General features: G+C 41.4%; 1 protein-coding gene across 2 annotated transcripts; it reads right to left on the reverse strand.

Moving 5' to 3' along the window:
* Positions 1–1,752: 1,752 nt before the first annotated feature.
* Positions 1,753–35,780, reverse strand: GCNT3 (glucosaminyl (N-acetyl) transferase 3, mucin type). Of its 2 annotated transcripts, XM_032622626.1 has the most exons (3): positions 35,718–35,780; positions 5,097–5,265; positions 1,753–3,579 (listed from the first exon to the last, which is right to left on the reverse strand). In XM_032622626.1, the coding sequence occupies exon 3, from the start codon at positions 3,526–3,528 to the stop codon at positions 2,206–2,208; it is 1,323 nt and encodes a 440-aa protein (XP_032478517.1). In that variant the 5' UTR covers positions 3,529–3,579; positions 5,097–5,265; positions 35,718–35,780; the 3' UTR covers positions 1,753–2,205. The 2 variants fall into 2 exon arrangements, with proteins under 2 accessions (XP_032478517.1, XP_032478518.1); XM_032622627.1 differs by lacking the exon at positions 35,718–35,780 and having other exon boundaries at positions 5,097–5,614.
* Positions 35,781–52,641: the final 16,861 nt, after the last annotated feature.

Genomic DNA, 52,641 nt, shown 5'->3' on the forward strand with positions numbered 1-52,641 from the left:
TTACCAACAGGCCACAAATCAAAAATAAAGAGGAAATTCAAACCTTGAGAATATAAACATAGTTGCTCAATTCTTTAATGAGATTTTTCCTTTCCAGAGAATGGGTATAGAAACAGATACGACTCAGAGGGAAGGAAAAATCAACAGATGTGTCGGTTTAATTGTACGGTTTCTAAAACACACTCACCAAATAAGGGAGAAATTTGACCCTTCTGATAAGAAGACCTTAGGTTTTTTATTAAATAAAGAGCACTTCCTATTCACCTTTGAATGTATTTCTAGAGGAAATTTCAATGCTTGGAGAATTCCAGCAACTTGCTCCCCCAAAATGACAAGTTCACATTTTAATCTTTTTAACGTATTTATATAAAACCTCATTTATTTCACGTGATAATTTAAAGAGGAAGTTGACTATGAAGCCAAAAACCCACGTTGTTTTCTCAGAACACATGCACTCGGAAACTTTTCTTCCCCCTTGCAGCCCTCTCAGAGGACGACCAAGGACAGTCACAAAGGCTAGCAGGTGGAGAGGTTCACAACCACCACTGCTAGGGACAGACCTTACAGGGCTCATCTGTGGAGCATCCAGCTATTCATTAGTCATCCCCATGATGGGGCTGAGAGCAAAGTGAAGAGGACTCAGTGTGACAGTGCAGGTAAGTTGGTGGTGGCAATGCCCATTACCAAAGGAGTACAATCTTACAAAAAGCAATCACTAACTTGGAAAATTCACTGTGTCAGACACAGTGATAGCTATGTCAGAGTACATGGGTTGCAGGGAAAGTTGGTTGTGAGAGAACACTCCATTAACTGAATCAAGATCAGAAAAGAAGAAACACACTAATGACATCACGACATATTAATGGGAACATCATTCAAAGTACACAAATTAACTGGTATATAGATCACTTTTGCAGAGCAGATTGTATGCAGAAGACCAGCTCTACCATATAAAAGATATGCTTATCTGTTTATGAGGTATCCTTTTCCCATCACAGAAGAATATAACTAACAGCTAATTGCCTTCCGATTACCTGACAATTATCTCTGAAGCTTTAGAAAGGAAACTATTTCGCCACGTAACATTTGTTAGGCAGGTGGATGGAAGTGTGGGGCAGAGAACACATGTACACACACACACACACACACACACACACACACAACTGTTTCCCCACATGGAAATGTATAAGCCACAGAACTATGAACAATGACCATTCCATTCACATACTTAAATAAGAGTTTAGACTCAAGACGCATAAAGATAGAATAACCAGACCTAGTTTATTCTTGTTATCTAACATAATTATTAATACTACAGCACCCACCCACCCCCAAGTAAAATGTGTTCCAGTTTTGACAATAAATTATACAGTGACCTTACTTAATGGCAACTACCATCTTTCTCATGGAACGTTAAGCTTTGGTTGTGAAGCTTGCAAAATCAGTGCCGTAATTTCCCCATAAGGATACGGAGGGTCATATTGGTTAAATCACCCTGCCTTTTCCCTTACAGAAAAGTCATGAATCTGGCGATGTTAACAAAATGAGGAGGGCTTTCAATAATGAAAGAATCAGCTGTGTTCCTCTATATTCTTTTGCATCTGCCATTTATACAGCTTGCCATGATCATTCGGAACAATGGGGATTCCCTTGGTAGCCACCAGGGATTTTAAATGTCACCAGTAGTTATGAGAAAACGTCTCAGAGTTTTATCTTATCTCTGGCTTACTAGACAAAGAGTAGAGTCAGGGATGTGAATCAGCAGCTCTTTATTTTTAAGCTAGTAGTACAAAATACAAGGCCTTTTTTCCCTCAAAGTCCCCTCCCTACTACCAAGCCTAGAATTATTAGGAATGGCATCTCCAAAGAGTGAAAAGGCCAATACCAAGAATTGAACTAAAATCCAGGGTCTCCTGCCACACTTCCCTCCCTTATTCATGCAGAGAGCTGGTTCTTATTCCCAACTCGGTGGGAAAGTCAGTGGAGAAGCTATTGGAAGTGAGGTGAGGACACAACAGTGTTCACCCAGAGCAGCGATTTGCAAGGCAACAAATCTACTCATCACACTCCGAGAGCCGCCCCCTGACCCAGGGAGATGCCACGGATTCCAGCGCCCTGGTCTCCCACCCCACACTGTCCCAGCATGTTCTGGGCACGTTTGTACATGTTCCTGCCCCTTGGGTAGCAATCCTCTCACGGTGTGTCTCAGAGTGCAGTCCCATAGATGGCCTTATAACGTAAATACTCTTCTAAGCACTGCAGAACGTTATCATCCACCTTTGGGTCAAACTTGTTCGCCAAGAGGTGATGACTCTGAAGAATCCAGTGCAGGTCCCCAGCCCCATAAATGCAGATAGCCCGCTGGTGGATTCCAGAGCAAGGTGCATAAGGTGCCCCCATACTGATGTCTCCCTCATGGAACTGCCATTTGACCAGCCTGGCAATGGCGGTCATGTCTGAGATGTGAAACTTGGGGTGGTAGGGGACAGAGCCAGGCATCCACGGTGCACGCTGAAGGGTGGCCCAGAGGTGTTCATCGGGGCTATAGGTGTCTTTTACCCATTCGATCAGTCGTTGGGATTTGGGGTTCTCTAAGACATGTTGGACAAAGGCTCGAGAAGCCACAAAATAGGCATTCCCTGTGAACACAGGTAAGTTATCAGGGGGAGGGTCCTTCATCTTGCTGGTTAGGTGCAATGTGTCTGTCACCTCATAGTGGTATTTCCAGCGAGACTTTTTGTACTCAGTAGGTATCTCGGACTCCATACTGTTCTTCCCATTCAACATCTTGAGGGCCAGGACCATCTCAGCATTGGTCTTTATAGGAAAATCTGTCCCACATGTATTCAGTAAGTATTTCCATGGCACCGAGCTCCGGAGCAAGTCTTCCATACAGTTCAGGTCAGCCTGCACCCTGGACCAGGAGGCGTAAACCACCCGGACCAACTTACTGGCCATGAAGACATTTGGGAAGCAGGAAATAATGGCCTTGACTGCCTCTTTGAAAGTTTCTGGGGACTTCTCATCCACATGGACGCAGTATATGTTCTGAGGGGCATACACAGCTCGCAGCAGCCGTTCAAAGTTTTCAATCTTCTCATGGACCACCACAGAGTATGCGATGGGGAAGTCTAACTCTTCTTTGCTCAGTGGGAACTGTATGAACTTCCTTTGGGACTTAAACTGCTCACAATCTCTGGTCATGTTGAGGTAATCGGTGTCTGTGAAAGGCTCCCGCTTCTTCTTGACCTCCAGATTGTCCAGGACAGCCTTGACCACTGCTTCCTGGTCCCCTCGGGTGACCCCAGAACAGTTGATGGATCTCTTTGCTGGCAGCTTCAGGGACTTGTACAAGATGTCCCTACAGCGCTGGCTTTGAAAGTCCCTGGATTCCAGATCCAGGAAATCTATGTCACATTTTAACCTGAGAGAAAGTCTCAGAGCAACAACGGCCAGCAGCATATAGCAGCCCACGGCCCACAGGTGATGCCCCCTGCAGAGTTTCTTCTTCCACCCAATCATCTTCATGGAATGGGAGATCGGTAGAGTTTGGGCACAGGGAAGGAGGAGGATGAAATCCTTGGACAGAACAAAATGCCTTCAGTTACAAACTAACCTGGAACATGCTCAAGGAACATCAAGTTCAACTCCGCAGTGATGGCAAAAATAGGTTTCTTCTCTACACAAATAATCCTAAGTCCTGCCCAGGAACTTCATACACCCAGCTCACTGATGGAGGTCTAGAGCCTGACACTACAAACCAGCTGATCATGCTGGCATTGGAATCAGGATCTGGGTCCACCTCCACCTCAGGAGAGAGAAAGGGAAGCAGAGCTGAGTACCTGTTGCTGTAGAGGTGTAATTAATAAGAGAACTCCCCACCCTTCATTTTTCCTTCTTCCCCCCAAACCTTACCACCCTGTTTCTAACATAGCTCTTAACTGGGGGATAGAGTTTCTGATCGGTCTAGAGAGAAAATCCATGAAATCCAAACTCAGCTTCAGTTCTAGAAATGTCCTTTTAAAAGATAAAGTAGGGCTCCCCTGGTGGCCCAGTGGTTGAGAGTCCGCCTGCCAATGCAGGGGACACGGGTGCGTGCCCCGGTCCGGGAAGATCCCACATGCCGCGGAGCGGCTGGGCCCGTGAGCCATGGCCGCTGAGTCTGCGCGTCCGGAGCCTGTGCTCTGCAGCGAGAGGCCGCAACAGTGAGAGGCCCGCGTACCGCAAAAAAAAAAAAAAAAAAAAGTACAGTTCTTGCTCTTATTTGGCAGTTTACATTTTAGGATGCTTTCACCACATATAATTCATTGGTTAGATGTGGCATCTGGCCACGCTTTAAAGAAAATGTTCTTAAACAAGTACAAAAAATTGGATGTAATTCCAAAAATACATTGTAATCATTCATACAGATAACTCTCAGTCTATCCAAATTTAAAATATATCCACACAGAGACACACAAAGCTATGCATATGCAATATTTAATGAGAACTTTCTTTGAGCCAGAAATTTCTTTACATTTTCCCATTGAATCTTCACAACATGCCTAAAACATAGTGATATTAGGCCTCTTTTATAGAGAGGAAAACGGAAGCAAAATAACATGCCAAATGTCATATACATTATAGGAAGCAAATCTGGGACTCTTCCATGCTCCCTCTTCCCCCAATTTTTTTTTGCGGGGGGCGTGTGTCTGTAAGCCTAATACTTGTTCCTCCAAACCACAGCTACCTTTTAAATATAATACAGGGTACTTAAAACTACTATGTAAAAAACAGATAAACAACAAAGTCCTACTATATAGCACAGGGAACTATATTCAATATCCTGTGATAAACCATAATGGAAAAGAATATGAAAAAGTATGTATATCTGAATCACTAAGGGTACTTAGTACCAACAAAGAAAACCAGATAGTATAGGGGAAAAAAAAAATCCCCAAAAGGAGAAAAAGAGGAACAAAGTGTGACATATCCTTCCAGCAATAATTCTTTTCCCTTATCGCAATCTTGTTCAAAGCATAAGACTGTATCCTCTTTAGTAATAACTTATGGGAATCTAAGAGGATGAAAAAATGAAAAGTAAAGAAAACTCTCACCTTTAATAGCTTCTTTCCTATTTAGGGAAGATCTTTTTCCCAAGGGAAGAGCTGTTGGGTTCCATGGAAGCAAATGTGAACACCATGTCTCTTCTTTTTTCAGCCTCTCCAAAATATATTTTCCAACATTCACAGGATGTCCAAGAAACTGTGTCAGACTCCTTAATCTCTGCAAAGTAAAGAGTAGCAGGTGGCTCTGTCACTCACCTTCTAGCTTCCTGCTCTCAGATAAGAGAGCCAGCTCAGATATATCATTCAGGAGTATATTCTCAAGAACAAGTCATTCAGGGAGGTGAGCAAGTAGGAAAAACATGCTGGCAATGCGTGAGCAGGCAAGCAGCTATTTCATCCAGAATAGCCCAGTTTGTACTCATGTTCTCCTGCCACAAAACCATTCATAAAAACTTTTCAGTACTCATACAAGAACTTGAAAGCTTTTTTTCCCCTTAACAAGGAACCATGGAAACACACAGGTATGCCCCTATCTTCTTTTGGCCTGGAGTTCAAATATCTCTCCTCTTATGTTCCCTGAATACTCCCTGAATTTCACTGAAGAGTGAGGCAATAAAAATGACCTTCAAGGATTATTTCTTTTGTTCTTTTACTTTAAAGGAAAAGTCAGTGAAAAACAGACTTTGCTCTTCCATGGCAACTACTCAAAAAAAAAATTCATTTGCCTGTCTTTCCATTACTGTTAATAATTTGTAAGTTGGAGAAATATCCTCGGGGCTCCAGACTGTAGATCTCCGTCACTAATGTCTGTGAGTCTAGGGTTCCTGGCAGTCTGAACAAGGCTAAAACTAAGGGTGGTTGGACTTCAGTGAGAGCCCCATGGGTGGTTTTGGCAATACAGTGTGAAAACTTACTTCTTCAAAACTGCTGCCATTGTTTGCCACTGTTTGCCTCTCCCCATCACCCCCAAAGCACCCCTCCAAATATGCAGCATTCCTGGCCAAATATTTGAAATAACAAATTTAATAATTTCACATAAAGAACTTAACCAGGTATCAAGTTAAGTAGACAACGGAAAGCAGGGGGAGGGGTAGATGATGCTAAATTATTAAGGAAGTAACAATTGCTGGAAGTAGCTACCACCCCTAGGCTGGAAGAAAGAGGAAAATATTGGGGGATTATTGAGAATTTGGTGAGGGGATGCCAACAAGCGGAAACTCAGACCTCTGGTTGGTGCTGGGGTCTCTGAGCTCAGAGGAGGGTCTCCTAGGCTGAGATCCAGACATCTCCTGAGGAGCCTGGTGTCTCTGTGCTCCGTTACTGTAAACTAGGTTCAGGGCAGCTACATAAAGGAATCACACAACTGCGAAGGAAAAGGGTGTTGACATAGTGACGCTCACAGAAGCAGGAAATATGTTCGACGCCAACAGGAAGTCCCGCCTCCAGTCTGTCTTCCTCCAACGCCCCCTATTGGCAGACCCTAATAAGGGGCAGCTGGCAAAGCACAAACGTGATTTGCAGACTTCCCTCATCCAGCACCACAAAGCTGAGTCCAGGAGGGCAGGCTTCATCTGAAGACAACAGCTTAATAACGAAGATGAGTTAGCGTTGCCTTCCTCCTGCAAGACTTGTTTATGCAGCCCGCAATAAAGCACCGGGAATTTAGGTCTTTTCTTTTTTTGGACCTCCTCCGCCTGTTTCTGACTGTAGATGAACACAGACCAATGGCACGGAGCCATATGGAGTCATGTGCGCCCGCTCTTTTATTGACCCCGCTCCACCGGCTCTGTCTTCTGTCAGCTTTGGTCACTCCGGGGCAAAAACGATTAAAGGATCAACACTTGCTCCAGTATCGGAATCTAGCAAAATCTTTCCAATTTGTTTATATCTTACGTCTCTGATGGCCACCTCAAAGTCCCACCTTCTTTCCCATAAAAAAAATCAAAGAATCTCTCAATAGAGAGAAAATATTTTAAATATTTGATTTTTAAGGTAACCAAAACAGGTATCCACTTTTATTTGCTAAATATATGCTAATGTAACATTAACAAATTGTGGATATATTTTGTTAAGATAATCTACGTATGAGTAACACCAAGTGGCTAGTAGTTATGGGCACACCTGGGCTTTGGCAGGAGAGAGCTAGGTCTGAATCCTGGCCCTGCTACTTTCTAGCTGTGTGACCATGGGAAAATTCTGTAATCCCTCCGTGCTTCAGTGATTTCCTTGGTATAACTGGGGCTAATACTAAATAGCTATTTTATAGGATTCCTGTGAAGATTAAACAAGATAACACATATTGGGGCTTCCCTCGTGGCGCAGTGGTTGAGAGTCCGCCTGCCGATGCAGGGGACACAGGTTCGTGCCCCGGTCCGGGAAGATCCCACGTGCCGCGTAGCGGCTGGGCCCGTGAGCCGTGGCCGCTGAGCCTGCGCGTCCGGAGCCTGTGCTCCGCAACGGGAGAGGCCACAACAGTGAAAGGTCCGCGTACCGCAAAAAAAAAAAAAAAAAAAGGTCGGATCCCTGCTGCCTTCCCAGGGCCTTCCTCTGACGCTCTTGTTGGGACTGCAGGTTCCCCTGTACCTCCATCGAAGTTAACACCAAACTCCACTGGATTCTTTCAGATCCACCCTGATGAGCCTGGCTTAGTCTCCCCATTATTGGAACGCTTAGACCATTTCACAGACATACAGGGATTTACAGTTCAAAATAGCAGAAGGAGGCAAAACTATCTGCCCAGTAATCAGACTAAACTCATGATTAGGAGAAAAGGATTGAGGTGTCTGAGCAGGAAAAGTCTGCTATTTCAGAAATGACACCATAGCAGTAGTCATTGTGGGAACTCTGGGCTGTGTTAGGCTTATACTTATTATCGGGTTTAATGTTGCTTTTATTCTCAGTACTTGAGGGAGCTGAGTGCTCTCATCATTTTCAGTGCTTGGGACTTGTAAGTATCTTCATGTAATCCTGGACCCTTGGACACATTTGCCCCCAGGCTCACCTGGCTCTGTTGGGCCTCAGCAGGGCTAAAAGAAACCCCTATGAAGGGATTCATTCCTTAGGTCTGGGCTCCTAGACCTTGAAACTTGCCTGGTCCCCACCTTCTCTTTATGGTCAGCATGGAGTTAAGGTGTGGAATCTGCTGCTTTGTGATCTCTGCGGGTTACCTGGCTCCTGATCTTCCTGTGCCTCTCTCCAGCTATTCTGTTTCCTCTCTTGCACTTCCCTGGGGTCAGCTGCAGCTCACCTCTCCCCTCTGCACTGCTAACACTGACCACTTAAACTGAGCCTCTTTCCAGAGCACAGAGAAGGGAACAATTCCAGGTCTCTTCCCTGATCTACCCACATCACCAGCATCAATACCTTCCCTTGATCCAGAATTAAAGAACACTATTTGTACCCTCCTTGAGCTATTCTGTGAGCAAAATGGCCTCTGTCGGCTGGTACTGGAGACTACTTAACAGTAACCTTCACCCAGGGCCTGCATATGCCAGGTTTTAAGTCTCCCATATGTGTTATCTTTTTTTTTTTTTTTTGCGGTACGCGGGCCTCTCTCTGTTGTGGCCTCTCCCGTTGCGGAGCACAGGCTCTGGACGCGCAGGCTCAGCGGCCACGGCTCACGGGCCCAGCCGCTACGCAGCACGTGGGATCTTCCCGGACCAGGGCATGAACCCGTGTCCCCTGCATCGGCAGGCGGACTCTCAACCACTGCGCCACCAGGGAAGCCCGGGATCCGACCATTTTAAGCTGAGTTTACAAACTGGCAAATGCACCCTTTTACTTATTTCATCGTGGTGGTGTTTATCTCTAGTATGTGTCTGTTTTGTCCTCTCATTAGACTACAAGCTCCTGGAAATCATATTCATTCTCTCTCAGCACCCAGCACAGTAGGTGTTGGCAGAATTCTAAGGCTGCGCAGAAGAGAAAGGTTGCATGTGGTCACGGAGAGCAAGGGGAGCCCCACTGACTGGCTAAGGAGAAGAGGCCATGACTAGGAGAGGCAGGAAATAGAAAGAGAGAAGCAAGCCAAGTTCATTTGTTACCAGATGGGTGGAGCTGGAGTCTGAAAGAGACAAAAGGTACTGAAGAAGATGGGGTGCGGGTACCTTGAGCCCTAACCTTATTCAATGTTCTGTATCAGTAAGCTCTTGGAGAAGATGGGCTATGATCTCTAGCCACAGAGAAGTGGTTCAAAGACTCAGTATGATCATCTTTGTCTCCAATCAGGGATGTAGGACACAGCTCAGGGTCAGCTGAGATTTGCTGGCTGGCTGGCTGGGGGCACTCTCCAGTCCCACCCAGACCTCCACTCCCTCTATGCACCCAAAGCTCTCCCTCCCCCTGGACACACTCCACCTACAGTGAAGGAAAAAAGAGATTCAAGAAAAAAAAGAAAAGAAAAAAAAAAAAAACAGCCCACAGAACTCAATAAGTACTTATTTGCTGAATGCAGAGGAAACTTTTGAGAGTAGAGAAGAAAACAATCTCCTTGGGTGAAATAATCCAACTTGTTCCTCCCTGCTCCTCATGTTTCCAAGGTGAATCATTTGCTAAATTATAAAGGAGGCCACCTTTCCTTACTCCCCATGCCCCACCTTTGGGTGATGCTCTGATTTCTACCAAGACCAGGGTTCCTGCTTCTCAGCAGGAAGAGGGGCAGCCACGCAGACCGAGGGGCAGCCACCGCTAGGCTTTTTCTATGCCACCCCCGCCCCATGAACTCATCAAAACTGACTCATCCTTGGGCTTCCCTGGTGGCTCAGTGGTTGAGAGTCCGCCTGCCGACGCAGGGGACACGGGTTCGTGCCCCGGTCTGGGAAGATCCCACATGCCGCGGAGCAACTGGGCCCGTGAGCCATGGCCGCTGAGCCTGTGCGTCCGGAGCCTGTGCTCCGCAACGGGAGAGGCCACAGCAGTGAGAGGCCCACGTACCACACACACACACAAAAAAACCTCACTCATCCTCATTGTGGTGTCCTGATCCCAAGGGCAAAGGCCATTTCTAACTCAGCTCTGCCTCCTTAGAGCAGCTAGCATGAGAACTTCCAAGTGACAGATGCACCAGGAATGTTTCCTGAATGAACAGCTTCCCCAGGGTCCCTGAGAGGTCCTCTAAGTACTGGAGTCTTGAAACCCTGGCTTACTAATAGTTACTGGAATTGATGTATGGAGGTACCCTCCAATTGTCCACAAAAATACAATGCCACAGAGTTGAAACCAACTGAAGTCCAAACAGCATTAATGGGATTAATTTTGTTGAGGAAACTTCCTCAGAAGAAACGTCCCAAAAATGAGATTTAACTAAGAGATTAAGGTACCTCCTACTGAGTCATTATAAAGTAACCTTTTAAAGGGAACTAGTAACAAATGGCGTGTAACATGACACTCTTTCATTCGTTCAGTCAGTTTAACATTGATTGAGGAAGCTGCTAAATTTTCAATGTTAGAAATACCAAGTGGATTAAGACAGTCCCTACTCTCAAGGTGCTCACAGTCCTGTGTGGGTGAAATGTTTGAACATGGATTATAATGCCATGTATGAGTGCAAAAAAGGACGTGTGTTGGATACAATGGAGGTCCAGAGGTTAAAACTAAAAAGGGAATGGTTAGCAATACAAGTGTGAACAAATTAGTGTAGGTCTGAATGAAACCTAGAAAAAAAAGATTAAGAATTTGTCTGGGTGCCTCTTGTACTGTCTAGGGAAGGATCTTGGCTAATGGCTACAAGAGGAACAGATATTGTGGGTTAAAGAAAATGTCCCTTTACAGCAGCCATTTGGAAAAAGAATGTTAGATCTCTACCCCACTCTATAAACATAAATAAATTTCAGATTAAAACTAAAGAGAAAAAAACAGTTCTAAAATTCCAGAAAATGTACAGAATACTTTAATGATACTAGCTTGGGAAGATATTTTTACTATTATACCAAAACCTGAAAATTATAAACAAAAAAGAAATAGATTTGACTATGAAGAAATCATAAATAAAATTACAATTAAAAGTATAAAAGGGGACTTCTGGGAAAGCTCCTTAAAAGCGAGAGGCTAAGCCCTTCTTCCCTTCCTTCTTTTACTATCACGAATGCAGATGTAATGGTTGGAGCTCCAGCAGCTATCTAGGACCTGGAGGCAACAATGAGAAAGGAAGTCATGAGCTGAAAGATAGTCATACCATACAGCCACTTCACCAGTTCTAGACTGCCTACTTCTGGGTTTCATTTATATGAGAAAGAAACAAATTTCTGCCTTATACAGCCACTACTTTTTCAGGTCTCTTACATGAGTCACAAATTCTTAACCCATACAGAAGCTGTTTCCTAATTCAGGGACATTTAGAAACATAGGTATGAAAAAGGCATAGGTTTCAGGGAAGTAAAAAGAAGTTAGTCTGACGCCTGCAGAGTACAGAACAGGAGCTCTAATTCCCGTTCTCTCTACCACCACTTCTCTCGTCCCCATACCACCACCAACACCACTGTTTGTGTCTTATTTAAAAACACATTTCAGGAAAAAGTCTGGAAAGGAATGCACTGAAATATTAAGCACGGTATTCTGGGTTGTGTGATTGCTACTGGTTTTCCGTTTCCTTTTTTTTTGTCTTATCAGTTTCTAGAATGCACAGGTATTGTATATTTTTTAATTTAAAAAAAAAACCTATTTTAGAATCATCTTAGGAAGCAAAACAAAATAATGCCTTCCACTATTTACAATAGCCAAGACATGGAAGCAACCTAAATGTCCATTGACAGAAGAATGGATAAAGAAGATGTGGTATATATTTATACAATGGAATACTACTCAGCCATAAAGAAAGGATGAAATAATGCCATTTGCAGCAACATGGATGGACCTAGAGATTATCATACCAAGTGAAGTCAGTCAGAAAGAGAAAGACAAACACTATATGATATCACTTATATGTGGAATCTACAATATGGTACAAGTGAACTTATTTACAAAACAGAAACAGACTCACAGACATAGAAAACAAACTTATGGTTACCAAAGGGCAAACGGGGCAGGGGAGAGATAAATTAGGAGTTTGGGATTAGCAGATACAAACAACTATATATAAAATAGATAACCAACAAGGTCCTACCGTATAGCAAAGGGAACTATATTCTGTATCCTATAATAAACCATAATTTAAAAATGAAAATATATATTTATATGAATCATATATATATGTGATATATCACATATATATATACTGAATCACTGCTGTATACCAGAAACTAACGTAACGTTGTAAATCAACTATTCTTCAATAAAAAAAATATCATGCTGTCTTTGATTGCAGAAGTCAACCATGATTTTACCTCTTTGCAGGTCTATGTGAACAGATCCAGTCTTTATTTTGGGGGGGAATGTAGGATCGTGTGCATGTGTATATGTATGTATATGCATGTATTTATGTCTAACTGGATACTAATAGAAGTACCTTTTTAATGAATGTCAAACTGGAAGTTTTTATAATGAGAGCAACTTAAACAAGATAATTGAAATACTTGCACCACCTCACACTCACAGAATGCCACTTCACTTACTCATATGATCTTTTAAAGGAAAATGACCACCATGCCAACTAATATGAAAATATAAAAATGTATGAAATGACAAAACAACACACAGTACATCTTAGTTCTATTTTCTTGGTCTTAAAAAACAAATTAGAAATAAGGAAACTACCGGCTCTTCATGCCATCCTTTTGGATAGCACGTGAAGAAAGTATTTCTAGGGTAGGGCCCTCTCTAGGCTGTCTTAGCCCGTAAGGTCCCATCATCTGTGTACACTCTGTGGTTATGGTCATGGCCATCTTTCAGGCATAGACCATTGAGACAACATGCTGGGCCCCAGGCAGAGAGAGTCTCCCTTCTTGGGTGGGGAGCAGATGGAAAGGTGAGGGGTGGGGGGAGTGCAGGCCTGTAGGAACCAGTGGCGTCTATGACTTCTCTCCAACCCACACCTACCAGTCAGGAAGGCAGAATGGATTCCTGAGCAACCGAGAGGCCAAGCAGACTGAACTTGGTCCTCGGTACCTCTCAAGCCCTCAAATACTGTAGTTCCAGCTCATCAGAGATGGGCTTTGTCTGTTTTTCTTTTTACCTGTTTTTAAAATTGAAGTCTAGTTGATTTACAATGTTGTGTTAATTTTGGGTGCACAGCACAGTGATTCGGTTTCATACATAGACGCATGTACATGTACATATATGTATATTCCTTTTCAGATTCTCTTCCCTTAGAGGTTATTACAAAATACTACATAACGAGCTTTGTCTTTGCCCTGACCAGCAAAGCTCGGCTGCAGCCCACATCTGGCCTGGGTATGTACCTGCTTCCCGTAGTTGGTAGTGGACGTGAGTCCATGGTGTAACGGTTGTGGAATTTAAGAACTCGAGCAAAAATTCTATCTCCCTTTGTCCTTGGGGAAGCTCCTGGACCCTCTCCTGGCCTCTGTGAGCTCATCCATACTAACAGGTATGCATTGGTAAACAAGTGCCATGCAAATATCACCATGGAGGAGCTCCTAGTTTGGTAGGAAGAGCAATCAACAAGCAGGGACAATAAAGTTTGGAAAGTACCAAGGGTACTCGTACCAAGTAGACATAAAGCTCTGTGGGAAAGTGGGATCCCTGGAAGACATCCTGGAGGAGGTGGCATTTAGGCTAATACTTGATGGGTAAAGAGATCAGTCAGGCAAATAGTAGGGGTAGAGGAAACAGCCAGGCTGAATGTCCACCTTAGTCGCCTTATCCTCAAAATCAGGATACCTGTGCTCAGGGATTTCACCTGCTTTACTTTCAACTCCTGCAAACAACAAGGCTCAATCTCAGCTCTGGACTTTGACCCTGGCTGTTCTGTCCACCCAGAGGGAATGACCACCTCTGCCTCCTCTAGGTCTCAGCTTGGCTGTGGCTTCCCCTGGGCAGCCTCCCCTGACCCTCCAAGCCTGGGTTGGAGGCCCCCCTTCCTCGCTCTCTTAACATCCTGAAACATTACCTCATCATAGTATTTCCCACACTCTATTCTCCACTGTGTCATAAATGCCTTCAGTTACAAGGACTGTGCTTTCTGGTCCACCTTTTAATCCCCAGTACCTTGCAAATGATAATCATAGACTGAGACATATTGTGTGCCGGGCACCGTCTTAAGCACCTTACATTTAATTCTCACAACAAATCCTGTAAGGCACAGAGACGCTGAATAACTTACCCGAGACTACACAACTAGTAGGTGGCAGGGCCAGAATCTGTACCCTGATGTCTGGCCCGGCTCCCACCCCCTTATCACCTCTGCACGCCAGCTGCCCACACTAGGAATACAATTCCTAGCCAGGCTGCCTCTCCTGGGACAGTTCTAGCTCAGCCTCTGCCTGTCCCTAACTGGGAAGCCACCTAGGATGCAGCGTGTACCTTCACTGGGCCTCAGTTTTGCCACCCATGATGGAAGGTAGAGTGGATCATGTGTAAGGGAAGAAATTAACCTGCCCGAGAAGAGCGCCATGTGACGGGTTCACACTTAGGCAATCCCATTTCACAGTCACTTTACTTAACCTCACTCACTGCCTCAGGTGCACAACGAAAATTTGTGCAATTAGTGAGTGAGCAGGTGATTGAGTGGCTGAACCCTGACCCTCTCTGAAGGGACGGAGGATCACTGAACCTATTAAGAGCTATTAATCCAGCAACCTAATTACTGACTCATGGTATCTTTGTAGGAATCTTCTAGAAGAATGCATATCAACAGCAGTCAAAATATATTATTCTAATGATGATGCAAAAAACTGGATTCTGTTTTACCTGCCCTTTTGAATCTTGCTTTTTCTCTTTACAATACACACTGAAAGACATTCAATGTCAGTACATTTTTATTATCTATGTAAATGAAGTTATTTCCAACACATTTTCAATTATAAAAATTGCTGCATTAAAAATTACAGTTTTGTACATTTGTTATTTTTTTTTTTTTTTTTTTTTTTTTTTGCGGTACACGGGCCTCTCACTGTTGTGGCCTCTCCCATTGCGGAGCACAGGCTCCAGACTTGCAGGCTCAGCGGCCATGGCTCACAGGCCCAGCCGCTACGCGGCATGTGGGATCTTCCCAGAACGGGGCACGAACCCGTGTCCCCTGCATCGGCAGGCGGACTCTCAACCACTGCGCCACCAGGGAAGCCCTGTTATTTTTATAGAATAATTTATTCTATAAAAATAACTTCTAATAATTTATTAGAAGAATAATTTCTAGGTCAAAGATGCAGATTTAAAATTGTTTAACTGGCACTACCCAAAAGGTTTTACCCACTTTAACCATAAAAGTACCTGTTCCCCTCATCATCACCTGGTATTATCTTTCATTTTTTGTCTTTTCCACAATCAATAGATGACAAATGATAGCCTACTATGATTTTCATCTACTTTTCTTTGATCATTAGTAAGCTTGGGCTTCTTTTCATGTTTTTGGCCATTTGCATTTCATTTTTTTTTTTTTTTTTTTTGGCCATGCCTTGTGGCTTGCAGGGTCTTAGTTCCCCAACCAGGGAATGAACCCAGGCCCCAGCAGTGAAACCATCAAGTCCTAACCACTGGACCACCAAGGAATTCCCTACATTTCTTTTTAAATTTCTTTCCTGTTGATTTTTTCTAACCATTTTTCTATTGGATTGTTAGTTTTTCTTATTCATTTGTGAGAGCTCTTTGAATTTATCAGTTAATTATCCTTTGTGTTCTGGTTTTGGAGGTATTTCACCCCAGTGTGTTGTTTGACTTTGACTATGTTTTATGGGGTTCTTTCCAAGGCGCAACATCTGATACGTAGAAGTTTTGCAGTTACTTTACGTAGTTAAATTTATCTATCTTTTCCCTTTGGCTTCCAAAATTCATATAATCCTTAGAAAGCCCAGTTCCACTCCAGGGTCATACAAAATGTTCACCCACACTTTCTTTTAAAAAATGTTCTGCGATTTGTTACATTTAAACTTTGGATCCATCTGGAATATATTTTGAGGTATGGAATGAAATAGTCAAGGCAATGATTATGCTAGGACCAAACAGCTATGCTTTGAAAACAAGCTATGAACCTTTTGGCTTGGCACTTCAGGAAAAAGCCAAACACCAATGAATGGAGGGAGGAATGGGCATGGGGACCTAAGGGCACAGTGCTGGCTTGAAGGGGAGGTGTCACTAAGTTCCAAAAATGCACTTCAATTTTGATTATGTAAACACCAGTCAGTGATTTTGAAAAACCACACAATGCTGGCGATTTTGGAGGGGAAATCAGAACCTGGCTAAAGAAGGAGAGAGCAAACAAACTAAATCGTAGCTGGTATTACACATGGGACTGTACTACCTCTATTAGGGACCATCTAATCTTGGCTACATCCTGAGAGGCAGAGCCCAGATAACTCAGGTGTTATTTAAATATTCTTGTGGGCTCTAATCATGACCCCGATTGCAAGAAAGTGGATATGATGTGTACTTCGATCTAGGCAATCGCGCAAAGATAAACAGCATGTAACACAAAGCTGACTCAATTATAGTTGTAGGGGAAAAGTTTAAGGGACTAACTCACTTACTGGTTCCCTGTGGCAGAACCACAAAAAGGAGCGGTTAGAAGGTAGTATTCGTGGAGGAAGAGAGAAGTAGCACTGGGAGGCCAGAGGGCTCGAAGAAAGCAGAAACAGACCGTGGGAGGAAAAAGAAAACAGAATTAATTATGGGAGTATCAGGATAAACCAGCCACATGATCCAATGAGTGGCGGAAGAAGGAAGCCAGCCCTATCTGTTGTAAAAGTGGGCAAGATACTGAAGCCAAAGGAAACGGGTCAGGACGGCTCTGGGAGGTGCTGATTGAAGCCATAAAAGCTTGGATTAATTGGCACTCCCTTCTCCATGCCCATTAACGGAAATACTTTCTGCCCTGTACTTTGCAATGGAAGTGACAGGGGAACAGGTAACAGCTGGGATTTATGCACAAAGCCAGTTTCCAGAGACTCTCCCAGCACATTCAACCTGATTACTAACCTCTTCAAAATGATTCCCCTCCCTCCCTGTGTGACTTTAACTGGGTCTCTGTTTCCTCACTGTGTGGGAACCCTAACCCGAAACCTTAACCCTAACCCCTAACCCTGAATCTGAAAGACCAGCTTTTTCACAGCAGCACTATCTACAATATCCAAGACATGGAAACACAACCTAAATGTCCATGGACAGGTGAATTGATAAAGAAGATGTAGTACATATACATAATGGAATATCACTCAGCAATCAAAAAGAATGAAATAATCCTGTTTGCAGCAACATGGATGGACTTGGAGATTATCATACTAAGTGAAATCAGTCAGAAAGAGAAAGACAAATACCATATGACGTCACATATATGTGAAATCTAAAATACAACACAAATCAACATATCTGTGACAAAAACAGACTCACGGACATAAACAACAGACTGCGGTTGCCAAGGGGGAAGGGGAAGGGGGTGGGGGAGGGAAGGAGTGGGAGTTTGGGATTAGCAGATGCAAGCTATTGTATACAGGATGGATAAACAAGGTCCACTGCATAGCACAGGGAACTATATTCAACATCCTATGACAAACCATAATGGAAAAGAATATGAAAAAAGATATGTATGTATAACGGAGTCACTTTTCTGTACACCAGAAATTGACACAATATTGTAAGTCAAGTATACTTCAATAAAATTTAAAAAAAGAAAAAGAAAAAAAGAAATTCTGTGTTCCTGCTGCCTGTTTGTCTTTGTCCTACAAACATCATGTCAGAGCCACAGTTCAAAAATCCTTATTTGGAGGTGGATCTTATCAGGGATGGAAGGAAGGGGCAAAAGACTGGCAGTGAGGAAGCCTGTGGGGGGCAGATATTACAGTGGTCAAGTGGATATGATGAGGGTCCAACCAGGTGGGTGGCTGGTCGATGTGGATAGCAAGAGGAGAGGGCTGTGTGGGACAGGAAGAATGTAAAAGCACCAGAGAGAGACATTTGAGAAGGCTTGGGAACCAAATCTGAAAGCTAGGAGCCTTCTGACCCAAAGTTCACAGTGGCAGCCCCAGATCATAGGACTGCCAGGAAAATTAACCATGCTAAAGCATAACTTTCCCTGAAGTTAAAAAACCACTCTCCCCAAATACACATTGAACGTGCATCAAATGCTCAGCTCACTACTTAATGGACGCAGTAAGATGGTAAATCTGGTTCCAAGAGCATTTTGCGAAACTGACTATTTGTACGCACTTATAAAGGAAGGTTAGAGTCAAGTTTCTAGTGTAGATGTACTACCGGTTAACGCCCTACAAGATAATACAAAACCATACCATTTGGAATCTCCCTTCTACTGGGGAAAAATTATTTGCTTCTCAACAGAGTAAGATCTGCAAATTGAGAAGTAACTGGACCGAGTGTGAGCCTTTAACAGCAAAGAGCAGATGTTCGATAGCAAATAACAAATGTTCATTCTTCTAAATCTGTGATTCTCAGACAGGGGCAGTTTTGCCTCCCAGGGGACATTTGGCATTATCTGGAGACACTTTTGGCCACAACTCAGCCAGGAGTAGGGAGTGGGGAAGAGGGATGGCATCTAGTAAGGAGAGGCCAGTGATGCTGCTGGACACCCCACAGCACACAGGCCAAGCCCCACACAAAGAAGTATCCTGCCCAAAAGATCAGTAGAGTGAAGGTGAGAAGTCCTGCCCCAGATAATGAACGAGCCTGCAGGTAAGCTTCTTAAAGAATGCCCTTGTGTGGGACTTCCCTGGTGGTCCAGTGGTTAGGACTCTGTGCTTCCACCGCAGGGGGCACGGGTTCGATCCCTGGTCAGGGAACTAAGATCCTGCATGCCATGCAGCATGGCCAAAAAAAAAGAGAATACCTTCGTGCAAAGATATGCTGCCCCCCTCTTTTTCTTATTTCCAAGTTCTAAATAATCTTTCTTAATGGTAATCGTCAACCATCTGCCTTTAAAGGAAAGTAGACTTCTTTTTATGAATATTTCACCTGAGTATGTTAAAAAGGTTTCTAATTTACCTGAAGGACATCAGAAAAATTCAGTTAAACAGCACACCCCTTCCCAGTTACTGAGCCTTTTGTCTTATTAAGATCTTACTACAGTTGCTGTCCAAAGACTATGGGATTTTTCCAGAGAGCATGCAAACGCCTGGAAGTTTCTTAAAAACAAGAATATCCAACCCCCCAGAAAAGCAACAACCAAAAAGATGTGCTGATATCACTGGGAGAAGTTGGCAGCAGGGCAGAAGCATAGTCACAGGAAGTACACCTGGGAAAAGACAGAGGCTGATGACCCCTCCGCTGACCCAGCTGGGACACATCTCCTTCCTCCCTGTTCCTGCTCCAGCCCCATTGTTCCAAATCTTGGCCAACTCTACCGTCTACCCAGGTACCCAGGCCAGACTTCGCAATGACGCCTTAGCTTCCTCTTCTTTCCCTCCCATCTACAGGAATTCGCTCATTCAGTAAGACATTTATGGATGGAGCAATGACTCCCAGGCACCAAGTATATACAGAGCAGTGAGCACAACGGGCTTGCAGCAGATTGCCAAGGCCCTCGGATTCTTCCTTGATTAACTCTCCATTCTCACCACCCTCCTTTCTTGCCTTTAAGCTCTGTAGCTGCAGCCTCTTAAATTATTCCCCTGAGTCTAGCCCCTCCTGTTTTCAGATTATCACCTTGAAACACAGCTCTGCCTGTACAGCTCCCCTGCCAAAAACAACTTTGAACTTCCCTTTGCTCAGGGAATGGGCTCAAAGAATAAAATCCAGACACCTTTGCACAGCAACCAGGTTCCTTCATACTTAACCCACCTTGCTCAGACACTACTGCCAAAAGCAGCATTCACAGCTCCCAGGACAGATGGCAGGCTTTCCCACACCCATGCCTTTCTTTCTGCATCCTCATTTTTGTCAATTCCCTCATCCACAGGTATCAAAATGTACCAATTAACACATCTGTTATGCTAGATAAATACTTGCCGGCCCCCAAATAAATTTCCTAATGTGAGAAGACAATTTATGATAATCTACAGCATGTCTGTAGGTTAACAACACATTTTAAAAGATTTTTCATTAAAAAAAATAAATTTTGCTACTTTAAAAGATTCAAAGGTAGAGTTTTAGAAACCTAAATAGGAGGAATAAATTCTCTGGAAAAAAAACATTCATCAAGGGAAGCAAGTTCCTAAAATTCTCTTTAGGAAATTTTCACAAAGAACATTTATCATTTCAATACTGCATAAAAGGGTGTACTTGGTGGACCAAATGTGGGCTTATCTCAGGACATAACAGACTTCCAGAGAATACAAGCAGGTATTAGACCATGAGTTAGATGATCGGATAATGTGCTTTGGAAACAAGTATGTGGGTCAGAGAGGACTCGTGAAAGAGGTCACTTCTAGGCTGAGACCTAATGTTTGTTTCTTTTAATTTTTTTCATTTTGTTTTATAAGCAGAAAGCTAATTAAGACTGGATTGTCCAGTTCAAAACCTGAACCTCTTTTAGCACTTGTCACAATGCAGCATAGAGAGTCATTTAATCTCTGGCCTTGCACCCCACTACCTCACTCCTTTGGCCTGTCACCTTGTTGCAGATAAAGATTGCATCTCACTCATTATGTATCCCCAGGACCTAGGATTGTGGCTAGTATTTGTGCCAAACAAATGTTGTTGGAACAGACTGGAACGAAATGAATGGAATGGAAAATGAATTCATGTGGTTATATTGGTGAACAAATTCAATTAATAAGTGATTGATTCACCTATAATGGAAAAGAATCTGAAAACGAATGTGTGTGTATATATACGTATATGTGTGTGTTCGTGTATATATATATAACTGAATCACTTTGCTGTACACCGGAAACATCATAAATCTGCTATACTTCAATTAAAAAGAATGTGATCCATTCAGTCCAAACACTGCATTGACTTCCCTTTTCTCCACTGAAGTGAACTTACCAAGCCAACCCTCCCACAGGCAATTGCCACTTAAAACACTCTATAGCACAGCTGGCCCAGAATGGAGACTGGTTAAATGAATTTACATATCTACCTTCTCTTTCTCAAGTGCTATGTATGAATCCCAGAAATGAACAAGAAGGCAGTAAATATTTATTGGTGTGTGAGAGGCTGAACTCACACAGCAGCTGAAAGGTATGCAGGGCTGGGCATTTAACCATACTTCTCTCATTTCAGGGAAGACTAGCTGAGTTTGAAGTTATCCGGCTGACCTTTGAATAACACAGGTTTGAACTGCACAGGTCTGCTTCTACGTGGACATTTTTTTTCCAGTAAATACAAACTACAGTACTCCACAATCTGTGATTGGCTGAATCCATGGACGTGGAACTGCAGATATGGAGGGCTGACTGTAAAGTTATATGTACTTGGATTTTTGACTGCATGGGGGTCAGCGCCTCTAACCCTTGTGTTGTCCAAGGGTCAACTGTAGTTTGAATGCATGTGAAATGTTTCAGATTGGACTAGTAATAATACATAAAAAGGACTGTCTAGGTGTGGTTGACCAGGTGAATCTTCAGACCAGGTGGGATCCCATCCTGTGCTGCTTGTACCCAAGCTGCCCCTAAGACCTAAGGTGGAGGACACAAAGGCATCTCAAGAAGGAAGTGAAAACCAGAAACGTCTCACTTGGAAGCTTGAAACTCCCTTTCATATCTTTTCCTAAGCACCGCCTTTCTTCAAATTAGATTCCGTTGATTAAAAGATACATCGCTGTTTTATGAGCCACTGAGGAAGAACAAATGCCGCAACAAATAAAGCTGGACACGAAGCTTTCTGGGCATTTATTTATTTATTTTCATATCACATTTTAGTGATGTGAAAATAAATAAAGGTAATTTTTAAATTTTAATTCATAACACAATCACAGAGCACTTAGCTCTCTTAATGAACATACTTCTCATACTCCAGGGAATTTTAAAAATCTCTCAGTTCAATTACAAAATGCTCAGTGAGATTCAGTCATACTGAGTGCTTGTTCTATATTCCAAGGGTAAATAATACATTAGTGCTCACATATATATATGGATTCTAAAGAAAAAAAAAATGGTTCTGAAGAACCTAGGGGCAAGACAGGAATAAAGACGCAGATGTGGAGAATGGACTTGAGGACACAGGGAGGGGGAAGGGTAAGCTGGGACAAAGTGAGAGAGAGGCATGGACATATATACACTACCAAACGTAAGGTAGATAGCTAGTGGGAAGCAGCCGCGTAGCACAGGGAGATCAGCTCGGTGCTTTGTGTCCGCCTGGAGGGGTGGGATAGGGAGGATGGAAGAGAGGGAGACGCAAGAGGGAAGAGATATGGGAACATATGTATATGTATAACTGATTCACTTTGTTATAAAGCAGAAATTAACACACCATCGTAAAGCAATTATACTCCAACAAAGATGTTAAAAAATAAAATAAAATAAAGAATCAGGATAAAGAATAATAGAAAAAATAATAATATATTAGGACAAGCAACAGGTACAAGATGGGGAGGAGTTAATTAACATCCAATTCAAAATGCTTCTATGGACATCAAAACAACGAACTGTTTTTTGTTTTGCTGTTTGTTTTCATAAATAATGCAAATATTCCAAGAATCAAGCAAATCTGTACAAAATACAATAAATGTGACTGGAAAAGACTGAGTAGTTGTACAGCCAACTAAATGAATAAATTATTTCAGTATTTCAGGCAAGCTCTCCTTTTGTAATCAAAAAGGCTGTGCCTTGGTCAGTGATAGTTAAGAATGAAAACTGTCTGCATAATTTCACATAAATGTTTGAATTTCATATCAGGAAAACAAGACAACATTATTTCTGTAGGGAGACACTGGTGAGTAATGCTTACCACATATCATTAAAAAATAATTTAACTGTTGGAATTTGAGTATAAACTGAAAAATAAAAAGTGAGTTTGTTGTGTTTCTAGACTAGTACTAGTTCAAAAAACTTAGAATCTTTTCAGCTATAGCCAGGTATTTTAACAAGTAACATATTTTAATTCAGCAGAAAACAATTCTTTTGAGTTATGCTAATAATAAACACAACACATTTTATTCAATGGGATAAGAAACAAAGAAACAGCAGTGTTGTACAAATTCACATTATTAATCTAACTCTTACATGACAAGGATTGTTATATTAAATAGAAACAGATTGCTTTGCCTTAGCTGGAATGCCCATCCTGGATGGACTACTTTACATGGTAAAGTAAATTTGGTCAATAGAAGGTTGGTTTGAATTTTAGAACCTGGAAGAGTTTAGAGACAATCTACATATACCCTCTATTATGTTTTCTGTTTTGTTGTTCTCTCAATTTCTCTTTTCCTATCCAAACCCATTCTTTGATTGCTGTACACCTGAAACTGACACAACATTGTAAATCAACTATACTCCAATAAAAATTAAAACAAACAGAACAACACCACAAAACCCCATTGTTTGAATAGAGAAATAGCCTTTGGTAAGTCCACCTAGCACAGCAACACCAAAGTATCTTCCTCAATAATCTTCTTGATTCATTTCAACCTCTTTGAGGTCATATTGTTATTATTATTACCTATAAAGGTTTGGTAGAAATTCCTTGAATTAATTTTCCTCCTCTTTCCCTGCTTGTGATTTCTTGACAATCAGTGTGACCCTTAGACAAGCTTGTTTTCCACTCAGATTTGTTCATGCTGTTGAAAGAAATGTTCTGTAAGCATGACTAGGGCTGTTGCTAGTAGAACCTTCCTATAAACACCTTACTTATTTTTATTTTTTTAATAAATTTATTTTTATTTATTTTTGGCTGCATTGGGTCTTCATTGCTGCACACGGGCTTTCTCTAGTTGCGGCAAGCGGGGGCTACTCTTCGTTGCAGTGTGCGGGCTTCTCATCGCGGTGGCTTCTCTTGTTGCGGAGCACGGGCTCTAGGCACGCAGGCTTCAGTAGTTGTGGCACACAGGCTCAGTGGTTGTGGCTCGTGGGCTCTAGAGCGCAGGCTCAGTAGTTGTGGCGCTTTCTGGTCATTTAGAATGTTTACCTTATGCTTACAGAAAGAGCTCCTTCCTGTTTGAACATATTTGAACACAAATGACCTGTAACCTGTGCTCTAACTTTTAGCATTTACATTGTAATTTTGAGGATGAAGAGCCCTGGGGTTTAGTCAGCATTTTATATTTGGCTACATTTGTAGTTTGGGTTTTGGCTCCACTGAATCATCTGTCTCTGGATTTTGAGCAGCTTCTGTTCAAACTCAGCAGGAAGCTCCCAACGATTAACGATCAACTCCTTAATCATAGTTCACTGTGATGCACATCACGTTGACGTGTCATGGCTTTGAAATTTGTTTCAAGGAATGTGTCAATTCTTCCTAACTTCAGGTACAGTGCTTGGCCTAGTATCAGTAATAAAATACAAGTTTTTATGACCTTAGAGCTAAACTTCTTTGCTATCTCTCATAACATACTTCGCTGATGTTGGTAAGAAAATATTGGATTGTGATTATTCCTCCAACAATGAACGTGTGCTTCCCTAATATATAATCTATGCCTCTTTTGTACTTTGACTTTTTGTTTTAATGCTATAGCATAAAGTAATCTTTTTTTTATTGAGATGATGATTTTATGGAGATACATATATATATATATCCCTACAGATGTGCCTTGGAGACATTGCAGGTTCGGTTCCAGACTACCACAATAAACCAAATATCACAGTAAAGCAAGTCATGCAAAATTTTTGGTTTCCCAGTTCATGTAAAAGTTATGTTTACACTATACCGTGGTCTAATAAGTGTGCAATAGCATTGTGTCTGAAAAAAATGTACATCCCATCATTATTACTTTATCACTAAAAAATGCTATCATCTGAGCCTTCAGCATGTTGTCTTTTGGCTGGCGGAGGCTTTGAAATATCACAAGAATTAACAAAATGTGCCACAGAGACACGAAGTGAGCAAATACTGTTGGAAAAATGACGCCAACAGACTTACTTGATGTAGAGTTGCCACAAACCTTCAATTTTTTATTTAAACATCTTTATTGGAGTATAATTGCTTTACAATGGTGTGTTAGTTTCTGCTTTATAACAAAGTGAATCAGTTATACGTATACATATGTCACCTTATCTCTTCCCTCTTGCGTCTCCCTCCCTCCCACCCTCCCTATCCCACCCCTCTAGGTAGTCACAAAGCAGCAAGCTGATCTCCCTGTGCTATGTGGCTGCTTCCCACTAGCTATCTATTTTACGTTTGGTAGTGTATATATGTCCATGCCACTCTCTCACTTTGTCCCAGCTTACCCTTCCCCCCTCCCTGTATCCTCAAGTCCATTCTCTAGTAGGTCTGTGTCTTTATTCCTGTCTTGCCCCTAGGTTCTTCATGACCTTGTTTTTTTGATTCCATATATGTGTTAGCATACGGTAATTTGTTTTTCTCTTTCTGACTTACTTTACTCTGTATGACAGACTCTAGGTCCATCGACCTCACTACAAGTAACTCAATTTTGTTTCTTTTTATGGCTGAGTAATATTCCATTGTATATATATGCTACATCTTCTTTATCCATTCATCTGTTGATGGACACTTAGGTTCAAACCTTCAATTCGTTAAAAAAAAAAGAAAATGCAGTATCTGCTGAGCACAATAAAGCAAAGCACAGTAAAATGAGGTCTGCCTGTATGAGAGAGAGAGAGTAGACTTGAAATGTGCAGTTCACTGTATGTCGATTATACCTCAGTCAAGCTGTTTTTAAAAAGCATTGTAAATCATCAATAGGTGAATGGATAAAACAATACGTGGTGTATATATATATATTATAATAATATAATTATATATATAATAATATAATTATATATATATAATAATATAATTATATATATATAATATTATTATTATATATACATAATTCAGCCTAAAAAAGGAAGGAAATTCTAATATATCTACAGCACATAGTCAGCTCTTATACTCATCTGGCGCCGGGGTTTTACGTCTGCTGCCCAGGGGATGATTCTGGATCCCCTGGCTCTGGTGGCCAGGGAGGCTTGCATTCCTAGGTCCCTGGAAACTAACAATTCTGGGGACAGTCCTTGACAAGTTAACACCCCTAGGGCATGGCACAGAGCAGACTGAAACACATCCTTGTTTTTCTGTGAAAGAGGCCTATTTACTTGTCCTGGAGCTTTGGCCTGAGGGGCAGTTTCAGGTTTGACTCACAACTAGAGGCTGGTGGAAGTGCACTCAGAGAACACAGGCCGGTGGACACCGTCTCTGCATCCTCCCTTTGCCTCACTACAGCATTTTGGTATCTCCCAGAAAGTAACTTATACACTTGTCTGGAGCCCTGATTTTTCACCTGCTTCCCACAAGACACCTCCAAACTGCCAGGCTCTGGTGGACAGGGAGGCTTACCCTTACAGTCCCACAGGACTCCATTTATTTGCCTACTTTAAAAACTGCTGCCTGAGGGTCTGGCTTCTAATTATCCTGAATCTAGGTGCTGACTGAGACCCTCCCCTTTGAGACAATGACAGGTCTGGGCATAGCCTCAACTACTGGCAGCGATTAAAAAATAAAATAAGGGCTTCCCTGGTGACGCAGTGATTGAGGGTCCGCCTGACGGTGCAGGGGACGTGGGTTCGTGCCCCGGTCCGGGAGGATCCCGCGTGCCGCAGACTGGCTGGGCCCGTGAGCCATGGCCGCTGGGCCTGCGCGTCCAGAGCCTGTGCTCCGCGGCGGGAGAGGCCGTGGCAGTGAGAGGCCCACGTACCGCAACAAAAAATAAAATAAAATAAATAAAATAAGCTGTTTGGACAATCACAAAGGTTTGAGAGACAACCAAGAGCTAGGGCAGGGTTAAATAATAAGGCTTAATCTGCTACATGAGGCCCCTTATTTAAGAATGAGACAGATGGCTGCTTTATCTACTGCATAGAAACCAACACAGAGAGTCAAGCAAAATGAAGAAACAGAGGACTATGTTCCAAATGAAAGAACAAGATAAACCTCAGGGGAAAGAACCCTTAATTTAACAGAGAAAAGTAATTTACCTGATTAAAGGTCCAAACTAATGGTTATAAATATGCTCCCTGAACTTGGGAGAAAAATGGATGACACAGTGAGAACTTCAACAAAGAGATAGGAAATATAATAAATTACCAAATAGAAGTCAGAGAGCTGAAGAATACAATAACTGTATCAAAAAATACACTAGAGGGATTCAACAGCAGACTAGATGAAACAGAAGGATAAGTGAACTCAAAACAGGGCACTGGAACTCATCCAATGGGAGCAGCAAAAAGAGAAAAGAATGAAAATAAAAATGAAGATAGCTTAAGTGACTTATGTGAGAACATCAAGTGGACTGACATTTGCATTTCAGGGCTCCCAGGAGGAACAGAGGGGAAAAAAATAGCAGAGAACTTACTTGAAGAAATAATGGCTGAAAACTTCTCTAACCTGAAGAAGGAAACAGGCATTCAGATCCAGGAAGCCAGAAAATTCCAAATATTAGGAACCCAAAGAAACCCACACTGAGGCACGTTATAATCAAAATGTCTAAAGTTAAAGACAAGGAATGAATCTTAAATGTGGCAAGAAAAAAACAACAACTCATTACATACAAAGGATTCCCTGTGAGAATATTATCAGGAATTTTCCAACCGGAAAGGAATGGCACTATATATTTAAAGTGCTGAAAAGACAAAAAACAAGAATACACTACCTGGCAAAGTTATCATTCAGAATTGAAGGAGAAATAAAGAGCTTTCCAAACAAGCAAAAGCTAAAGATGTTCATAACCACTAAATTGGCTTTCCAAGAAATATTAAAGGAAGTTCTTTAAGCAGAAAAGCAAAGGTGCTAATTAAGAACAAGGAAACATCTGAAAGTGTAAAGACAAATAAATAGTAAAGGTAGGGGATTAATCACTTTTAAAGTTAGCATGAAGATTAAAAACAACTAGCTACAATAATTAGTTAAGGAATAAACAAGATAAAAATATGTAAAACTGTGACATCAAAAATATAAAACATTGTGGGGGGAATAAAGATGTGGGTTTTTTAATGCATTCAAACTTAACTTGCTATCAACCTAAAATAGACTGTTATAAATATAAGCTGTTTTATGTAAGCCTTATGGTAATCATAAAGCAAAAACCTATACTAGATAATCAAAAGGTAAAGAAAAAGGAATCTAAGCATATCACTACAGAAGGTCATCAAAACACAAAGGAAAAAGAAACACAAAGGAAGAGGGCAAGAGAAGAAAGGAACAGAGAGAAACTAAAACAGCAAGAAAATAATTAACAAGATGGAATAAGTAAATACCTAAAAATAATTACTTTAAATGTAAATGGACTAAATTATCTAATCAAGAAAAAACAGAGTGGTTTAATGGATAAAAAACAAGACCCATCAATATGCTGCCTACAAGAGACTTGCTTCAGAAGTCACACACAGACTAAAAGGGAATGGACTGGGAAAAGATATTCAAAAGATATGCAAATGGAAACCAAAAGAAAGCTGGAGTAACTATGCTTATATCACACAAAACAGACTTTAAAGCAAAGACAAATAAGGGTATTACATAATGATAAAGAGGTCAATCCAAGAAGAGTATATAACATTTGTAAGTACTGATGCACCCAACACATGGGTACCTAAGAATGTGGGGCAAATATTAACAGACTTAAAGGAAGAAAAAGACAGCAATCTTCTGATGATAGTCCTGATGAACAATTCAGTGTAACAGATCAAATCACAAGAAGAGCAGGACTAAAAGGACTACAAGCTGCTAACCTTTCCCAGAATTGGAATTCTGTTGAAATTAATGCTCCTCTAAAGGAACTGCAAAAATTCAGAAGAATTTGAATATCCCACTTAGTTCAGCCCCTGGATGCAGTGTTGGATGATGGCATTAGCTGTGCTGTCTGGCTTGTTCTACAGAAATTGGGTGGTTAGTGACCCAGGATGAAGAGAAATCATATCAGAGTAATACAAAGGTAGTTCTTACTGGAACTGGTGCAGATGAGCAACTTGTAGCTTATTCTCATCATCATGTCCATTTTGAGACATGCGGGATGGACAGATTGAATAAAGAAATTGAGATGGAACTGGGTCAGATTTCTGCTAGAAATCTTGGTTGTGACGACAGAATTATTACTTAACACGGTAAAGCAGCAAGATCTCCTTTCCTGGATGAAGATGTCTCCTTTCTAAATTCCTTACAAGTTTGGGAAAGGGCAAACTTGACTTTACCTGGTGAAATTGGTAAAAAACTATTTCTGTGTCTTGCAGCAGTGAAACTTGACCTAACAATCTCCACTCCTCTTCTGAAACAGGCCATGAAATTTGGATCCAAAAGTGCAAAAATGGAAAAAAAATAATGAAAAGCCATCTGATAAATGTGGAAGGCTCCAAGTCATTTCCTTAGAAAACCTTTCTATTGAAAAGGAGATTAGAAGATGGTGCAGTGGGAGGATGTGGAGGTCATGTCTCCCCACAAGTAAGGCACCTACCGGATGCTAGTGGGAGAACTTGAAGCCCAAGGAGATGGGAGGAACCCCTGAGTGACTGGGTTGGACACTGGGGAGGAGTGAGGGGGGAGGAGAAGTGGATGTCGGAAGGGATGAGCACCCCTGAGAGGTGGCTGGGAGAGGGGAGGGGCATGCCTGGAAGGACCCTCAGGGGCTCGAAGAATCGGGGGGAGCACAGTTAGTGTTTCCCCTGCACAACTGCACCCCAGGAAGCCTGCTGGGGTCCAGGGCTGGGTCCTCTGCCTTTCAGGGTCTCCTCTGGCTACGTTGGTCTTAGGAGCAAGGTGGGGTGGCGGGGAGGAGAGGAGAGGAGAAGAGAGGTGGATGGGGAGGGCCCAACCAGGAACAGAGGATCAGGGGGAAAGCACCTAGCATTTCCCCTGCCCACTTGGCCTCAGGGAGTCTGCTGGGCTCCCAGGCTTGGTCCTCTGCACTACAAGGCCCCCTCAGGCCACGTGGGTACTAGGGGTATGGGAGGGAGAGAGGCAGGGGGAAGAGGAGGAGAGGCAGACAGTGGCGGGGGGGACTCTCAGGGATTGGAGGATCAGGGGAGACATGGCTAGTTTCCCCTGACCACTCGGGCCCCAGGAGCCTGTTGGGTTTCCAGGCTTGGTCCCCAGCAAGCCTGTTGGGCTTCCAAGCCTGTTCCCCAGCCTTCCAGGGCCCCCTCTGACCAAGTGGGTCCTAGGGGCATAGGAGGGAGGGAGCAGGGAAGAAGAGGAGAGGTGAATGGGGAGGGACCTTCTAGGATCAGAGGATTGCGGGAATGCATGTAGCATTTTCCCCACCCACTTGGGCCCAGGGAGCCTGCTGGGCTCCCAGACCTGGTCCTCTGGCCTGAGGCCAGAGGCACTGCTGGGTCCCTCCAGTCTGCTCTGGGCCTAAGCCCCGCCCCCCAGGGCCTTTTTGACCCCACCCACTGTCTAAATCTCGCCCCTGCCTAAGCCCAGCTCCCCACAGCCAAGGCCTTTTTCTGGGTTTTTTTTTCCTTCTTTTTTGCTATTGTGGTTCTGTCTTAACTTTCAGTTGTTGTTTCATCTATGTTTTTATTTTTTCTAACATGTTAGTTTTCTAATCTTATTCTATTTTTCACTCTTTGTTATCATTCTGCTCCTTCCTTTTTTTTTTTTTTTTTTTTTTGCGCCACCCCTGCATGGCTTCTGGGACCTTGGGTCACAAGCCAGTGGTTGGGCCTGAGCTCCTGTGGTGGAAGCTCTGAATTCGAACCACTGGACTAACAGAGAAACTGAGACCTGAAGGAATATTCATCGGAGTGAGCTCTCCCGAAGGTCCTCATCTCAGCACCAAGACCGAGCTCTACCCAACAGCCTGCAAACTCTAGTGCTGGAAGCCTCAGGCCAAACAACCAGTAAGACAGGAACACAATCCCATCCGTCAAAAAAAAAAAAAATGAGACGACAAAAATATATGTTACAGATAGAGAAGCAAGGTAAAAACCTACAAGACCAAATAAATGAAGAGGAACTAGGCAACCTACCTGAAGAAGAATTCAGAGTAATGATAGTAAAGATGATCCAGAATCTCGGAAACAGAATGCAGGCGTGGACTGAGAAAATACAAGAAATGTTTAACAAAGATCTAGAAGAACTAAAGAACAAACAGAGATGAACAACACAATAACTGAAATGAAAAATACACTAGAAGGATTCAATAACAGAATAATGGAGGCAGAAGAACAAACAAGTGAGCTGGAAGACAGAATGGTGGAAATAACTGCCAAGGTACAGAATAAAGAAAAAAGAATGAAAAGTTGAAGACAATTTCAGAGACCTTTGGGACAACACTAAATGCACCAATATTCGAATTATAGGGGTCCCAGAAGAAGAAGAGAAAAAGAAAGAGTCTGAGAAAATATTTGAAGAGATTATAGTCAAAGATTTCCCTAACATGGGAAAGGAAACAGCCACCCAAGACCAGGAAGCACAGAGAGTCCCATACGGGATAAACCCTAGGAGAAACACATCAAGACACATATTAATCAAACTAACAAAAATTAAATTCAAACAAAAAATAAAACCAGCAAGAGAAAAAAAAAATAACATATAAGGGAATCCCCATAAAGTTATCAGTTGATTTTTCAGCAGAAACTCTGCAGGCAGGAAGGGAGTGGCAGGATATAGTTAAAGTGATGAAAGAGAAAAATGTACAACCAGATAAAGATACCACAAAATAAAATTACAGACCAACATCACTGACAAATATAGATGGAAAAATTCTCAACAAAATACTAGCAAAGAGAATCCAACAATAAAGTAAAAAGATCATACACCACAATCGAGTGGGATTTATCCCAGGAATGCAAGGATTTTTCAGTATCCACAAATAAATCAGTGTGTTACATCACATCAACAAATTAAACAATAAAAACCACATGATCATCTCAATAGATGCAGGAAAAGCTTTTGACAAAATTCAACACCGATTTACGATAAAAACTCTCCAGAAAGTAGGCATAGAAGGAACCTAGCTCGACAAAGGCCAGACGTGACAAACCCACAGCTTACATCATACTCAATGGTGAAATGCTGAAAGCATTTCCTCCAAAATCAGGAACAAGAAAAGGATGTCCACTCTCACCACTTTTATTCAACATAGTTTTGGGAGTCCTAGCCATGGCAATGAGAGAAGAAAAAGAAATAAAACGAATCCAAATTGGAAAAGAAAAAGTAAAACTGTCCCTGTTTGTAGATGACATGATACTATACATAAAAAGTACTAAAAATACTACCAGAAAACTATTAGAGCTCATCAATGAATTCAGTAAGGTTGCAGGATCCAAAATTAATACACAGAACTCTGTTTACATTTCTATACACTAACAACGAAAGATCAGAAAGAAAAATTAAGGGAAAAACTCCACTTACCCTCAAATCAAAAAGAATAAAATACCTAGGAACAAACCTACCTAAGGAGGCAAAAGACCTGTACTCTGAAAACTATAAGACGCTGATGAAAGAATTCGAAAATGACACAAACAAGGGCTTCCCTGGTGGCACAGTGGTTAAGAATCCACCTGCCAATGGAGGGGACATGGGTTCGAACCCTGGACCGCAAAGATCTCACATGCCATGGAGCAGCGAATCCCATGTGCCACAACTACTGAGCCTGTGCGCCACAGCTACTGAAGCCACATACCTAGAGTCCATGCTCTGCAACAAGAGAAGCCACCGCAATGAGAAGCCCTCTCACTGCAATGATAGGTAGCCCCCACTCTCCACAACTCGAGAAAGCCTGCACACAGCAATGAAGACCCAATGCAGCCAAAAATAAAATAAAATAAATTTATATATATATATATTTGTATGTATGAAAATGATACAAACACATGGAAAGATATACCATGTTCCTGGACTGGAAGAATCAATATCATCAAAATGACTATACTACCCAAAGAAATCAACAGATTCAATGCAATACCTATCAAATTACCAACGGCATTTTTCACAGAACTAGAACAAAAAATCTTAACATTTGTATGGAAACACAAAAGAATCCGAATAGCCAAAGCAATCCTGATAAAGAAAAACGAAGCTGAAGGAATAAGGCTACTTGACTTCAAACTATTGTACAAAGGTACAGTAATCAAAACAGTATGGTACTGGCACAGAAACAGAAGTATAGATCAATGGCACAGGACAGAAAGCCCAGAACTAAACCCACGCACCTAAGGTCAATTAATCTATGACAAAGGAAGCAAGAACATACAATGGAGAAAAGACAGTCTCTTCAATAAGTGGTGCAGGGAAAACTGGACAGCTACATGTAAAATAATGAAATTAGAACATTCTCTAACACCACACACAAAAATAAACTCAAAATGGATTAAAGACCTAAATGTAAGACCAGATACTATAAAACTCTTAGAGGAAAACATAGGCAGGACACTCTTTGACATAAATCACAGCAATACCTTTTTGGATCCACCTCCTAGAATAATGAAAAGGAAAACAAAACTAAATAAATGGGACCTAATTAAACTCAAAACTTTTGCACAGCAAAGGAAATCATAAACAAAATGAAAAGACAACCCTCAGAATAGGAGAAAACATTTGCAAACCATGCGACTGAAAAGGGATTAATCTCCAAAATATACAAAGAGGTCATGCAGCTCAATATCAAAAAACCAAACAACCAGGACTTCCCTGGTGGTGCAGTGATTAAGAATCTGCCTGCCAATGCATGGGACATGGGTTCAATCCCTGATCCGGGAAGATCTCACATGCCGCAGGGCAACTAAGCCCATGTGCCACAACTACTAAGCCTGCGCTCTAGAGCCTGCACAACTACTGAAGCCCACACACCTAGAGCCCATGCTTCGCAACAAGAGAAACCACCGCAATGAGGAGCCTGTGCGACGCAACGAAGAGTAGCCCCTGCTCGCCGCAACTAGAGAAAGTCCATGTGCAGCAACGAAGACCCAATGCAGCCAGAAATAAATATATACATATATTTAAAAAAACAACCTAATCAAATAATGGGCAGAAGACCTAAATAGACATTTCTCCAAAGAAGACATACAGATGGCCAAGAGGCACATGAAAAGATGTTCAACATGGCTAATTATTAGAGAAATGCAAATCAAAGCTACAATGAGAAATCACCTCATACCAGTCAGAACAACCATCAGCAAAAAGTCTACAAACAATAAATACTGGAGAGGGTGTGGAGAAAAGGGAACCCTCCTACACGGCTGGTAGGAATGTAAATTGGTACAGACACTATGGAGAACAGTATGGACGTTCCTTAAAAAACTAAAAATAGAACTACCATTTTATCCAGCAATCCCATTCCTGGGCATATATCCAGAGAACACCATGGTTCGAAAGGATACATGCATCACAATGTTCACTGCAGCACTATTTACAATAGCCAAGACATGGAAGCAACCTAAATGTCCATCGACAGATGAATGGATAAAGAAGATGTGGTACATATATACAATGGAATATTACTCAGTCATAAAAAAAAAGAATGAAATAATGCTATTTGCAGCAACATGGATGGATCCAGAGATTATCATACTAAGTGAAGTCACACAAAGAAAGACAAATATCATATGATATCACTTATATTTCGAATCTAAAAAGATGATACAAATGAACTTATAAACGAAACAGAATCAGACTCACAGACTTCGAAAACAAACTTCTGGTTACCAAAGGGAAAAGGCTGGGGGGAGGGATAAATTAGGAGTTTGGGATTAACATACACCCACTACTATATAGAAAATAGATAATCAACAAGGACTTACTGTATAGCACAGGGAACTCTACTCAATATTCTGTAATAACCTATATGGAAAAAGAATCTGAAAAAGAATGGATATATGTATATGTATAAATGAACCCACTCTGCTATATACCCAAAACTAACACAACATGGTAAATCAACTATACCCCAATATAAAATAAAAAATAAATTAAAATAAAATAAAACAATCATACACCATGATCAAGTGGGATTAATTCCAGGGATGCAAGGATTGTTCAGCATTCACAGAGTAATCAGGGTGATAGATCACATTAACAAATGAGAGATAAAAATCATACGATCATCTCAATAGACACAGAAAAGGCATTTGACAAAATTCAACATCCATTTATGACAAAAACTCTGAGAAGATGGCAGAGTAGAAGGACATGCTCTCACTCCCTCTTGTAGGAACACCAGAATCACAACTAGCTGCTGGACAATCATCAACAGGAAGACACTGGAACTCACCGAAAAAGATAACCCGCATCCAAAGACAAAGGAGAAGCCACAATAAGACAGTAGGAGGGGCGCAATCCCAGTAAAATCAAATCCCATAACTGTTGGGTGGGTGACTCACAGGCTGGAGAACACTTATACCACAGAAGTCCACCCACTGGAGTGAAGGTTCTGAGACCCACGTCAGGCTTCCCAACCTGGGGGTCCAGCAATGGGAGGAGGAATTCCTACAGAATCAGACTTTGAAAGCTAGTGGGATTTGATTGCAGGACTTTGCCAGGACTGGGGGAAACCCAGACTCCAATTTTGGAGGGCACACACAAAGTAGGGTGTGCACTGGGACCCAGGGGAAGGAGCAGTGACCCCAGGGGAGACTGAACAAGACTTACCTGCTAGTGTTGGAGAGTCTCCTGCAGAGGCAGGGGGTGGTGTTGGCTCACTGTGGGGACAAGGACATTGGCAGCAGAAGTTCTGGGAAGTACTCCTTGGCTTGAGCCCTCCCAGAGTCTGCCACTAGCCCCACCAAAGAGCCCCAGTAGGCTCCAGTGCTGGGTTGCCTCAGGCCTAACAACCAACAGGGAGGGAACCGAGCCTCACCCACCAGCAGACAAGCAGATTAAAGTTTTACTGAGCTCTGCCCAAGAGCAACAGTCAGCTTTACCCACCAACAGTCCCTCCCATCAGGAAACTTGCACAAGCCTCTTAGATAGCCTCATCCACCAGAGGGCAGACAGCAGAAGCAAGAACTACAATCCTGCAGCCTGTGGAACAAAAACCACATTCACAGAAAGATAGACAAGATAAAAAGGCAGAAGGCTATGTACCAGATGAGGGAACAAGGTAAAATCCCAGAAAAACAACTAAATGAAGTGGAGAGAGGCAACCTTCCACAAAAATAATTCAGAATAATGATAGTGAAGATGATCCAGGACCTCTGGAAAAGAATGGAGGCAAAGATCGAAAAGATGCAAGAAATGTTTAACAAAGACCTAGAAGAATTAAAGAACAAACAAACACAGATGAACAATAAAATAACTGAAATGAAAACTACACTAGAAGAAATCAATAGCAGAATAACTGAGGCAGAAGAACAGATAAATGACCTGGAAAACAGAATGGTGGAATTCACTGCTGTGGAATAGAATAAAGAAAAAAACAATGAAAAGAAATGAAGACAGCCTAAGAGACCTCTGGGACAACATTAAATGCAACGACATTCGCATTAGAGGGGTCCCAGAAGGAGAAGAGAGAGAGAAAGGACCTGAGAAAATATTTGAAGAGAATATAGTCGAAAACTTCCCTAATGTGGGAAAGGAAATAGCCACCCAAGTCCAGGAATTGCAGCAATTCCCATGCAGGATAAATTCAAGGAGAAACATGCCAAGACACATAATAATCAAATTGGCAAAAATTAAAAACAAAGAAAAACTACTGAAAGCAGCAGGGGAAAAACAACATATAACACACAAGGGAACTCCCATAAGGTTAACAGCTGATTTCTCAGCAGAAACTCTACAAGCCAGAAGGGAGTGGCTTGATATACTTAAAGTGATAAAAGGGAAGAACCTACAACCAAGATTACTCTACCTGTCAAGGATGTCATTCAGATTCGATGGAGAAATCAAAAGCTTTACAGACAAGCAAAGGCTAAGAGAATTCAGCACCACCAAACCAGCTCTACAACAAAAGCTAAAGGAACTTCTCTAAGTGGGAAAGACAAGAGAAGAAAAGAACCTACAAAAACAAACCCAAAACAATTAAGAAAATGGTCAGGGCTTCCCTGGTGGCGCAGTGGTTGAGAGTCCGCCTACCTATGCAGGGGACACGAGTTCGTGCCCCGGTCTGGGAAGATCCCACGTGCCACGGAGCGGCTGGGCCCTTAAGCCATGGCCACTGAGCCTGCGCATATGGAGCCTGTGCTCCGCAATGGGAGAGGCCTGCGTACCACAAAGAAAAAAAGAAAGAAAGAAAATGGTCATAGGAACATACATATTGATAATTACCTTAAACATGAATGGATTAAATGCTCCAACCAAAGGACACAGACTTACTCAATCGATACAAAAACAAGACCCATATATATGCTGTATACAAGAGACCCACTTCAGCCTCAAGGACACATACAGACTGAAAGTGAGGGGATGGAAAAAGATATTCCATGCAAATGGAAATCAAAAGAAAGCTGGAGTAGCAATACTCATATCAGATAAAATAGACTTTAAAATAAAGAATGTTACAGGAGACAAGGAAGGACATTACATAGTGATCACAGGATCAATCCAAGAAGAAAATATAACAATTATAAATATATATGCACCTAACACAGGAGCACCTCAATATATATAAGGCAACTGCTAACAACTATAAAAGAGGAAATCGACAGTAACACAATAATAGTGGGGGACTTTAACACCTCACTTACACTAGTGGACAGATCATCCAAAATGAAAATAAATAAGGAAACAGAAGCTTTAAATGACACAACAGACCAGATAAATTTAATTGATATTCATAGGACATTCCATCCAAAAACAGCAGATTACGCTTTCTACTCAAGTGCGCACAGAACATTCTCCAGGATAGATCACATCTTGGGTCACAAATCAAGCCTCAGTAAATTTATGAAAATTGAAATCATATCAAGCATCTTTTCAGACCACAATGCTACGATAGTAGAAATGAATTACAGGGGAAAAAACGTTAGAAACACAAACACATGGAGGCTAAACAATATGTTACTAAATAACCAAGAGATCACTGAAGAAAGCAAAGCGGAAATTAAAAAATACCTAGAGACAAATGACAATGAAAACACAACAATCCAAAACCTATGGGATGCAGCAAAAGCAGTTCTAAGAGGGAAGTGTACAGCTACACAAGCCTACCTCAAGAAACAAGAAAAATCTCAAATAAACACTCTAATCTTACACCTAAAGGAACTAGAGAAAGAAGAGCAAGCAAAACCCAAAGTTAGCAGAAGGAAAGAAATCATAAAGACCAGAGCAGAAATAAATGAAATAGAAACAAAGAAAACAATAACAAAGATCAATAAAACTAAAAGCTGGTTCTTTGAGAAGATAAACAAAATTGATAAGCCATTAACTAGACTCATCAAGAAAAAGAGGGAGAGGACTCAAACCAATAAAGTTAGAAATGAAAGAGGAGAAGTTACAACAGACACTGCAGAAATACAAAGCATCCTAAGAGACTACTACAAGCAACTCTATGCCAATAAAATGGACAACCTGGAAGAAATGGACAAATTTTTAGAAAGGTATAACCTTCCAAGACTGAACCAGGAAGAAATAGAAAATATGAACAGATCAATCACAAGTAGTGAAATTGAAACTGTGATTAAATATCTTCCAACAACCAAAAGTCCAGGATTAGATGACTTCACAGGTGAGTTCTATCAAACATTTAGAGAAGAGCTAACACCCATCATTCTCGAACTCCCAAAAAACTGCAGCGAAAGGAACACTCCCAAACTCATTCTATGAGGCCACCATCACCCTGATACCAAAGCCAGACAAAGATACTACAAAAAAAAAAAGAAAATTACAGACCAATATCACCGATGAATATAGATGCAAAAATCCTTAACAAAATTCTAACAAACAGAATCCAACAACGCATTAAAACGATCATACACCATGATCAAGTGGGATTTATGCCAGGGATGCAAGGATTCTTCAATACATGTGAATCAATCAATGTGATACACCATATTAACAAATTGAAGAATAAAAACCATATGATCATCTCAATAGACGCAGAAAAAGCTTTTGACAAAATTCAACACCCATTTATGATAAAAACTCTCCAGATAGTGGGCACAGAGGGAACCGACCTGAACATAATAAAGGCCATATATGACAAACCCACAGCAAACATCATTCTCAATGATGAAAAACTGAAAGCATTTCCTCTAAGATCAGGAACGAGACAAGGATGTCCACTCTCACCATTATTATTCAACATAGTTTGGGAAGTCCTAGCCCTGGCAATCAGAGAAGAAAAAGAAATAAAAGGAACACAAATTGGAAAAGAAGAAGTGAAGCTGTCACTGTCTGCAGATGACCTGATACTATACATAGAGAATCCTATAGATGCCACCAGAAAACTAGTAGAGCTAATCAATAAATTCGGTAAAGTTGCAGGATACAAAATTAATGCACAGAAATCTCTTGAATTCCTATACACTAATGATGAAAAATCTGAAAGAGAAATTAAGGAAACACTCCCATTTACCACTGCAACAAAAAGAATAATATATCTAGGAATAAACCTACCTAGAGAGACAAAAGACCTGTATGCAGAAAACTATAAGACACTGATGAAAGAAATTAAAGATTATACCAACAGATGGAGAGACATACCCTGTCCTTGGAGTGGAAGACTCAATATTGTGAAAATGACTATACTACCCAAAGCAATCTACAGATTCAATGAAACCGCTATCAAATTACCAATGGCATTTTTTACAAAACTAGAACAAAAAATCTTAAAATTTGTATGGAGACACAAAAGACTCCAAATAGCCAAAGCGGTCTTGAGGGAACAAAACGGAGCTGGAGGAATCAGACCCCCTGACTTCAGACTATACTACAAAGCTACAGTAATCAAGACAATATGGTACTGGCACAGAAGCAGAAACATACATCAATGGAACAAGATAGAAAGCCCAGAGATAAACCCCACACACCTATGGCCAAGTAATCTATGACAAAGGAGGCAAGGATATACAATGGAGAAAAGACAGTCTCTTCAATAAGTGGTGCTGGGAAAACTGGACAGCTACATGTAAAAGAATGAAATTAGAACACTCCCTAACACCACACACAAAAATAAACTCACAATGGATTAGAGACCTAAATGTAAGACCAGACACTATAAAACTCTTAAAGGAAAACATAGGCAGAACACTCTTTGACATAAATCACAGCAAGATCTTTTTTGATCCACCTCCTAGAGTAATGGAAATAAAAACAAAAATAAACAAGTGGGACCTAATGAAATGTCAAAGCTTTTGCACAGCAAAGGAAACCATCAACAAGACGAAAAGACAACCCTCAGAATGGGAAAAAATATTTGCAAATGAATCAATGTACAAAGGATTAATCTCAAAAATATATAAACAGCTCATGCAGCTCAATATTAAAAAAACAAACAACCTAATCCAAAAATGGGCAGAACCCCTAAATAGACATTTCTCCAAAGAAGACATACAGATGGCCAAGAAGCACATGAAAAGCTGCTCAACATCACTAATTATTAGAGAAATGAAAATCAAAAGTACAATGAGGTATCACCTCACATCAGTTAGAATGGGCATCCTCAGAAAATGTACCAACAACAAATGCTGGAGAGGGTGTGGAGAAAAGGGAACCCTCTTGCACTGTTGGTGGGAATGTAAATTGATACATCCACTATGGTGAACGGTATGGAGGTTCCTTAAAAAACTAAAAATAGAATTACCACATGATCCAGCAATCCCACTAGTGGGCATATACCCAGAGAAAACCATAATTCAAAAAGACGTATGCACCCCAATGTTCACTGCAGCACTATTTACAATAGCCAGGTCATGGAAGCAACCTAAATGCCCATCGACAGACGAATGGATAAAGAAGTTGTGGTACATATATACAATGGAATATTACTCAGCCATAAGAAGGAACGAAATTGGGGCATTTGTTGAGACGTGGATGGATCTAGAGACTGTCATACAGAGTGAAGTAAGTCAGAAAGAGAAAAACAAATATCGTATATTAACGCATATATGTGGAACCTAGAAAAATGGTACAGATGAACTGGTTTGCAGGGCAGAAATTGAGACACAGATACAGAGAACAAACATATGGACACCAAGCGGGGAAAGCTGCATGGGGGTGGGGGTGGTGGTGGTGTGCTGAATTGGGCGATTGGGATTGATGTGTATACACTGATGTGTATAAAATTGATGACTAATAAGAACCTGCTGTATAAAAATAAAATAAAATTCAAAAAAAAAGATTACTGAAACACAAAACCACCAAAAAAAAAAACCTCTCAACAAAGTGGGTATAGAGGGAACATAACTCCTATCATAACTCATGATAAAAGCCATATATGACAAGCCCACAGCTATCATCATACCTAAGGGTGAAAAGCTGAAAGCGTTTCCTCTAAGATCAGGAACAAGGCAAGTATGCCCACTTTGACTACCTATATTCAACACAGCATTGGATTTTCTAGACAGAGCAATTAGGCAAGAAAAAGAAATAAAATGCATTCCAATTGAAAAGGAAAATGTAAAATGATCGATATTTGCAGATGACACATTATAGCTGATTCACTTTGCTGTACAGCAGAAACTAACACAACATTGTAAAGCAACTATACTCCAATTTAAAAAAAAAAGCAGAGGATCTGAACAGAAATTTTTCCATACATATGAAAAGACGTACAGATGGCCAACAGGTACATGAAGAGATGTTCAACATCACTAATCATCAGGGAAGTGCAAATCAAAACCACACCTGTTAGAATAGCTATATCAAGAGGACAAGAAATAACAACTGTTGGCGACAATGTGGAAGAAAAAGGGAACACTTGTGCACTGCTGGTGGGAATGTAAACTGCTACAGCCACTATGGAAAAAGTTTTTGAGGTTACTCAAAAAACTTAAAAATAGAACTACCATATGATCTAGCAATTTCACTTCTGGGTATTTATCCAAAGGAAACAAAAACACTCAAAAAATACCTACACCCTCATGTTTTTTGCAGCATTATTTAAAAATAGTGAAGACATGGAAACCACCTAAGTGTTCATCGATGGACAAATGGATAAAGAAAATCTGGAATATTATTCAGCCATAAAAAGGAATGAAATCTTGCCATTTACAACAACATGGAGAGATCTTGAAAGCGTTATGCTAAATGAAATGTCAGACAAAGAAAGACAAATACCATATGAAAATATAATATGATCTCACTTCTATGTAGAATCTAAAAAACACCCCCCAAAACACAAAAAACTGACCTCATAGATACAGAGAAGAGATTGGTGTTTGCCAGAGGCTGGAGATGGAGAGTGGGCAAAATGGATAAAGGAGGTTAAAAGGTACAAACTTCCAGTTATGAACTAAGTAAGTCATGTAATGTACAGCATGATGACTACAGTTAATAACATTGTATTGCATCTTTGAAAGTTGCTGAAAGAGTAAACCTTACAAGTTTTCATCACACATAAAATTTTTTTTAAACTATGTATGGTGACAGATGTTAACCAGACTTATCATGGTGATTGCTTATACGAATATGGAATCATTATGTTGTATACCTGAAAGTAACAATGTGTCAATTATATTTCAATAAAAATAAAAACAAAATGTGGTATACTTATGATGTAATATTATTCAATCTTAAAAAGAAGAAAATGATGACACATGCTACAAGGATGAACCTTAAAGAACTATGGTAGGGCTTCCCTGGTGGCGCAGTGGTTGAGAGTCCGCCTGCCGATGCAAGGGACACGGGTTCATGCCCCGGTCCGGGAAGATCCCACATGCCGCGGAGCAGCTGGGCCCGTGAGCCATGGCCGCTGAGCCTGCGCGTCCGGAGCCTGTGCTCCACAACGGGAGAGGCCACAGCAGTGGGAAGCCCGCGTACAGAAAAAAAAAAAAAAAAAAAAAAAAAAAAAAAGAAAATTGTAAGGAAGAGAAAATTCAGTATCAAAAATTACAGTACTATAATGTAAGTTTACATTGTCTGCTTACAAGATGAATCGTCTGTTTGTCAGTACCTACATCAATATTGCCTCATATGATACAAAATACGGTAGATGTTATACATATTACTAACATGAGACATCAAAAGTGAAAAGCTAGTGTGAAAAAGAAATTCATATTTACTTACAGGTGTAATGATTCATGCACTGATAACAAAGCAGCAGCGATATGATTGCTTAATGGTAGCCTAGTATAATCAACACACTTGTTTCATGATAGCCTAGCCTATACCCTAATAAACAAATCATTATACAATTTTTATGGCACACTGCATTACCATGATTTTCATAAAACAGTATTGGAAAGAGTGTTACTTTTTTAAAAAAAAACCATTTACCTTTGATGACAGGCTGATATACCGTTTCTCCAAGGGAAAGAGAAAGCTACACTATTCACCTGCTAGCTTTTTCAAATTGTTGCTCATCTCCAAAAAATTTTCCAATATACTTAGTGAAAAAATATAAGTGCAACCCCGCAGTTTAAACCCATGTTTTTCAAAGGTCAACTGTATTACTAGAGTAGTTCCATTATACTACTCTAGTCTATCTCATAAGTTAAGAAACTACAGATAAGTTCCTCTTTTTGTTTTGTTTTTTTCCTACTATTACCCTTATTCTTTATTACCTAAAAATTTAAAACAAAAATATTTAAATCAACATGACCACGTTTGATCATGTTACATATATATAATGTGTATAGTTTCAAAATCAGATCCATTTATTAGTAAATTTTTCCTAGGCAATGTTTTCTAATGACAGTGAGAGAAATATTTTCATGTTACGTCAACTGAAAGACATTTAGCTTTATCTGAGCAAACCTAGTATGTGATTATTTGAGATTTGATCTATTGACAAGCAATTTCAATAGAGGTAGCCCAAAACAATGACTCAAATAAGTAAACTGTGTCTTGCTTTTATGTCCTAATTTAAGAATATATTTACAGATAAGATGGTGTCATATCTGGGAATGCTTCAAATTAATAGTGAATGGAGGTATGAATAGGACAAGACTGGCCAATGGGTTAACAAATACTGAAGTTGTATGATAGGTTCATGGAGGTTCATTTCACTATTCTGTCCACATTTTGTGTCCTCAAAATCCTTCATAATGAAGGTTTTTTAGAGTACATTTACTATCAAAAAATGATGAAATCCAATGTTATTGATGCAATGCTGCTGTGATTACAATTCTCAACAACTATTTCTTGGAATTTATAATTATATGTACCAAAGAATAGAATAGTAATGGACAAATCTGATACTTTTTTTTTTTTTTTCCGGTACGCGGGCCTCTCACTGTTGTGGCCTCTCCCGTTGCGGAGCACAGGCTCCGGACGTAGAGCCTCAGCGGCCACGGCTCACGGGCCCAGCCGCTCCGTGGCATGTGGGATCCTCCCGGACCGGGGCACGAACCCATGTCCCCCGCATCGGCAGGCAGACTCTCAACCACTGTGCCACCAGGGAAGCCCAAATCTGATATTTTTAAGGTAGTTGCATTTTTAAAAATTCAAAATATAAAAAAAATTCAAAATATAAGTTAGTCCAAGTGAAATTTTAGTAATATGGGTTTGAACTATCAAAGTATAAATTTCAAGAAGTTTAAGACATGACATAAATTAATAGTGAGTACAGGTCAAAGACATACTTAACTCATTAATAAGGGAATCAGCAGGATATTAGAGCTGGTTCCAAGGAGGATAGGATTGGTAAATATATAATTAAGGGAAAAAAGAACACCAAAATAAACCTTCTGGTTAACGTCGTACAAGATGTATCAACTGTAAGCTTTCAGGTTCTCTTTTCTAACAGACAAAATCATTTGCATCTAATCAAGACAAAACTCCACAAGTTAACGTTAATTTCATGGACTCTGGGCCCTAATCAGTCACAAATAACAGGCTAAACTCTCATCTGTTAGAATCAGATGACTTAGCAAGTGTGTTAGACAGTGCTTTAGTGACTAACATGATTTTTTTTTTTTAATTTTTATTATTTTTTTTTTAATATGATTTTGAAAGGGCGTGCAGCACTCTTTGCCTCATTTCTCAGGTTTACATAGTTTTCCTTAATAAGACCTCACTCCCCAACAACCATGAAGCATTACAGTTCTTTGCATCATCAAGTCTCAACCAGAAAATTAGGGACTAGATTTCCACACGTTATCATTTCACTTCAAGTTCAGTGAAATTGGCAAGGATTTACTCAGTGTCTTCTTTGTACCCCAGTTTCTATTCCAGGTTCCAGGTTGCCTGAATAAAGACAGCACTTCCCCAGCCAGTCTGGAGAGGCGACAACCCAGACTCACCCACATTCTACCTGCAGGGTCAGAGTGTGCACATCAGGTGTTTTCAGCCTCCGTGGGCATCATCTCTACCTGACCTGCCTCATAGGCTTGTTCTCTTGCTCATTTATGCCATAGTTTATGAAAACACTTTGAAACAATAATGGCACGTGAGCATAAACTGATATTACTGTCATTACTCCTTCGTTTTGGCCTAGAGTCTGGAACTATGTTTATCCCCACTACAAATACAGCAATGGGTCGGAGGTTTCCCCTTTTCTAGGGTCTGGTAAGGATCAGTTGCAGAATTTGGTGAACAGATCTATATTGGAATCTACACTTTTCATGTATCACACCAGTTTCCCCAGGCTGCACCAGTCTTGAGGTAAAAATGAAATTTTTAGAAGTCTGTCTCTGGCTCCAAATCCCACAAGCTTTGGGGACCAGGACCACCACCCTTTGCCCTTTAAAGTCATCCCTGAGAGTGTGTCCTGTGCTCACTGGGATGCCATATTCTCCTTTCTTCAACCGCTCTTTTGAACCGTACCCTGGCTGAAGAGCTACCTGCAAGAACCTCATGGCTTCCATTGTAGCTGGTGTCACCTGTTAATGGCATTGTTGCCCATGCCAAGTTCCTGTCGCTCACCGCCCCTAAAGCTACTCGTGCCTTTAAAGTCGCAGATGTCTTTAAGATAGTGCTGAGCTGACAATATTCTGAGCCAGGACTGCCGGGGGACCCTGTGGTGATGTCTGAGGCCAGAGCCTCCGACGTTCCACCAAGACAGCTCATTTTAGCTACTGCTGGCAAATGGAGTGTAACGGGGCTGGCACCATCTCTCATCTCTTATGGACACCCAGGACTGGCTACATAATTTGCATGGCCTAGATAAGACAGAGCCCCTTGCCAAGAAAAAATAAAGTATTAAGAATTTCAAAATAGTGACAGAGGGCATTAAAGCAAAAGCACAGGGCCCTTAGTGCAGGGCCCTGGGCGATGGCACAGGCCACAGGGCCACAGAGCTGATCCTGTTGACACTCTGAGACGGTCTTGAAGATATGGCCCGAAGAATTCATCGCTTCCTTCACCTATGTGCCCCACCGCATTAAACTGGGCTTAATGCAAGCTCAGCCTCTTCGAGACTGTGTACCTAACCAGAAGAATAAGCTCTTCTGGTTTGGTTGTTACCGTTGCTGTTGTCGCAGCTGTTTCTTTCCCTCATCCCCTGCACTGGACCCGCGCACAGCGTACCGGTGCTGTACCCTCAACTGCCACACTCCTCCTCTTACCCCATGCCCAGCCACAGCCCTGTACTTGAACTTCTCTTTCCTTGGGTGAACTCCCGTCAGCCCATCTCCTCAGCCTCATGCAAGTGAACTTACGGTGGCCACCTGCACCCTCCGCCAGAGGAATCAAGCTCCCAAGGCACCCACACAGTGACGGATGCACCCAACAATTCTGGCAGTCTGATAGGTAGAAGCCAGGGAGACCACTGTGCCGAAACTGCGAGGAGTCTTATGTTTAAAGGAGAGGCAGCATTCAAACTTTGGGGCTGAAGTTAATTGTTTATTCTGCAATACTTCATGGCTATTTCGGAGTTGCAAAAGAAACAGCCAGATCCTGCCCAAGAACAGGAGGCTTGAATCTGAAGGGGTGTCATCCTTGAAGATAGAGCCACATATCCAAAGGGGTGCTGAGGACAGAAGGGGAGGATTTCCTCCTTCCTGGGTGTGATATTGTGATTTATAATAAGAAATATATACTTGGGTCTTTATGCCCTTTTCTGGCACTGGTCTCCTAAAACCCTTAGAATTTTGTAAGTTTTGAGAGCAGCAAAGGTGTCTTTTGTTATGTTAATGGAGTGACTTTTGGAAGGTTGGGGGCTGGGTGCCAGAAACACCAACCATAAGATTAGGGAGTTGGAACATTCAGTCCCACAGCCATGACCTCTGGGGGAGGGGAGAGGAGGTGGAGGCTGAATTGATTGTCAATGGCCAATGAGTTAATCAAATCATGCCTATGTAGTAAAGCCTCCATAAAATCCCAGGACAGGGTTCGGAGAGCTTCTGGGTTGGTGAACACATGGAGATTTGGGGAAAATGGCACACCTGAAGAGGGCATGGAAGCTTGGAACCCTTTCCCCGTATCTTGCCCTATGCATCTCGCTCTTTCTGAGTTCCATCCTTATATAATAAACCAGTAATCTAGTAAGTAAGATGTTTGAGTTCTGTGAGCTACTCTAGAAAATTAATTAAACTCAAGAAGTGGGTCATTGGAATCTCCCATCTAAAGCCAGGTGGTCAGAAGCACAGGTGATAACCTAGACTTGCAGTTGGTGTCTGAAGTGGAGGGGCGATGTAGGGGAGAAAATCTTGTAAGACTGAGTCCTTAACCTGTGGAATATGACTGTATCTCCAGGTAGATAGTGTCAAATTGACTTAAATTGTAGGACACCCAACTGGTGTTTGAAAATTTCTTGGTGGTGTGAGGGAACACGCACACATTGGAAATTGGTATCAGAACCATTACCGGGCAAAGGAGAGATAAGGGGCTGGATCAAAGAAAGCAAGTAGGCTCCTGCAGCAAGACAGCCAGAAGGAGTCAAGGGAGAGCATGAGCCTTCAAATGACCCTTCCTGTTACCCCCAAGGCTTTGTGTATCAGGGGAAAAGCCAATGTCCTTGCTTGGGGGCAGGGATGGCAACTGCTTGGAAAGGCTATTTAGTGATGGCTAGAGTATCCCAGGGAGGGTCTGAAGCAAGAATCATGGCTGACACAAGCATGACCTCAGGACAGAGACGGAGACAAGCTCATAGCATCTGGGCAGTCTCTGAAATACTCATGGAGGAGAACCCAGGGGAAATTCTATCTCCGTTATGGAGGTGAGAATTGTGTTATTTGGGTAAAAAGGGAAGGTGACCCCTACCAGCTGGAGAAGTTTGAGACATCTGGGTTACTTGTGTTTTACCCAACTCAGATACGCTGCTTTCAAGGTTGGCACCTGTAATCTGTCTTGGGATTTCAGACCAAATTTAGGAGTGACCTCCAGGGCAATGGCAAGTAAGTCAAAGTTTCACAAGATTCTTTTTCTAGATATTCTGTTAAATTTTTCATGTCCATTTCCAAGATGAAATACTTCTGCCCACAGCACTGAAAGTAATAAAAGGATTACTGTAAGAGGAGACATTACAACTGACACCAGAGAAATACAAAGGATCATAAAAGACTACTATATTATACACCAACAAATTGGACAACCTAGAACAAATGGATAAATTTCTAAAAACATACAAACTACCAAGACTAAATCATGAAGAAATAGAAAATCTGAACAGACCAATTACCAGTAAGGAGAGTGAATCAGTAATCCAAAACCTCCCAACAGTCATGTGATCCAGGACCACATGACTTCACTGGTGAACTCCACCAAACAGTCAAAGAAGAATTAACACTAGTCCTTCCCAAACTCTTCGAAAAATAGATGAGGAAGGAACACTCCCAAACTCATTTTACGAGGCCAGCATTACCTGTATACCAAAATCTGATAAGGTCACTCTAAGAAAAGAAAATTACAGGCCAATATCCCTGATTAACACAGATGCAAAATCGTCGACAAAATAGTAATGAACCAAATTTCACAATACTTTAAAAGGATCATACACTGTAATCAAGTGGGATTTATTCCAGGGACGCAAGTATGGTTCAACATCCACAAAACAATCAATGTGATACACCACACTAACAAAATGAAGGATAAAAATCACATGATCATCTCAACATATGCAGGAAAGGCATTTGACAAAATTCAACATTCATTTATGATTTTAAAAAACTCTCAATAAGGGCTTCCCTGGTGGCGCAGTGGTTGAGAGTCCGCCTGCCGATGCAGGGGACACGGGTTCGTGCCCCGGTCCGGGAAGATCCCACATGCCGCGGAGCAGCTGGGCCCCTGAGCCATGGCTGCTGGGCCTGTGCGTCTGGAGCCTGTGCTCCGCAACGGGAGAGGCCACAACAGTGAGAGGCCCGCATACCGCAAAAAAAAAAAAAAAACTCTCAATAAATTGGGTACAGAAGGAATGTACTGCAACATAATGAAGGCTACATATGACAAGCCAATGGCTAACATCATACTCAACAGGGAAAAGCTCAAAGCTTTTCCTCTAAGATCAGGAACAAGACAAAGATGCCAACTCTCACCACTTATTTGATACAGTATTGGTAGTCCTAGCAAGAGCAATTAGACAAGAAAAAGAAATAAAAGGTACCAAATCAAAAAGAAAGTAAACCTTTCTCTCTTTGCAGGTGACATTATAATATATGAGAAAACTCTAAAGACTCCACCAAAAAACTGTTAGAATAAACAAATTCAGTAAAGTTGCAGGATACAAAATCACTATACAAAAATCAGCTGCATTTCTATACACTAATAACGAACTATCGGAAAAAGAAATTTTTTAAAATCCCATTTACAATTGCATCAAAAGGAATGAAATACCTAAGAATAAATTTAACCAAGGAGGTGAAAAACTTGCACACTGAAAATTATAAGGTTGATGAAAGAAACTGAAGAAGAAGGCATGACAACCAGCAGTACAGTCAGCAGGACGCGAAGAAAAATTGCGTAACTGTGTGTGGTAAGAGATGTCAACTAGATGACTGTGATGATCATTTTTCAGTATTACATATATTGAGATCAGGGTTGATGGGGACCCGCTGCCGGACCCCCAGGCACGCAGCCTTCCTCCTGATCCTCCTGGGGTGCATCCCTCTCCTCGGGGCCATGACTGAGACTGGGGACTGGAGATCGGGGACCAGGCAACTTTTTTCCCAAATGTCTCTGGGTGAGGTACAACTGCCAGGGAAGGGACAAGTTCCTCCCTCCCTAACACACCTCCTGGCCCATGGTGGGCCCATTCTGGGCAGCAGAATTCAGGAATTCACTTCCAGGTTTCACCACAGGCCACCCTCACCCAGAGTGAGCACACAGAGAAGTTTCACCGTCACCTTTGGTTAATATCACACCCTTTGTACATGCATGAAGAAAGTTTCCATGTTTTCCCCCTGCTGCCGCTGGACCACTGTCTTATACCATACACAAAAATCAACTCAAAATGGATTAAAGACTTGACCATAAGACCTGAAACAATAAAACTTCTAGAAGAAAACATAGGGAGTAAGGTCCTTGACATTGATCTTGGCAGTGATGTTTTGGATTTAACACCAAAAGCAAAGGCAACAACAAGAGCAATCATTTAAAAGTAGGACTACATCAGACTAAAAAGCTTCTGCACATCAAGGGAAACCAAGAAAATGAAAAAGCAGCCTACAGAATGGGAGAAAGTATTTACAAATCATGTACCTGAAAAGTGTTAATATCCATTATTATAAAGAACTCACGCAACTTAACAGCAAAAAATAAGTCTGATTAAAATCAGGCAGTAGTACCAAATAGACATTTTTCTGAAGAAAATGTCTAACCATCTAAAGATGGCTAACAAGTAGACAAAAAGATGCTCAACACTGCTAATTATTAGAGAAATGCAAATCAAAGCAACAGTGAGATATCAGCTCAAACCTGTGAGAATGACTATTATCAAAATATCTAGGGACTTCGCTGGTGGCGCAGTGGTTAAGAATCCGCCTGCCAGTGCAGGGGACACGGGTTCGAGCCCTGGTCCAGGAAGATCCCACATGCCGTGGAGCAACTAAGCCCATGCGCCACAACTACTGAGCCTGCGCTCTAGAGCCCGCGAGCCACAACTACTGAGCCCGAGTGCCACAACTACTGAAGCCCGCGCGCCTAGAGCCCGTGCTCTGCAACAAGAGAAGCCACCACAATGAAAAGCCCGGGAACCGCAACGAAGAATAGCCCGTGTGCAGCAACAAACACCCAAGGCAGCCAAAAATATAAATAAATAAATAAAAATTAAAAACAACATCTACAAATAACAAATACTGGGGAGGATGTGGAGAAAAGAGAACCCTTGAGCATTTGTTGGTGGGAATATAAATTGGTGCAGCCACTATGGAAAACAGTATGGAAGTTCCTCAAAAATTTAAAAGTAGATCCACTATAGGATCCAGCAATTCTACTTCTGGGTATTCATCCAAAGGAAACACTAACTTTAAAAGACAACTTCAATCGCATGTTACTGCAGTATTTACAATAGACAAGACAGGCAAACAACCTAAACGTCCATTGATGGATGAACGGATATATACACACAATGGAATTTTAGCCATAAAAAGAAAATCTTGCATTTATGACAACACGGATGGACCTTGAAGGCATTTATGCTAACTGAAACTGGCAAACTGAGAAAGACAAATACTGTATGATCTCACTTACATGTGGAATCTAAAAACAAACAAAAACCAAACCCAAAGACACAGAGAACAGACTGGTGGTTATCAGAAACATGGAGTGGGGGGTGTGCAAAAAATGGATGAAGGGGCGCCAATTATAAAATAAATAAGGCCTGGGGATGCCATGTACAGCATGGTGACTATAGTTAATAATACGGAATTGTGTATTTGAAAGTTGTTAAGAGAATAAATCTTGTAAGTTCTCATCACAAGAAGAAAAATTGTGTAACTGTGTGGTAAGAGATGCCAACTAGATGACTGTGATGATCATTTTTCAATATTACATATACTGAATCAATGTTGTACACCTGAAACTAATATCATGTTATATGTCAATGATCTCTTGATTAAAAGAAAATTTCTACATGTCACTGGATCTGACAAGAACTTATGTAAGTGTTCAGCTCCATAAAGCAGGATTAAGTAGCACCAATAGCTTTTCTAAGATTGGGGGTGGGAAAAAGCAACAATAAAGCTGTTTGCTCTCTCTCTTCCTATTAAAAGAAGGGCATACCCAGCAACATTACTAATAACTGAATAGTTGATCTTTTGATAAACCAAATAGCTTGTAGCCATACCTTGAAAGTTAAACTCTTAAGCACTACGTGGCAGTGTAATAAATGGGGACACCTTTCTGCAAAGCAGTTAAGTTTTAAATTTTTACCTAATTTAGCTACTTGATTGAGGAGGGGTGTGGCAGTGAGATGGGCAGAGAGCATGGCTGGGCCCTGACTCTGGCTGCTTCTCCTTCCTTGGAAACATCTCTGAGACCTGTCCATAGTGCTTGCAGCTGCCAGCCCGAACCCCAGTGGGTACTGGCCCAACCCTCAGAAGGAATGGACCAGGCCAGGAGATGCCTACTTGCCCACTCTCTCTTTTTTTTTTTATCCATTTAT

This window comes from Phocoena sinus, chromosome 2 (assembly GCF_008692025.1).
Source record: "Phocoena sinus isolate mPhoSin1 chromosome 2, mPhoSin1.pri, whole genome shotgun sequence".
Lineage (NCBI taxonomy): Eukaryota > Metazoa > Chordata > Mammalia > Artiodactyla > Phocoenidae > Phocoena > Phocoena sinus.

Bases quoted from the DNA above. Each gene is read 5' to 3' on its own strand.
- GCNT3 (XM_032622626.1), bottom strand. From the start codon at position 3,528: ATGAAGATGATTGGGTGGAAGAAGAAACTCTGCAGGGGGCATCACCTG.